At 50.4% G+C, this 70,854-nt stretch overlaps 4 protein-coding genes across 4 annotated transcripts; 2 read left to right on the forward strand and 2 right to left on the reverse strand.

The window, feature by feature from the left end:
• Positions 1-13,052: 13,052 nt before the first annotated feature.
• On the forward strand, positions 13,053-25,018 carry LOC135577745 (olfactory receptor 14J1-like). The gene is made up of 2 exons (XM_065047866.1): positions 13,053-13,550; positions 24,881-25,018. Exons 1-2 carry the CDS (start codon positions 13,053-13,055, stop codon positions 25,016-25,018), a joined length of 636 nt encoding a protein of 211 aa, XP_064903938.1.
• LOC135577721 (olfactory receptor 14J1-like) lies at positions 24,841-26,391 on the reverse strand (the record flags this gene model as incomplete). Its single annotated transcript, XM_065047840.1, has 1 exon — positions 24,841-26,391. A coding segment is annotated over one exon (567 nt), but the record flags the coding sequence as incomplete, so codon positions are not given.
• Positions 26,392-38,973: 12,582 nt separating this feature from the next.
• LOC135577746 (olfactory receptor 14A16-like) lies at positions 38,974-39,915 on the forward strand. Its single transcript, XM_065047867.1, has one exon. The coding sequence runs from the start codon at positions 38,983-38,985 to the stop codon at positions 39,913-39,915; it is 933 nt and encodes a 310-aa protein (XP_064903939.1). The 5' UTR covers positions 38,974-38,982.
• Positions 39,916-63,022: 23,107 nt separating this feature from the next.
• Positions 63,023-63,574, reverse strand: LOC135577747 (olfactory receptor 14J1-like; the record flags this gene model as incomplete). Its single annotated transcript, XM_065047868.1, has 1 exon — positions 63,023-63,574. A coding segment is annotated over one exon (552 nt), but the record flags the coding sequence as incomplete, so codon positions are not given.
• Positions 63,575-70,854: the final 7,280 nt, after the last annotated feature.

The following is a 70,854-nucleotide window of genomic DNA, read 5'->3' on the forward strand; positions in this document are numbered from 1 at the left end:
TGGATGTCCCTGAAAGAGCCAAGGTCTTTGTCCCCTTGGCTATGGCTGATGTCCCTGCCAGTGAGGTCTTAGAGGAGACACATGGTTGTCATGGCCATGGCACCCCATTGCCTCCTTGCATCCCCAGGGAGTGTCACACCATTGTCCTGCACTGGGCATCGCACTCCCCACAGCCCCAGGAAGAACCTGAGCCACACGTGAGGGACAGGATCTCCCTTCCCAGGGGCAGGGGCTCAAGGCTTGGCCATTGTCCTTCATCAGACAAACCAAGGGCTTTCTCAGCATCAGAGCTGCTGCACTTTGCCTTTGCCTGATGCAATCACTGCCTCCAATTATCTGCTCTAACAAGTCCCTGGGGAGGCTTTGTCAGTAACAGCCCTCAGTGGGGCCATTAATGCTTCAAGGTACTTTGGAGTTTGTTCTGACTTGGACTTCTTGAGCAGATTCTTCAGTCTGTGCTTGGTATCTGAGGTTCATGGACTCAGCACCAAATACGCCACGGGGCTCATTAAAACACTGAGAGCCATAATGAGCGATGTTTCTTTCCCTAATTTCCTTCCAATCTTCAAGACTTGTAGAACTATCTGGAGAGGTTTCAATGGGACACTTGCTGATGAAGGTTTCAAAGAAGATTTCATAAAGGAGGGTTTTTTCTTTCCAGGGTGTTTTCTGTCATTTTTCAGTGTATAGAAGAAGTGACAGCAGCATTCTACACTGGACATTGATCCAGAGGGTCTACTGAAGACATCTGGACAGGCAGGAGAACAGTCCTTGAGGCTGGACACTGTATGGACAACCTGGCTCCTCACCCCCACCCCCAGTCTGCTGGTTCCCTCATTGGCCACCACAGATTGCATCACTTTTCCTCCATCAGTTTAATAAACAGCAAAACACTTTCCTCAGCTGTGTGTGTAAGCTGGATCTGGTGAGGTCCAGCATCCACAAGGGACACCCACACAAGAACTGGTTTAGACAGAGAGATAGGAGAGGATAGAAATAAACACAATGAATGTGTTGACTGCCATGTTAATTAGAGCTCTGAAGAATGGGGCAAGTTTGTAACTCCCTGAAGCTCAAAGCAGAAACCAGACAGCTGAGAGGCCACTGAATGACCAATGAGCAAGTGGAGGAGAAACCTGAGAGCACTGGGAAGGGCAAACGTCCAGACAGTGCTGGAAAGTTGTCCTTGGACAGGGACATTTAATCAGGAGAGGTGGGAACTCCTGAATGACGAGGGAGATGAAGTACTAGAGTGTTGGTAATAGAAGTACAGGGGAAGACCAGTGTTTCTTCACCAATACTTAGTACACTTCCAGACAGACATCAGTCATCAGCTGTCTCACCATAAACAGCCAGGGCCATTTTAGGGGCCCAGTGTACCTGAGGTGCTGGCCTGGGATTGGCATCTCTCACACAGGACCTGGGGAGACCAGAGCACCTTGCAGTGCAGGTGGAGCCTGGGCAGGGGTTCCCGGGGCATCTACACTGGCACCAGGTGTTTGTGTCCCTGGAGCTGAAGACATTTGTGTCCTAAACCCATGCCCAGTTCTGGAGAACTCTTTCCTTTCCAAAGAAAAGAAACTCCCTTACAAAGACTTTTAAATAAATAAGTAAGTAAGAAAGTAAGTAAGTAAGTAAGTAAGTAAGTAAGTAAATAAATAAATAAAAAGTAAGTAAATACATACATACATACATAAATACATACATACATACATACATAAATACATACATAAATAGAAAGAAAGAAAGAAGAAAGAAGAAAGAAAGAAAGAAAGAAAGAAAGAAAGAAAGAAAGAAAGAAAGAAAGAAAGAAAGAAAGAAAGAAAGAAAGAAAGAAAGAAAGAAAGAAAGAAAGAAAGAAAGAAAGAGAAGAAAGAAAGGAAGGAAGGAAGGAAGTTGACACCTTCCTTTGCTTTGGATCTTTGTCTTCAGTTCCTCTTATTTTAATATCCATTGACATCAACTGACATCTGATGGGTCTGCAGGCATGAAGCCAAGATCATGTTGTGTCTTGCACAGCGCCCCATGCCCTCTGAACCTTCCCTGCCCAGGACTCCTCACACGTTGCCCAGAGCGAGTCACACTGAGGGGTTGGCTGGTTCACGGGCTGAGATGTTGGTTTAGATGGTCACCTACAGCACAGGTGGATCCTGCCCCATCATCGCCTGCTCTGCTCCAGTCTGAAACAGAGCCCAACATCACAATGGGATCATGAGAGAACTGAGGTTGAAGGGACCTCAGGAGTCTGCAGTCCAACCTGTCACCAACTGGTCACACCAAGGTGTTCAAGCCTTGATTCAATCAGAGCTTTAGCAGGACTAGAGAAGTGATCATCCCTTTGTACTGGGCACTGGTGAGGCTGCACCTTGAATCCTGGGATCAGTTTTAGGCCCCTCATGGCAAGGAAGACGTTGAGGTGCTGGAGAGAGTTCAGAGGAGGGTGACAAGGCTGGTGAAGGGTCTGGAGCACCAGTCTGACGAGGAGCGGTTGAGGGAGCTGGGGCTGTTCAGCCTTGAGAACAGGAGGCTGAGGAGAGACCTTATTACTCTCTACAGCTGCCTGAAAGGAGGTTTTATCATGGAGGGTGTTGGTCTCTTGTCCCAAGTAACAAGTGATAGGACAAGAGGAAATGGCCTCAAGTTGCACACGGGGAGGTTTAGATTGGATATGAGGAATAAATTCTTCAGGGAAGCCACCAGTGATGTTCCTTTGGACTCAGTCCTGGGGCCAGGTCTGTCCAATATTTTTATCAATAATCTGGATGCAGGAATTTAATGCACCATTAGCAAATTTTCTGATAATACCATCCTCGGAGGTGCTGATGACTATCCCGAGGGACAAGGAGCCTTGCAGAGCGATCTAGATAGATTGGAGCATTAGGCAATGATCAACGGCATAAAATCTAACAAGTCCACATGCCGGATTCTGCACCTGGGATAAAGTAATGCCAAGCACAAGTCTAAATGGGGAGAGGATTGGCTGGAGAGCAGCCCTGCAGAAAGGAGCCTTGGGGCGCTGGTTGACAGGAGGCTCAACAAGAGTCAGCAGTGTGTGCCCTGGCAGCCAAGAGTGCAAATCCCATCCTGGGGTACATCAGACAGAGCAGAACCAACCGCTCAAAGGAGGTGATTATCCTGCTGTATTCAGAGTTGCTGTGGCCTCACCTTGAGTGCTGTGTGCAGTTCTGGGCCCCACGATTTGACGAGGATGTTGAAGTATTCCAATGTGTCCAGAGAGCAACAAAGCTGGTGACCGACCGGAAGGCATGTCCTCTGAGGAGTGGCTGAGCAATCTGGATTTCTCTAGTTTGGAGAGAAGGAAGCTGATGAGCAAGCTCATTGCCCTCTAAAAGTTCCTGAGGAGGGAAGTGTATAGGGAAGTGCTGGTCTCTTGTCCCTGGTATCCAGTGACAGGACATGTGTGAATGGTGCAAACCTGGGTCAGAGGATGTTCAGACTTGACCCTCTACTGAGAGTGGGGTCAAATACTGGAACAGACTTCTGAACGATAGGATGAGGGGCAACGGGCACAGCATAGGAGGTCCCATCTGAATATTAGGAAACACTTCTTTACTGTGAGGGTGCCCGATCACTGGAACAGGCTGTCCAGAGAGGTTGTGGAGTGTCCTCCTCTGGAGACAGTCAAAACCCGCCTGGACACCTTCCTGTGCCATCTGCTCTGGGCGAACCTGCTTTAGCAGGTGGGTTGGGCTAGATGATCTCCAGAGGTCCCTTTCAAGCCCAACCATTCTGTGATTCTGTGACAGCTGGTTGATGCCCCAAGCCTCAGCATTCAAGAGGCATTTGGCCAATGCACTTACTACCCTGTTTTAACTTTAGATCAGCCTTGAATTGGTCATGCAGTGGGACTAGATGGTCATTCTAGGTCCCTTACAGCTGAACTATACCTCACTTCCCTTCTTCCCTTTCTCCTCCTTTCCCTAGCAGGGGGAAGCTGCAAAGCCCCCCCACCACAGCCCCACCCGGCACCCTTTGCAGGAAGCCTTTGAGGTGCTGGCCCCAAGGCAGTCCCGGTGCCCAGGAGTTCCAGGGGGCTGTCCCTGCCCTTGGTGGCCATGTGCTGGGCACAGCTGCTGGCTGTCCCTGATGCCTTCTCTGCCCTTTGGCTCTCCAGGACAAAGCTCCTGCTCTTCTCTCCAGTCATGGCAGAAACCAGCCCTGCAACCAAGAGAAGAGCCCTGGTAGCTGTCCCCTCTCTGCACCAGAGCTGATGTCCATGAGGCACCACAGCGGGGAGGACCAGGCTCACAAAGCCTTTTCTGAGGGGATAACAGGATGGTTTCAACCACTGCAGCGTGGAGAAAATCCCCAGTGTGACCAGAGCCATAGGCTGGGCTGGACAGTGCCAACAGACCGCCATGGAAATAAGACTCGCTTTGAATCCATTCCCAAAGCACAGCCAGGCAAATGATGACTCTTCCCAAATGAGCAAAAAGAGTCCATTGCTGCTACTGCAGTCATGTTTCCTTTTCTACCCAAACCAAGATCCACAGTTGGCCATCTGTACAGGGGATGCAAAATGCACTTCAGCCGCAGGGTAAACCTTCCACACCTCCTGTGTGACTTGCACCTTTCTCGGAGTTATTTGCCTACCTTGATTGGTGGGAAGAGGTTCAGAACTTCTGGAAAGCCTTTAAGAGATACTCTTTTGAGTACTCAAAGAGTAAGGAAGCTGCTGCCATTTTGGACATTTGCGTCAAAACTCATACACACATGGGATAGTGTGTGGTGTGTGACATGGATTTCTTTTTCTCCTTGTTCTCCTTTTTAGTAATGCCTGAGATCTTTGCTTTGGAAAAAACATGCCTAAAGAAAAGAATCTGAGAACAAAAGTCCTGATCAGAGAGAAGGTCCATCTGGGCCAAGACTCAGTCTCCAAAGCTGCCAGCCATCCGTGTCTACAGGGTCTTGGGGTGCTCAAAGGCCTCAGTGGCTGGGACCGGCCTCCCTGGGGACCATCTCCTGCAGGGGCCCAGGGGCCGTGTCTCAGCTCAGCCTGGGACCTCTGGTGCCTGCCTGAGCCATGTTGTAGGTGTGTGTGCCTGTCTCTGCCCCATCTCCTGGACGGGCCTGGGCCCTGCCCTGCAGAGAGCGGCTCTCCTGGATGGAGTCCTCAGGCCTGGCTCAGAGCTCATCGTGCTCCAGGCACAGCTACTGAGCACAACCATGCTGTGCTGTGCTGTGCTGTGCTGCTCTATTCTGTACGCTCACAAGGAGTCCAATAAGGATGGGACTGTTCGACTGAAATGCCAGACAGGTTTTAGATCCAAAAACAGTTTCAGGGACACATACACAAAGGATACAACGGGAAACAGAATTTTTAAATTATTTTTTAATATTTATATTTATTTTATTAAAATTACAAATTTTAATAGAAGAAGGAGAAGGAGGAGAGCTGGCTCCTGCTGCAAACTTGCCCTGGGAGAAAGAACCCGAGAAAGCCAGGGCACGAGTGGTGCCTTGGAGGGCAGGAGCAGTGGGCATGAACCGAGCCAAAAGGGCCCAGAGGAGCTCTGACAGGTGGTCATGCTCAATGCTGCAGAGGAAGGCAAAAAAACCCCGGGGACCAGGGCCAGTCTGCCCCGGGGGAAAATTCCTTCCTGACCCCAACACTGGCGATCGGCTGTTCCCTGAGCATTTGAGCGAGACCTGGCTCCTCGGCCCACAGGCTGGTCATGCCTCCCAGAAGACCACAGAATAATAGAAGGATAGAATGACAGGATGATGATGTCTTCTCCTCTTCTCTTCTCTTCTCTTCTCTTCTCTTCTCTTCTCTTCTCTTCTCTTCTCTTCTCTTCTCTTCTCTTCTCTTCTCTTCTCTTCTCTTCTCTCCTCTTCTCCTCTTCTCCTCTTCTCCTCTTCTCCTCTTCTCCTCTTCTCCTCTTCTCCTCTTCTCCTCTTCTCCTCTTCTCCTCTTCTCCTCTTCAACTCTTCTCCTCTTCTCCTCTTCTCCTCTTCTCCTCTTCTCCTCTTCTCCTCTTCTCCTCTTCTCCTCTTCTCCTCTTCTCCTCTTCTCCTCTTCTCCTCTTCTCCTCTTCTCCTCTTCTCCTCTTCTCCTCTTCTCCTCTCCTCTCCTCTCCTCTCCTCTCCTCTCCTCTCCTCTCCTCTCCTCTCCTCTCCTCTCCTCTCCTCTCCTCTCCTCTCCTCTCCTCTCCTCCTTTCTTCACCTCTTCCCTCTCCCTCTTCTCTCTCCTTCTTCTCCTTCTCCCTCCTTTCACTAGCAGTACATGCTGAGGAAATTGCTGACAAACACTTGTAACCTTGCCCAGATTACCCATTCGCTCCATCACCTTGTGCAAAGGACGCATGTACCTTCTGGTGGCCGGGAGAGCACCGGGCCCCCTTAAACCACTCTGCATTCCACTTCCTACAGCTGCTGACCCTAGCTCCCCACTCCATCAGGATGGTGAGCTCTGCAGTGCTCCTCAAGAAGTTATTCCCTTCATTTTGCTGCTGCTATTCAGCTGAAAAGGATGTTCCTCTTCCTCTTCCTCCTCCTCCTCCTCCTCTTCCTCCTCCTCTTCCTCCTCCTCTTCATCTTCCTCCTCTTCCTCTCTTCTCTCTTCTCTCTTCTCTCTTCTCTCTTCTCTCTCTTCTCCTCTTGCTTCACCTCTTCCCTCTCTCTCTCCCTCTCCCTCTTCTTCTCTCTCCCTCTTTTCCTTCCCCCTCCTTTCACTACCAGTGCATGCTGGGGAAATCCCTGACAAACACTTGGAACCTTGCCCAGCTTACCCATTCGCTCCATCACCTTATGCCAACCACGCATCTACCTTCTGGTGGCCGGGAGAGCACCGGGCCCCCTTCAAACCACTCTGCATTCCACTTCCTACAGCTGCTGACCCTAGCTCCCCACTCCATCAGGACGGTGAGCTCTGCAGTGCTCCTCAAGAAGGCATTCCCTTCATTTGGCTACTGCTATCCAGCTGAAAAGGATGTTCATCCATCAGATGAACCTGGAAGGTTGCCCTGCTGGGAGATGGCCTTGCAGCGGAGAAACTCCAGCTGCCTCGTGCAGCTCTTCCTCCTTCAGCCCCTGTCAAGGGATTCCACCGGCTCCTCAAGGACTTCCTCTCCGATGTCTTCAGGCTGCCTCCAGGCCAGCTCTGGCAGCAGACACGGGACGCTGCTCCCTTTTATACTGCCCCGGGGCATTGTGACATCAGCATTGCCCCGTGGTCGCATTGTGACATGGAGGTGACATGGGCCCCCAGTGTCCCACCCCACCCACTGCCCATGTACCCAGAACTCCTTGGAGGAAGGACTTCGGGGTGCTGCTGGCCCCGAGGCTGTCCTTGTGCCCAGGAGGCCCAGGGCACTGTCCCTGCTCTTGGTGGTGAGATGAAGGGTGGTCTGGCAAACATCACCCTTTGTGTCCCCAGGTGATGGACACTGCTCATGTGCCTCTGCAGAGAGTGGCAGGAGCTGGATCCCCTTCTCGGGACAGACTCCTTCCAGGAGAGACACAGACACAGGGGGAACTCATCAGGGCTTTACGGCATTTCACTCGACATCAGTTTTGACATATTGGGTGCTGTCCTGTGACTGCCCTTTCTGCACAAATGATCATACAAACACAACCATTTAGTAAGACATGGTCATAAGGGGGCTGTTATGGACAAGAAAGATCACCATGAACTCTGGAGAGAGTGAGGAAGTTTACAATAAGCACCAGGAAGAACCAAGAAGCTCAAGGCATCTTCTGGTGATGAACAAGCATCAAGGGCTGACATGGCATCAGAGCCACCTCCACATGGCCCTCACCACCTGGAACCAGTGTCTCCAAGTCTTTCCTTCAGCAGCCTCCAGGGACAGGGACCTGCACTGGTTGTTTCCTTCACAGCTGTGTCAGTGATGGCCCTTCATGGGGTCCAAACACCCTCAGAAACTTGGGGTTCGCTTCTGCCTTTCACTTCATTAGACGTTTGTTCATTCTCTCAGTAGCTGCAGTTCAGGATCACGGCAGCAGAGGGCTCACTAACATCCAAAATGCTCTTACAAGCCAAGGCTCTGTGCATCATTTTCCTAAAGGCTTCAAGTCTGGTGTGGATGATTAGAGAGATTTCAGGAATAGCCAAACAGAGAGCATTTCCATAATAAATAGCAATAAAGCCCAATTTCTTCTGTTTCATTCCCTGCTCTCTCTTACGTCCCTTTTCAGAACAGGCGGCATCAGCAGCCTCCAGTTCATATTAATGTTTTGCATCTCCTGATAAAGACTGAATATGTCAGAAAAGTGGGTCCCTAAATCCCCATGTGAGTGAGGAGACAGGCCAGGACACCTCAAGAGGAGTCACACTCCTCTGGACCAAGAGGTGGGTGTTCCTGGCAATCTCAGGTGCCACAGCACAGCGATACTTGTGTTCAGGGAGCTGGTCAAGTGACCCATCTCCTGTTCTGTAATGGTGTCTGAGTTTGCTCAGGTCACCCCTGACTTGAGCCCCATCCACTGCTGGGTGTTCTCCAGACTCCTGCCTTCAGGAACAAAGTCCCAGGAGATCCTGCTGGTGAAGATGGAGGCAAAGAAGCCATGAAGAACCTCAGTCCCGTCTGATTCTACTCTTATGAAGTTCATCAGCAGGCCCATGTTCACCCTGTCTATTCTCTTACTGCAAGTGAAGCTCTGTCAGCTCATCTTGCTGCCATTCCCGTACAGGTATCAAGTCCAGGGCAGCTTTGTCATCATCCCCACATCCATGGACAAGGTTTCTAAATTCCTCCTTTGCAGCTTCCCCTGCTCCCACCTCCTGTGTGCTGCCTTTTTGCCCTGGAGCTCCATCAGTTCAGAGAAGCAGCCTCATGAGATAAATGCTTCTGTTCATGGGTACTTGGAGAGATCATTCTAGTTCTTAGAGCAGGATGTCCTGTAAGGATTATCAGATTTCCTGAGCTCCTTCACCCTGCAGATCTACTTCCATGGCACCATTTTGCCCACCATCCCCCATTATGTCCAAGTCTTCTCCTCTGGAGCCCACCAGCCTGTGCTCTGCTGCTGGCCTTCCTTCCTCCCCTCTGGTGCCTGGGACCCCACTGTGTCCTGGTCACAACAGCCAAGGTGGACACTGGTGTTCACATCCCTCACCAGCCCTTCCTTGTTTCCCAGTTCCAGATCCAGTTGAGCATCACTCTCATTGGCCCACAATGCAGACACGTTAAGCAGTTGGCCCAAGATCCTTTGGACTGTTGGCACTTGCCACTTTGCCAGGCCACTTAATGTCAGAGCAATTACAGTTCCCCATAGGAACCTGCTCATTGACTGGTGACTTCCTCCTTGAGTTGCTGACAGAAGATCTTGTCCATTTCTTCTACATGATCATGTAGTTTGCAACACCCAACACATTGTCACTCTCTATTGGGTTTACATGACAAACTCTTGGAACTGGGGGTAGGTGTGGGTGTGCTACAGTTGTCACCTCTCTGGGAAGACAACAGGAGTTTGACCAATGTCAGACAGAGCTGATTTCAGCTGCTCCAAGATGGACCCACTCCTTGCCAAATCTGAGACACTCAGTGATGTTGGCAGCACCTCTGGGATATTGTATTTGAGAAAGGGTAAAAAACGCTGCACAACAGCAGGTGGGAGAGAGGAGGGAGGAGATGAGAGAGAAAAGCAGTGCAGACATCAAGGTCATATCCCATAGGACCCAAGCAGGTCCCTCAGCAGGCCAAAGCTTGCTCTCCTGAAATCCTGCTCTTGGCCTTGTTCTCATCTCCCAGGAGCCTCAGCTCCACTTTCCATCCCTGACTGTTCCATCCTGACCAACTCTTTCTGGTTTGTAAGTGTGAAGTCCCACAGGGCACCTCACCCCACTGACTCCTCAGTCACCCGTGTCAGGAAATGTTGTCAATGAGCTCCAAACCCTCCTTGTCCCCAGCCAGGAACCTGGGAGGTGTGGGACCATAGTCCTGCCCTTGGCCTTGCACAGCCCCACATCACACTGTCCCAGGAAGGGCCCTGGGCAACGTGGGAGGGACAGGATCTGACTCCCCAGGGTTGGGGGTCAGGGCTTAGTCCTTTGGTTAATGAAACACATCCAGGGTTACGCAGCATCAGAGAGACCTTTACTTTGCTTTTCTGACCTGTCATCTCTACCTCCAGTTTTCTGCTCTAACCAAACTGTGGGGTCAGTTCTTCAGTTGTGTCCCTCAGTGGGGCCCATTAATATTACAGGAAACTTTGGAGTTTGCATCTGACTTGGACTTCCTGAGAAGTTTCTTCAGCTTCCCCTCAGGGTCTGAGGTCCATGGACTCAGCACCAAACCCACCAGAGGGGTCATTAAAGCGCCTGGGGCTGCTCCTGTGCTGCTGAGCTGGGCTGGGCTCCTGGGACACAGGGAGCTTATGGCAGCGGCAGCGCTGCAGAGAGACAGCTCTGCCCAGGAGCAGCTCCTCTGCACACGCAGCAGGGCTGAGGGCTCTGCCTGCAGCACCGAGGGCACAGGAGCCAGGCAGAGAGAAGGAAACACAGTCTGGGGTGGGAGGATGCTGAGATGTCACTTGGAGAGAAATCTTCGGAGATATGAAGCCCGTGGCTACAGGGCATTGCATCTGCAAATCTTGGTAGGATCTCAGAAAGCTGTCACATTGCAGAGCTGCGAGAGATGTAAGTACAGCTCTCAGGGATTCTCTGATCAGAGGGGAGGATGTGCTGCAGAGCAGGGGTTGCCTTCTGCACTGTCAGAGTGACAAGACGTGAATGCTGCGTTCTCCACAGTGTGGCTGTGGGGTGTAAATGTAAATGTGCAGGCAGGGGTGCCCACGGCTGTCCTGCAGAGCAGGGTCCCTGCACCCCAGGGCTGTGCCGGGCAGGGACTCTGCCGCCTGCCAGGGTCAGCGCTCAACCTGCCCGGGAGATCCCAGCAACACTGAGGGGAGAAGATGTGGTGGAGGAGCAAACCCTATTGGGCAGGAAAGGTGCCTCTGCTGTGGAGAGGGTGCTGTGTGGGTCAGGGTTGCTCACACATCCAGATCAGCCTCAGCATTTTTCCAAGGGGATGCCTCAAGAAGAAGATAAATGCAAGGATTGCCAGACAGATAAGGAGCTTTCCTGAGCCTGTCTTTTCAGTTTCCTCTCCCAAGGGCTGGGGGGTGCAGGAAAGGATAAAATGAAAATGAGCTCTAATGTTTAAACACGTCACTGATACTCCTGAACTGCAGCTCTGAGTGATCAGTCCATCTGCCAGAAGGCTCATGACATCCCTTCCCCACCCCTCTGCCTGTGCACAGCACCTGCATCACCTTGGCTGGACCCGTCAGCCTTAGTCTGACCTGTCCTGTTTTCCAGCCTGCAAACAGGAAGATGCCCCCAGGCAGTGCCCTGTGAACAGGCAGGATCTGTAGGGCCAGGGGGAGGGCACAGAGGGTGGGATGGTCTGTGAGCACTGACAGGGAAGAGACATGGACAGGGAAACACCTCCCAGGGGAGAATCTCCAGGCAGCAGGGAAATGATCAGAAATGAGAGGAAACCAAACCCGCAATGGTTATGGGAGGGAGAAGAGAGAAAAGTCCCTGTGACCCCCTGCAGTGCAGATCCCTCCTGTGAGCAGCCCCCTGGCCTCCTGTCCCACCCAGCAAAGCCTCTGCCCTCAGGGCCGGGGGCTCCAAGGCATGAAGCAGCTCCTGTGCAGCCAGAGCTCCAGTTCCTCTGCAGAGCACAGGGGCTGAGAGCAGCTGCCCGGCAGTGTTGGTGTCTGGGAGGTGCTGCACAGCTGGGGAAGGGTGACGCTGTCTGAGTGCCCGGCTGCCTCTGCCCTGGCCTCTCTCACACCCACCCTCACCGCATTTTCCTTCTTGCTGCCCTGCTCTGGGTCACTGCTGTTGGGATCTTGTTCTTGCTGTCAGGCTCTCTGGGGATGGCAGTTTCAGCTGCAGAGTCACAGCCTGATCTTGTGGGTCCTTTCCTGCAGGTGTGTCCATGGGCACACGTGTCCCAGCTTTGCTCTGACCTGTGGGCTGTGGGCAATGCAGTCTGTGGGGCTGGGGAATGAGCTGTGTGTGTCCTGGACTAAACGTTGGGTGCTGAGACCCTAGGAAAGGGTGAGACCTGTCATGGTCTGAGGTGGATCCCTCTGCTCTCAGCAGCACCTGGTGGCTTTTCAGGCTAACATGGGAGTGTGATCAGTCTCCATCTCAGAAAGGTGCCAGCCCAGGGCAGCTGGAGCAAGACAGAGGGACAGAGCAGCTGCCCTCACTCTGCACTGACCCACAGGCATCCTCTGGTCTCACAGGACTCGCTCTGTTCTCCCTGAGTGCAGCAGAAATGCTGAGGGTTTCTGACACCCAACAACACTCTGCAGGGTGGGAGGGCAGAAGGAGCTGTAGAAACACCAAACCTCTCAAACTCAGTTTCTCAGGCCTGGGGGTACAGATGCTGACAGTCCCTTCTGCACCAGGAGCGGTTCCAGCTGACAAAGCTGAACCCCAGGACTGGCCCCTGCCCACCCGATCACACAGGGTCAGGCTGACTCCTCAGGAGCCCCTGGGCAGAGACCCTGCTCTTCATTGCACACTCATCAAGCACCGACGAGGGCTCAGCCAGGACGTTCTCCTGGAAAAAGAAAAGTGTCTCTTTGTGTGACAGCGTGGGAGGGTCTGTGGGAAATGGTTTTGATTATTCCCAGAGAAGTCTCATCTAAACCTTCAGTATCTTCTCCTACTATGACAGGTACTCATGCCCACAGGCAGCCAATGTCCAACAGCAGCTCCATCACCCAGTTCCTCCTCCTGCCATTCACAGACACACGGGAGCTGCAGCTCTTGCACTTCTGGCTCTTCCTGGGCATCTACCTGGCTGCCCTCCTGGGCAACGGCCTCATCATCACCACCATAGCCTGGGACCAGCACCTCCACACCCCCATGTACTTCTTCCTGCTCAACCTCGCCCTCCTCGACCTGGGCTCCATCTCCACCATTGTCCCCAAGTCCATGGCCAATTCCCTCTGGGATTCCAGGGTCATTTCCTCTGCAGGATGTGCTGCCCAGGTCTTCTTTGTATTTTTCTTGCTTAGTGCAGAGTGTTCCCTTCTCACAGTCATGTCGTACGACCGCTACATTGCCATCTGCAAACCCCTGCACTACGGGACCCTCCTGGGCAGCAGAGCTTGTGTCCACATGGCAGCAGCTGCCTGGGCCACTGGGTTTCTCAGTGCTCTGCTGCACACGGCCAATACATTTTCACTGCCCCTGTGCAAGGGCAATGCCCTGGGCCAGTTCTTCTGTGAAATCCCCCAGATCCTCAAGCTCTCCTGCTCACACTCCTACCTCAGAGAACTTGGGCTTCTTGTGGTCAGTGCCTGTTTAGGTTTTATTTGTTTTGTGTTCATTGTGGTGTCCTATGTGCAGATCTTGAGGGCCGTGCTGAGGATCCCCTCTGAGCAGGGACGGCACAAAGCCTTTTCCACCTGCCTCCCTCACCTGGCTGTGGTCTCCCTGTTCCTCAGCACTGTCATGTTTGCCTACCTGAAGCCCCCCTCCATCTCCTCCCCATCCCTGGACCTGCTGGTGTCTGTTCTGTACTCGGTGGTGCCTCCAGCAGTGAACCCCCTCATCTACAGCATGAGGAACCAGGAGCTCAAGGATGCCCTCTGGAAACTCATATCTTAGTTTTTTCTGAAGCAATAAATTGCCCATCTGCTTCTACTTAGCAGGTTTAATGTAACTAGTTACACGTCCAGCCTCTCATCTCTATTTTCTGTTGTTATTGACATTGGTTTTTATGTGATAATGTTGTCATCCCCTTTCTAAATCACTGTCTGCTTTTATTTTATAACCACTGGTTGTGTAAATGAGGAGCCTTGATCTGTGTGTATTTAAACAAAATAAAGGGTTCTGTAGGACACTGTATCACTATGTCCGTCACTATATCCTTCCTGCAAGGCCTTTTGGAGCTGCAGGGACAGTTTCTGTGATGGAAGGAGAAGAAAAGAGTCCATCCTGGCAGCCCTGCCAGGGAGCAGCAGCGCTTGTTCTTCCAGAGCTGTTCTGGTTCCACTCCCACACTCTCCTTCTCATCCCTGGTGTTGGTGCAAGGCCTGAGTGCTCTGGCAGCTTGGTCACCGTCCTGCTGTGTGTCAGTGCTGTGAGCGCAGGCAGGGACAGGCAATGGGCACTGCTGTGACAGAGCTGGCCCCAGAACAGCCTTTCCAGATAGAAAGGTGATCTCCTACGGGCAGGGACTGAAGGTTTAATTCTTCTTACAGAGATTCTCTCAAGAATATGCACAAGAAAGTGACCCACAGATGAAATATCAGGGTACATCTGAACAGTGTGTGTGTGCAGGGCTGGCACCCAGCAGTGTCCTCTCACAGCCAGGCTCCTGCCAGAGACCTGCAGGACCAGCAGAGCAGGGGCTGGGCTGTGCCCCTGTGCACTGGACACCCCATAGAAGGAGCCTCAGGTCAGTCATCATGGAGCTGCCCCCTCACAACCACCATTTTCAGTACTGGCCTCTCACCCACAGAGGTTGTTCTTCCCTCCACAGAGGGACCCTGAATGAGTCCATGTTTACTTTGTACAGATGAGATGTGAGCATGCACATCATGTATGTCAGGTGACATGAACGCGACTGAGCACAAACACCATCAGCTATTCCTTGGTGTTCCATCAAGACCTGTGGCACAGACAAGGTCTTGTGGTCAGTTCATGTTGGGAGAATCACCCCATGGGAAATCACCTGAATGCAGGACTGGGTTGTGCTTCCTTGAACTGAGGTCCCTGTGCCCATTCCTCGTGATGTGGGACATCTCAGATGGGTGCAGAACTGGTGACACACCACAGTGCTGAGGTGCCTCCCATCCTTTGGGAGTGGCAACAGGAGGCCAGAAGGACACTGTGACTCCTGCCTCTGTGTGTAAAAAGGACAGACTCTGTCTCTCATCATCCCTGGATGCATGAGGAGTCCATGAGGCCAGCTCAGGTGTGGACACCTGACAGAACCTTGTCACTTCTGTGTGTCACTCCATTAACAAACCCCACTGGATAAGTAAGATTCATCTCAGCTGCCCTGGACAGGCTCTTTGCAAGTGCTCCTGTCTGCTGCGTCACCCTTGCCCGTGATTCAAGATTATGCTCTCAAAAGTGCCATAGAAACCTGAATGTTTCTTGGGTCTTTAGAAAACGCAGACCTCAAACTCATCTTCAGGAAGAGCAGGAATAGGAACTAGGAGAATAACAGGCTGGCCACCCTACCTCCCTCCCTGGGAAGGGGATGGGACAAGCCTCCTGCAGCCATTTCCAGGAATGTGAAGGACAAGGAAGGGATTGCTGAACCCAAATGGACAGGGGAAGGAAAGGCATGTTGTGTACAGGGTGTTTGCAAGGCTCAGCCATGGTCTCCTTCTGGCCAGAGTGGTGCTGATGGGGCTCAAGAAGCGGGTGCTGGGTGGGAAGTTGGCTGAACCATCAAGCCCAAATATCATCAGTGGTACAAAGTCCTCTGTGCAGCCAGATACTGGTGTCATCTCTCAGTGACCAACACTTTGGGCCAACACTGTTGAACATCTTTATTCTCCCCTTCTATGATGTAACCGAGTGTGCTTTCAGTGCCTTTGAGGATGATGCAAACCTGGGTGGAGGCCTTGAGCAACCTCACCTGGTTCACCCTGCCCTGAGCAGGAGAGTGAGACAAGATGAGTGAGACAAGGGCTCTCTGCAAACCTGAGTTATTCTGTGATTTGGAATAATTTTTGCCTTGGAGAGGTTTCTGGAGAGAGAATAGGTAGAAAAATAGTAAAAAGACAATGCAAAAGAGGAGATATATAAGGTGTTAACATAAATACAGCATTTCCAGTGAGGAGTGCTTTTCACCCACATTGCTAGTAGAAAATATATTTGACAAATTTGAACAAGGTGAGGAAGCAAGATGGGTGTCTGCAGCCTGCAGGGAAAGAGGGGCAGGGGTAGCACCGTGTAGAACAGCCTGTGGTGGAGATGGCAAAGGGCGCTGTAAGGCTGGAAGGGACCCACAGAACCCAGGTCTCTGTCCCCTTGGCCAGGGCAGTTGTCTCTGCCACTGAGGCCCAGGACAAGACATGTTGTCCTCATGGCACTGGGGCCTCGGTGCCTCCTTGCAGCCCCATGGGGAAGCTGGAAGTTGTTGTCCCAGTGTTGTCCTTCCCTGGGCCTTGCACACCCACATCCCACGGTACCAGGAAGAGCCCTGAGCCGTGTGTGAGGGACAGGATCCCCCTTCCCATTGCCTGGAGCTCATGGCTCCTCCTTTCTGCTTCAAAAGCAAACCAAGGGGTTTCTGAGCATCAGAGCTGAAGAGAAGACTCAAAGGAGACCTCATGGTGGCTACAGCTTCCTCACAAGGGGAGAAGGAGGGGAAGGTACTGATCTCTTCTCTGTGGTGACCAATGAGAATACCCAAGGGAATGGCAGGAAGATGTGCCAGGAGAGGTTTAGTTTGGACATGAGGAAAAGGTTCTTCACCCAGAGGTGCTGGACACTGAACAGGCTCCCCAGGGAGGTGTCACGGCCCCAACCTGACAGTGTTCAAGAAGAGATTGGACAACGTCCTCAGAAACACAGGGTGACCTGTGGGGTGTCCTGTGCAGGGACAGGAGTTGGACTCCATGATCCTTGTGGGTCCCTTCCAACTCAGGACATTCTATGATTGTATGAAATACTAGGTCAAAAGTCCATGTTTTCATTGTACAGATGAGATGTAAACACACACATCATGTGCATGTCCAGTGTGTGCATGTGGTGAGATGAACCCAAGGGAGCACAAATGCCATCAACTGTTCCTTGGGCTGCCATAAAGGTCAGTGGGACAGAGATGGTGTTCAGGGGCCTCTTCCAACCTGCGTTATTGTAGGATTCCATGAATCTTTTCCTTGGAGAGCTCTTTCACGTCAGAATAGACAGAAGAAGAAGAACAAAAAATCACAGGCAGAAGCAGAGGTATAAAATGAGTAAATACAGAGTAAATCCAGCAGCTCCTCTGAGGAACGTTTCTCCACTCAAACCCTTGACAGGAAATCTATTGGATAAATTTGATGAAAGCAGCTCAGTTTGATCTGCTCACACACTGGACCACAAGGAGGGTGATGGTGGGTACGATGTCGTGTGGTCACTTGTGTCTCAGGAACTCATAGTCCAGCAGGAACCAATGGCTGTGGAGGGCACTGTGAGGTCACTTGTGCCTCTGCAGGGGATTGGCCAACAGCAGGAACAGGGCTGGGAAAGGACTGTGAGGTCACACAGACGAGACGAGCAATCGCGCCCAATCAGCATGGCTTGATGAAAGGCAGGTCCTGCTTGACCACCCTGATCTCTTCTGTGACAAGGTGACCGGCTGAGCAGATGAGGGAAAGTCTGTCGTGGGCAGTGAATCCGCCACACGGGCTGTGGGTGTTGTGTCCTTAGACTGCAGTAAAGCCTGTGACACCGTGTCCCACAGCATCTCCTGGAGAAGCTGCAGCTCATGGCCTGGATGGTGTATCTGTGATGGGTAAAGAACTGTCTGGAAGGCATTTTGTGCCCTGGAGCCATTTGTCCCCTTCCTGTTCACATGGGCATCGCATGATTGCATCACTGCTCTCTGTCCCACTGTAGACAGGCACAAGGCCTTCTCCTCCTGGACCTCTCACCAATGCCACTGTTTTCTCCAGCACCCTCATCCTTGACTGTGGGATGCCCAGAACAGCCCTCCTAAGACAGTTTGGCAAAGCCTTTTTTCTACACCTTCCCCACATCCCTGCTCAATCCCCTCATCCACAGCCTAAGGACCAGAAAGGTTGGGTACAAGTGGGACATTGAGAAAAAAAGGTCAGAAAAGCTTTGAGGTGCAGAGAGAGCCCATCAACATGTTGGCCTGCTGTTCCCTTCTGAACAGGCCCAGAGGACCTGGACAGCATTTGCTGTGTCCCAGAAACTCGCCTGGAAGGTTGGGATACGGAGAAAAGGTTTGGTCTGGGAAGGGACAGACAGGGGCTGGTGGAACTGGCTGGTGTGGCCGTGAGACGTCTCTCCAACACCTCAGAAAAGTCCTGGCTCTCAGGGAGGCTGCATGGTCCTCTGAGAAAGAAAATAGCAAAAATGACTTATCATGGAATCATAGAATAATTGTGGCTGGAAGAGACCCTTAAGATCATCGAGTCCAACCATAACCTAAATCTGGCACTAAACCATGTCCTTAAGAACCTCTTCTGTATGTCTTTTAAACACCTTCAGTAATGGTGACTCCACAACCTCACTGGGCAGTCTGCTCCATTGCTTCTAAACCCTTTCCCTGAAGAATTTTTTCCTCATATCCAATCTATACCTCCCCGTGTGCAACTTGAGGCCATTTCTTCTCATCCTATCACTCTACTTGGGAGAAGAGACCAACACCCTCCATGATAAAACCTCCTTTCAGGCAGCTGTAGAGAGTAATAAGGTCTCTCCTCAGCCTCCTGTTCTCAAGGCTGAACAGCCCCAGCTCCCTCAACCGCTCCTCGTCAGACTGGTGCTCCAGACCCTTCACCAGCCTTGTCACCCTCCTCTGAACTCTCTCCAGCACCTCAAAGTCTTCCTTGCCATGAGGGGCCTAAAACTGACCCCAGGATTCAAGGTGCAGCCTCACCAGTGCCCAGTACAAAGGGATGATCACTTCTCTAGTCCTGCTAAAGCTCTGATTGAATCAAGGCTTGAACACCTTGGTGTGACCAGTTGGTGACAGGCTGGACTGCAGACTCCTGAGGTCCCTTCAACCTCAGTTCTCTCATGATCCCATTGTGATGTTGGGCTCTGTTTCAGACTGAAACAGAGCAGGCGATGATGGGGCAGGATCCACCTGTGCTGTAGGTGACCATCTGAACCAACATCTCAGCCAGTGAACCAGCCAACCCCTCAGTGTGACTCGCTCTGGGCAACGTGTGAGGAGTCCTGGGCAGGGAAGGTTCAGAGGGCATGGGGCGCTGTGCAAGACACAACATGATCTTGGCTTCATGTTTGTAGGGCCATCAGAAGTCAGTTAATGAAAGAGTATTCCAGAACTGGGGCTGGCTTTAGGACACAAATGTCTTCAGCTCCAGGGTCACAAACACCTGGTGCCAGTGTAGATGCCCCGGGAACCCCTGCCCAGGCTCCGCCTGCACTGCAAGGTGCTCTGGTCTCCCCAGGTCCAGTGTGAGAGATGCCAATCCCAGGACAGCACCTCAGGTACACTGGGCCCCTAAAATGGCCCTGGCTGTTTATGGTGAGACAGCTGATGAAAGATGTACTAAGGGAAGGAGAAGAAATATTGGTCTTCCCCTGTACTTCTATTACCAACACTCTATTATTTCATCTCCCTCGTCATTCAGGATTTCCCACCTCTCCTGATTAAATGTCCCTGGACAACTTTCCAGCACTTTCTGGACTTCTGCCCTTCCCAGTGCTCTCAGGTTTCGCCTCCACTTGCTCTTTGGTCATTCAGTGGCCTCTCAACTGTCTGGTTTCTGTTTTGAGCTTCAGGGAGTTACAAACTTGCCCCATTCTTCAGAGCTCTAATTAACATGGCAGTCAACACGTTCATTGTGTTTATTTCTATCCTCTCCTATCTCTCTGTCTAAACCAGTTCTTGTGTGGGTGTCCCTTGTGGATGCTGGACCTCATCAGATCCAGCTTACACACACAGCTGAGGAAAGTGTTTTGCTGTTTATTAAACTGATGTAGGAAAAGTGATGCAATCTGTGGTGGCCAATGAGGGAACCGGCAGACTGGGGGTGGGGGTGAGGAGCCAGGTTGTCCATACAGTGTCCAGCCTCAAGGACTGTTCTCCTGCCTGTCCAGATGTCTTCAGGAGACGCTCAGGATCAATGTCCAGTGTAGAATGCTGCTGTCGCTTCTTCTATACACTGGAAAATGATAGAAAACACCCTGGAAAGAAAAAACCCTCCTTTATGAAATCTTCTTTGAAACATTCATCAGCAAGTGTCCCATTGAAACCTCACCAGTTAGTTCTACATGTCTGGAAGATGTGAAGGAAATTACAGAAAGAAACATCGCTCATTAGGGCTTTCTGTGTTTTAATGAGCCCCGTGGCGTATTTGGTGCTGAGTCCATGAACCTCAGATACCAAGGACAGGCTGAAGAATCTGCTCAAGAAGTCCAAGTCAGAACAAACTCCAAAGTACCTTGAAGCATTAATGGGCCCCACTGAGGGCTGTTACTGACAAAGCCTCCCCAGGGACTCGTTAGAGCAGATAATTGGAGGCTGTGATTGCATCAGGCAAAGGCAAAGTGCAGCAGCTCTGATGCTGAGAAAGCCCTTGGTTTGTCTGATGAAGGACAATGGCCAAGCCTTGAGCCCCTGCCCCTGGGAAGGGAGATCCTGTCCCTCACAGGTGGCTCAGGTTCTTCCTGGGGCTGTGGGGAGTGCGATGCCCAGTGCAGGGCAATGGTGTAACACTCCCTAGGGGGTGCAAGGAGGCAATGGGGTGCCATGGCCATGACAGCTATGTGTCTCCTCTTTGGCCTTGCTGGCAGGGACATCAGCCATAGCCAAGGGGACAAAGACCTTGGCTCTTTCAGGGACATCCAGCCTTGCCAGTGCCCTTGGCCATCTCCACCACAGTCCATCCTGCACTGTCCCAGGCCTGTGGCTGTTTCCCCACAGGCTGCAGACACCCCATGTGCTTCCCCACCTTGTTCTCAGCCCAGTGTGTCCCCACCTGTGCTGCTGTCTCTCCATCCTCACCAGCTGTTCCTGGAAACACAAAGTCATGGCTGATCCAGAGTCCTTCTGAATGACCACAGCACTGCGCTCAGAATGACGTTTCTTTATCCTGACTGCACTCTGGACCTCCAGAGCTGCAGTTTCTGATGGTTTTCCTTTCTCATGCTGTTCCCTCTACAAAAAATAGTAAAATAAAATAAAAGAAAAGGCGTCATCTTGGAAAGAGATTTTCAGGATTTCTGAAGCTAGTGCTGCCCTTTCTTGTCATGGTCACCATTTTGTCACCTTTCTTGTCACAGCCAACAACCAAGACCATGAGAGCTGCTCACATCCTGTTCCCAGTCCCCAAGTGAGATAAGGGAGAGAACTGAATGGGAAGGGAGAAACATGTGGATTTAGAAAAAAAAAATAATAAGACAATAAAAATAATAAAAGTAACACACTACTTATAATAATATACTTATATTATTTCTATTTACATAAAGTAAAATATATGATACTCAGTGTAATCCCCTACATAACTCCAGTTGTGCTGAACAGGCAGCCCAAAAGAAGAGAGCACCCTGGTCCTGAACAGCTGATCCCAGCAAGAGAAAGTACAAGTGCAAAAGGCAGAGAGGCCCAAGGGCCAACTGAAAATCAGCAAAACATCGTAAAACTGAACTAACACTGAACTCCCAATAGAATGGAACTTCCGAACAGAGCTAAGCAATGTAGCCAGAAAACCAAAACTAACGGGCTGGAAAAGGCAGCTCCAGCTTTATACTGAGCATGACACTAATGGCAGAGAATAGCTCATTGATTGACCTGGATGTCAATCATGTGCTGTCCTGTCTATGCCTCCTCTTACCAGTTTGCACCTGCAGCTGCACTCCAGAGAAGTCCTTGGTTTCACTGACAATAGTCCAGGTAAATTAAATAGAAATAGATAAATTAAATTAAGAAAATATACTCAGTGCAATGCCCCATGTAACTCCAGTCACACGGAGCAGCCAGTCCTGCAGAAGGGAGCACCTTGGTCCTGAACAGCCCATCCCAGCAAGAGAGAGCAAAAGGGCAACAGGCAGAAAGGCCCAAAGGCAAAATGGCAGAACGGCAAAAGGCGGAACTGACATCGAACTCCTGACAGAATTAAACTTCTGAATGGAACTGACCAAACCAGCTGGAAAACCCAAAGTAACGGATGTAACAAGCCCTAAAAGCCGGCTCCAGCTTTAGACAGAGCATGGCAGTATCATAGGGAATATTTCATTGATCAGCCTGCATGTCAATCCAGGTGCTGTCCTGTCTGTGTCCCCTCCTGCCAATCTGCATCCGCAGCTGGGTGGCCAAAGGAGTCCTTGGTTCCCCTGATAACAGTCAAGATATCAGTGAGTTCTGATATTCCTTTCATAGCAAATGGCAAACACTGTAAAGCTGCTAAAAGGAAAAATGAACTCTATCCCAGGGAAGAAACAGCATTATCTCATTATTCTCATAGTAAATCTAAACAAAAGACTGTACTAATTGTGAAGGAGACAGGTTCAAAATGCATGAGGAAAATTAACCCAGTTTCACTAAAACCAGCACGTTTCCTCAGGCTCCCCTTCACCAGGCTAAAGAAGTTTGGGTCTCTCAGCATCTCCACACATGACCCAGACTTTCTCTGGCCACACGACAGCTCCTCCTGTTCCTCCAGAATGGGGAACCTCTCACTGGGACACACGGCTCCAGATGTGACCACACCAGTGCTGAGTCACGATGGGCGATAACTGCCCTTGTCTGGGTGGCCACGCTCCTCCCAGTGCAGCCCAATGTGCTCATGGACGTGTTCCTGTTTAGCATCACTGAGAACTGGCTGAACATCCAGGCTCAGAGGGTTGTGACCAGTTGCACAAAGACCAGCAGGAGGTCCCATGAGGAGCAGTGAAGGACACCATATCCCCACCCAACATCTTCTCCTACAGGTGTCTCTTGGGTCCCTGGAACCACCTCAGTGCCAAGGGGGAGAGCACTGCCTGTATGGGGTGGAGGAGATGGGGTCTGGAATGAGGGTCCAGGTGCAGTTTCTCCTGGTTGTTCAGGCAGCAACAAGCTGGGCTGGATATTTGGAGAGAGGAACTCTTCCTAAGGGCCTCCAATGGGCTTGGGGATGATCTAGATGCATTCAGGGACCTTTACGTCCTTGTTGTAAAAACATGTGGGGCCCAGAACTGCACACAGAACTCAAGGTGAGGCTGCACCAATGCTGAATACAGCAGCATAGTCACCTCTTTTGACCACATGGCCGTGCTGTGTTTGATGCACCCAGGATGCCGTTTACCATCTTGACTGCTGGGGGACAGTGTTGGCTCCTGTTGACCCTGTGGCCAAGCATCATGCCAGATCCCTTTCTGCAGGGCTGCTCTCCAGCCGCTCTCTCCCAATCTACACTTGCACTCAGTGTTACTCCATCCCAGGTGAACAATCCAACACTTGGACTTGTTCAATTTCATGCCAAGTGCTGAGTCCTGCACTTGGGTCACAACAACTCCAGGCAGCACTACGGGCTCAGGGAAGAGCGGCTGGAAATCTGCCCAATGGAAAAGGCCCTGGCGGTGTTGATGGACAGTGACTGAACATGAGCCAGCGTGTGCCCAGGTGGCCAAGAAGGCCACCAGCATCCCAGCATGCATCAGGAATAGTGTGGCCGGCAGGACCAGGCAAGTGATCATCCCTCTGTTCTTGGCACTGGTGAGGATGCACCTCAAATCCTGTGTTCAGTTTTGGGCCCCTCACTACAAGAAAGACCTTGAGGTGCCGGAGTGAGTTCAGAGAAGGGCAACAAAGCTGCTGAGGGGTCTGGAGAACAAGTCCGATGGGGAGCAGTGGAGGTAACTGGCGCTGTTTTGCCTGGAGAAAAGAAGGCTGAGGGGAGATCTTATTGCTGTCTACAGCTACCTGAAAGGAGGTTGGAACATGGAGGGTGTTGGTCTGTTCTCCCATATGGCCATTGCAGAAGCAGAGGAAATGGCCTCAAGTTTCACCCAGGAAAATTCAGTTCATATATTAGGAAAAATTTCTTCACGGAAGAGTTTGTGAGGCATTGGAACAGGCTGCCCATGGAGAGGTTGAGTGAACATCCCTGAAGGTGTTTAAAAGACATATAGATGAGGTTCTTAGGGACATGGTTTAGTGCCAGAGTTAGGTTAATAATTGGAATCAATGGTCTTGAGAGTCTCTCCCAACTTAAATTATTACATTATCTCTTTGGGATGAGAAACGTGATGGGGCAGCTCACCCAGATGGAGTACTGATATGGATGGATGGACAGATGGGTGGATAGATAGATAGATGGATTGGGACAGAGAGGAGGATCAGCCTATCAGCCTAAGGCCTGGGGCCAGCCATGGCATGATGGAAGCAAGGCCAGCCCCCCTTTGTCCCCTGCTCTTGTTTCCAAGAGGTCCTTTACACCCGTTGGTGGCAGCCCTCCTGTGCCAGCCCCTCTCACCAGCACACGACTCCTGGCCAGGAGCTCTTCATGCTGCTCCTGCTACCGCAGTGACAGAGCAGCCTGCCCTGAGCTGGGGAATGCAGAAATAGGGTTCTGTGGGTCATTCATTCTCCTGTTGAAGCACAGAGCACAGGGAGCAGGCTGTGGTGCCTGGAAACCACAGCGAGACAGTCCAAGGCAGATCTCTGAAGGTCTTTCACCATCTCCAGGAACACTGGGCACCCACAGATGGACACTCAAACCAGCACCATGACGTAACATGGTGCCCCATGTCCTCCCCTGAGCCATGAAAAACACAAGTACGGCAGCATGGCCTTGTGGGGGAAATTTATTCAGGCTGACCACAGCTTTGGAAGAAGAGCCCAAGCTCCAAATACTGAGACTGAGGAAATCCCCTTTTGTGGGCTGTTTCAAAAAGATGGCCCCAATTTCAGAAATACAGTGATTTCAAAATGGGTCCACACCTGTATTACAGAGAAGTGACACAGGACATCAGCTGTACCAGGGTCCCAGAAACAGGTAGAGAGGCCTCTGAGTCACTGCTCTGGAGAAGTGCCGTGGGTGAAGAAATTCCGTGACAAACATGGTTATCACAGATAAAATGCGCAATGCACAGGAGGTTCCTGAGATGAACTGGAAATCACTTCTGAAGAGACACGGGTAACTTATTGTTGCCGACAGAAAAATGACTGAATCAGCTTCTTCAGGGCCACTTTCAGCTCCTGGTTCCTCATGCTGTAGATGAGGGGGTTCACTGCTGGAGGCACCACCGAGTACAGAACAGACACCACCAGATCCAGGGATGGGGAGGACATGGAGGGGGGCTTCAGGTTGGCAAACAAGGCAGTGCTGAGGAACAGGGAGACCACGGCCAGGTGAGGGAGGCAGGTGGAAAAGGCTTTGTGCCGTCCCTGCTCAGAGGGGATCCTCAGCACGGCCCTCAAGATCTGCACATAGGACACCACGATGAACACAAAACATCCCTCGGAAAAAAAAAAAAAACAAAAAACCACTAAACATGAGAAGCTGCTGCCACAGTGCCAGGGCCGCCTGCCCCAAGCTGCCACCTGCAGCAAAGGGTTTCTCGTTCCATGTCTTTCCTGCACACATACAGTGCCCCACTCTTCTCCTGGAACATCCCGTCTCCCCACAGAGCCCTTTCCCAAGAGAGCTGAGCTATGCTGACCTGGCCAGCTGTTCCTGCCCCTCTTCCCACGCTCCATACAGCTCCGATCTGGCGGTGCTGCTCTGCAGAGCAAGTGGGCTGTGGTGCCCAGGGCCATGGGGTGAGTCCGCAGATTCACGTTGGTCAGGATGGGAGGAAGACCCAGCTCAGGGTGGGTCCTGCTCACTCCCCCTCAGCACACAGACATGGCTCCTGCAGCCCCAGAGATGCCAGAGAGAGGATTCTGGGCAAACAAGTCAGTGCGGGGTCCTTTATTTCATTTATACACACAGAGAGTACAGCACCTTATTTACACAAAGACTATGGGACACACCAGACAGGTAGATATGGACACAGCCATAAGAAGACATAATTTTGCTTATGGATAGCATTAATACAACCAAGAAAAACAAACACCGAAGAGAAAAAAAGAACAAAAAAATAAAAACACACAAAAGCTACAGAACTCAGGTTGAACTAGTAATGCGTTATATTACAAGTGACATGCAGAAGCAGGAGGTCACTTCATTACTGCTTTTGAAAAGCAAACAGTCATCACTTTCCTTATAGACTCCTTGAGTTCCCTGTTCCTCATGCTGTAGATGAGGGGGTTCACTGCTGGAGGCACCACCGAGTACAGAACTGACACCACCAGGTCCAGGGATGGAGAGGAGATGGATGAGGGTTTCAGGTCAGCAAATATGGCAGTGCTGACAAACAGGGAGACCACGGCCAGGTGAGGGAGGCAGGTGGAAAAGGCTTTGTGCTGTCCCTGCTCAGAGGGGATCCTCAGCACGGCCCTCAAGATCTGCACATAGGACACCACGATGAACACAAAACAGCCAAATGCTAAACAGACGCTGACCACAAGAAGCCCAAGTTCCCTGAGGTAGGAGTGTGAGCAGGAGAGCTTGAGGATCTGGGGGATTTCACAGAAGAACTGGCCCAGGGCATTGCCCTTGCACAGGGGCAGTGAAAATGTATTGGCCGTGTGCAGCAGAGCATTGAGAAACCCAGTGGCCCAGGCAGCTGCTGCCATGTGGACACAAGCTCTGCTGCCCAGGAGGGTCCCGTAGTGCAGGGGTTTGCAGATGGCAACATAGCGGTCGTAGGACATGACGGTGAGGAGACAATACTCTGCTACTATCAAGAATGCAAATGAAAAGAGCTGTGTCGTACATCCTGAGTATGAGATGGCCCTAGTGTCCCAGAGGGAGTTCGTCATGGATTTGGGGACAATGGTGGAGATGGAGCCCAGGTCGAGGAGGGCGAGGTTGAGCAGGAAGAAGTACATGGGGGTGTGGAGGTGCTGGTCCCAGGCTATGGTGGTGATGATGAGGCCGTTGCCCAGGAGGGCAGCCAGGTAGATGCCCAGGAAGAGCCAGAAGTGCAAGAGCTGCAGCTCCCGTGTGTCTGTGAACGGCAGGAGGAGGAACTGGGTGATGGAGCTGCTGTTGGACATTTGCTTTTCCTGAGCATGGCATGCTGTCATGAGGAGAAAAAAGACAGTGAGAAGCCAGGGAAGAGTTCTGCGACAAAAATGATACCAAGTCCCATAGACCCTCCCCTGTCACACACAGACACCCTTTTCTTTTCCTAGGAGAACTTTCTCCAGCACTGTGGCTGGAGCCCTGTTCGGTGCTGGAAAATGTGCAACCAAGAGCAGGGCCTCTGCCCATGGGCTCACGTTGAGTCAGCCCAGCTCTGCAGAAGTGGGGCCACAGGAACGGTGGGGACTGTCCTGGTTCTGCTAACACAGAAGGGCTGTCAGCACTTGCTTTCCCAGTCATAAGGAACAGAGATGGTGAAGGTAGTTTGGGCTTTCCAGGATTTTTACATCTCTCTCCATATTCACTGCAGAGCACCCTCAGCATTTCTGCTGCACTCAGGGAGAACAGAGCGAGTCCTGCGAGACCAGAGGGTGCCTGTGGGTCAGTGCAGAGTGAGGGCAGCTGCCCTGTCCCTCTGTCTTGCTCCAGCTGCCCTGGGCTGGCACCTTTCTGAGATGGAGGCTGATCACACTCCCATGTTACCCTGAAAAGCCACCAGGCACTGCTGAGAGCAGAGGGATCCACCTCAGACCATGACAGGTCTTCCCCTTCCCTAAGGTCTCAGCACCCAACGTTTAGCCCAGGACACACACAGCTCATTCCCCAGCCCCACAGACTGCATTGCCCACAGCCCACAGGTCAGAGCAAAGCTGGGACACGTGTGCCCATGGACACACCTGCAGGAAAGGACCCACAAGCTCAGGCTGTGACTCTGCAGCTGAAACTGCCATCCCCAGAGAGCCTGGGAGGTGTTTCCCTGTCCATGTCTCTTCCCTGTCAGTGCTCACAGACCATCCCACCCTCTGTGCCCTCCCCCTGGCCCTACAGATCCTGCCTGTTCACAGGGCACTGCCTGGGGGCATCTTCCTGTTTGCAGGCTGGAAAACAGGACAGGTCAGACTAAGGCTGACGGGTCCAGCCAAGGTGATGCAGGTGCTGTGCACAGGCAGAGGGGTGGGGAAGGGATGTCATGAGCCTTCTGGCAGATGGACTGATCACTCACAGCTGCAGTTCAGGAGTCTCAGTGACGTGTTTAAGCATGAGAGCTCATTTTCATTTTATCCTTTCCTGCACCCCCCAGCCCTTGGGAGAGGAAACTGAAAAGTCAGGCTCAGGAAAGCTCCCTGTCTGGTAATCCTTGCATTGATCTTCTCCTTGAGGCATCCCCTTGAAAAAACCTGGGGCTGATCTGTATGTGTGAGCAGCACTGACCCACACAGCACCCTCTCCACAGCAGAGGCACCTTTCCTGCCCAATAGGGTTTGCTCCTTCCACCACATCTTCTCCCCTCAGTGTTCTTGGGATCTCCCGGGCAGGCTGAGCACTGACCCTGGCAGGCGGCAGAGTCCCTGCCCGGCACAGCCCTGGGGTGCAGGGACCCTGCTCTGCAGGACAGCCCTGGGCACCCCTGGGTGCTCCCCCTGCAATCACCCTCAGCAGAAGCTGCCATCATGCCCTGTTCCTGTGACAGTGCAGCAGAGAAGCCCTGCTCTGGAGTGTGTTCTTATCATCTACAACAGAGATACTGTGAGAGAGACCTGACAGATCCTGTAAATTGTGGAATGTACCAGCTTAGGGTCTCCCTCCAGGAAATGCATCTGCATTGTCCTACAGCCAGAGACTTACCGTTTTACAACTGTGATTTGTCTCATTGAATCCTCAGCAACCAACCACCCCACATTGCCTTTAATCTCTCTGTGCCTGGCTCCTGTGCCCTCGGTGCTGCAGGCAGAGCCCTCAGCCCTGCTGCGTGTGCAGAGGAGCTGCTCCTGGGCAGAGCTGTCTCTCTGCAGCGCTGCCGCTGCCATGAGCTCCCTGTGTCCCAGGAGCCCAGCCCAGCTCAGCAGCACAGGAGCAGCCCATGATGTCCCTTTCTCTGTCCCCTCTGGGCTCCCAACAGGTGTCTCTGGGGCTCCAATGGCACAGCTTCGAAGTTGAAGTAATCAGTGATGTTGATTCTCTCTCCTCTTCAGAGACACTTCTTTCCAGCATTGTATTTTTCATTTTAAAAAATAAATCGGTATGAGAATCATCTTTTCTTGTCCCATCATTAGACAGGACACCAGGAATGTTACAGCAAAGGATCTAATTTCTCCAGGCTAGGGGAGGAATATCTTCAGTTGAATGAAGGCATTTTGTTCTGGTTTTACACTCCTAGGTCTAGAGAGACATTCATCAATCTTTGGCCATGTCATGTCTGTGCTCTGATTCAAAGCCTTTGCACACATGGGCTCTTGGACACTTGGTACCAGGTTTCTTGTGCAGGTCGGAGCTGGGCTGGTGCCACAGCTGGGGTGGCTCAGCCCAGATGTGAGGCAATGTCCTCAGCCAGGGACCTGACTGGGGAGCTGGAGCTGTCAGTGCTGCAGACAGAGCTGTGACACGGATGGAATGAACTGCCAGGCAGGGTGGCAGGAGTGAGTTCATCTGGTCTCAAGGACAGCAGCCTCCAAGCACAGCAACAGTCCAGACCAAAGCTCAGTCCAGACCTGTAAGGCAATTCAGGGGCCCCATAATGAGCTGTTACTACTGCAGGAACAGTTAAAGGAGAAACAAAGACACTGTGTGGACACTAATGAATATAATAAGAGGTGAGAATCCCTATGTCCTCTTGTTCTCCCTCTTCACCAGCAAGGTCTCTGAGATCTCTGTGGCTGGAGGCAGAACAACCAGCAGTGGATGTGGATCAAGTCGGAGTCACCGGAACTATCACAATCCTCTCCAGTCTATGGGACAGCAGGGGCAGCATCCCAGGAGCTGGGACAGCAGGACGATGATACAGTGAGGCCACTCTCCCCCATCTGTGAAAGCTCATGGAGACTGGGGGGACTCCCTGACCACTGGCAGCTCTCACACAGTGTGTGCACTTTTCAAAATGGCCAGTGGGTGAGCAGGGGAACTAAGAGCTGTGCCCCAGAGCATGTCCACTGGAACCCCATTTCTGGGTGTCTGGAAGAGAAGGTGATGGGGTTTGCCCAGAGCAGGTTGTGCCTGTCCATCCTCTTTGCTTTCTGTGAGGAAAGGACAGGGTGGTGGATGTGGGCAGAGTAGTGGTGGTCTGTTACCTGGAAGTCAGCAAAGCATTCGGTGTCACGGTTCACAATATTCTTGTGTTCAAAGTAGGATATTCTGGTCTGTGTCAGTGTGCAAGTAGATGGGTAAAAAGCCATCTGGATGGTTGGGCTTGGAAAGGTGCTGTAGAAAGGGAGAAACATTCCATTCATGAGGACAGTCAAGCACTGGAAGCTGTTTCCCAGGAGTGCACACTCACTCAGAAAGTGACCAGGATTTGTTTGGATAAAGCCCTGAGCAATCTGGTCTGACCCTGCTGTGAGCAGGAGGTTGGTCAAGACACCTCCTGAGGTCCCTTGGAGCCTGAATGGCACTGTCCTTCCTTCTCCTTCATGTTTTCAATTTAGAGACAGCTCTCAGGTGCTCCCTGAGCACAGGAATAATTCACATGAGGTGCAGGTCTGCTTTACAAGTGCCCCCGAACAGTACTGACCACAACTTTTGCATCTCTTTTCATTTGCCCCAATCCAGGGTCTTTTTTGCTGTTCTAATACCCTTCCAGAAAGAACAGCCCATGTTGTTAACCCTTTCAGAGCAGGTTGTTCAAGAGGTGTCAGCATCCATGTACCTAGTCTGCACAGCAGCCAGGCAGCAAAGCCACCGGTACAGAAATGGAGATGAGACACTTGACCAGCTCCTTGCACCCAGATATCAGCGTGACATGTCTGCTGAGATTCCCGGGAACACCTGAACTGTAAGAGCAGAGCATGTGAGTTCTGGTTGGGTATCCTGGCTTGTCTCCTGACCCATGTGGTGCTTCAGGCTGTGAAGAGAATCAAAACCAGCCATTGGACTGGGGTAGTTCCATTTTACACGTGTCACACGGGGCAGATGAAGGGAGCTCAGAACTGCAGACTCTGCTGCACGGTTGGGACTGCAGAGACTGGAAATGCAGGTGACAGTGTGTGTCAGGGCACACACATAAAGGTTCTGGCTTCCTTTGTGCCTTTGCACTGACCTGGGATCTGTTCCTTGGCCTTCTTTGTCTCAAAAAGAAACTGTTCTCCTATGCAACCTCTATCACTCCACGTTAGAAATAATTAAAAGGTAGAAAAATAATGAAAGAAGCACAATTTGGGGGTAATTCTGTCCAAGAGGTGTACTCTTTAAATGACTATAACAAAAATTAAGTGAGAGAAAAAGCATTGTTCTAAGAAATTCTTTCAAGACACAACTGCTGAGGTGTAGGAGATGTTTTGAAAAGCAAGAATGACTGTTAGGAATGAAATTAAAGAGCTTTAGTTCATCATGATCATCATTGAGAATAAGGAGTTCCCTGTTACTGTTACTAGTGACAGCACCACTGTTCACAAACATCCTTCAGAGCATCTCCATTTTTCCTGGGCTCCAAAGCTCATCCTGCTCAGAGTTTGACAGGATTGCTGCAAACCCCTGCGACCCAAATCTCTACAACTGTCTCTGCTCAACAGCCTCTTACCCCAGGAAGGGGAAAACTGCTAATGCAGGCACCAAACCAGTGCCAAACCTGCCTGGAGAGCCAGGACGGTTGTGCCACACAACAGCAGCCTCTGAGGGAACCTGGAGGTGATGGAACTGAAATGGTTTCCACCCAAATCACAGAATCAGAGAATCATTTAGGCTGGAAAAGACCCTTAAGAACATGGGGTCCAACCGTAAATCAAACACTGCCATGTCCAACACTAAACCATATCCCAAAGCGCCACAACTCCACATGTTTTAAACACCTCCAGCAATGGAAGCTCCAATCCTGAGCTGGCAGGACACCACTGGCTGCAGTTGGACATAAGATACTGGTCATGGCAGTGAGTTCAGCCCTCGCTGGCAGAATGTCTCACACCCTCACTGAGGAGGGCAGGGGGCTGGGAGATGGGAGCACGTTTCAGTTTCCAGATCCCAGCACAGAGCCCAAACCATCCTGCCCTTGGACTCTGGATCCCATTTCCTGAGATGCAAAGCTGGTGGCCTTCTGAGGATAATCATGTTAAAGGCATGAATAATCCTTCAGGTGTTTGTGTAATTTGTCTAAGAATGTCAGTTAAAGAAAAAAGAAACTTATATATAATTATCTATAAAACAGTACTCTGCATCTGTTGTAGCCCCTCTGACTATGACAATTAAATAGGCATTTGCACTATAAGGTTTCATACCCCATCCACAAGCACACATCTAAGTGGTTCAGATGAAGGGTGGTCTGGCAAACGTCACCCTTTGTGTCCCCAGGCGATGGACACTGCTCATGTGCCTCTGCAGAGAGTGGCAGGAGCTGGATCCCCTTCTCGGGACAGACTCCTTCCAGGAGAGACACAGACACAGGGGGAACTCATCAGGGCTTTACGGCATTTCAGCATCAGTTTTGACATATTGGGTGCTGTCCTGTGACTGCCCTTTCTGCACAAATGATCATACAAACACAACCATTTAGTGAGACATGGCCATAAAGGGGCTGTTATGGACAAGAAAGCTCATCATGAACTCTGGAGAGAGCGAGGAAGTTCATAATAAGCACCAGGAAGAACCAAGAAGCTCGAGGCCTCTTCTGAAGAGCGGGAGGATTGAGCAGCCGTGATTGGCCATTGTAGGTGTGGGAGAAGGTCAGGGCATGTCAGGGAGAAGCAATGAGATGGCTGATGGCTTCAGTGAACCCTTCCAGCCATGTCTGAGCCCAGAAATGGAAAGCAGTTGATGTCTGCAGGTGGAGGAGGAACAGGAGGAAGATCTTCCTGGGAATATGGGAGGAAGAAAGGCCTCTCTTGGGCTAATCCTGTATGGCAGTGCCATTTGCATGCTGTGGGCATGGCTGTGCCTGGGAGATGGGGAACGGCTGCTGCTGGGGTGGCTGTGCTCAGCCATGGCCCATGAGCTGACCCTGCTCTGCTCCTCTCTTACACTGCCCACACTTGGATGGTCCTCAGGAATCATCCATGAACCTGGTGGATCCATGAACCTCCTGGAGTGATGGGGTGTGGATCCAAACAGAAGATTCAAGCAAGTGTGGGACTGGGACACTGAGGTGACTGGTGACCATTGCCAGGTGTATGAAAGAAGCTGGATGAGTTGTGATTTGCTCACAGGCATTTCCAGCTCCACAGAAATCCAGAGCCTTGCAGTTAGAGCAACAGCACTTGACATAAACACCACCCCCAAAACACAAAACACTCACACTGACCACAGGAAAAGCCTTGAAAAACATTGGAGAAAAAACCACCAGGTTCCAGGGGTCAGGGCTCAGCCATTCTGGTGATGAACAAGCATCAAGGGCTGACATGGCATCAGAGCCACATCCACATGGCCCTCACCACCTGGAACCAGTGTCTCCAAGTCTTTCCTTCAGCAGCCTCCAGGGACAGGGACCTGCACTGGTTGTTTCCTTCATAGCTGTGTCAGTGATGGCCCTTCATGGGGTCCAAACACCCTCAGAAACTTGGGGTTTGCTTCTGCCTTTCACTTCATCAGAGGTTTGTTCATTCTCTCAGTAGCTGCAGTTCAGAATTACGACACCAGAGAGCTCACTAACATCGAAAATGCTCTTACAAGCCAAGGCTTTGTGCATCATTTTCCTAAAGGCTTCGAATCTGGTGTTGATGATTAGGAGGATTTCAGGAATAGCAAAACAGAGAGCATTTCCATCATAAACAGCAATAAAGCCAAATTTCTTCTATTCCCTTCCTGCTCGCCCTTCCCTCCTTTCCAGAACAGGTGGTATCAGCAGACTACAGTTCATATTGATGTGGAATGTCTCCTAGGAAAGACTGAATATGTCAGAAAAGTGCATAACTATATCACCATATGAGCAAGGGGAAAGGCCAGGACAGCCCAAGAAGAGTCACACTCCTCTGGACCAAGAGGTGGGTGTTCCTGGCAATCTCAGGTGCCACAGCACAGCGATACTTGTGTTTGGGGAGCTGGTCAAGTGACCCATCTCCTGTTCTGTAACAGTGTATGAGTTTGCTCAGGTCACCCCTGACTTGAGCCCCATCCACTGCTGGGTGTTCTCCAGACTCCTGCCTTCAGGAACAAAATCTCTGGAGATGTTGCTGGTAAAGATGGAGGCAAAGAAGCCATGAAGAACCTCAGTCCAATCTGATTCTACTCTTATGAAGTTCAGTAGCAGGTCTATGTTATCCTGGCCTTTTTCTGTAAGGAAGCTGTGTCAGCTCATCTTGTTGCCCTCAGCCTCCCCTGCAGGTATCAATTCCAGGGTAGCTTTGGCATATTCTCTGCATCCATGGATAAGGTTTCTAAATTCCACCTTTGCAGCTTCCCCTGCTCCCACCTCCTGTGTGCTGCCTTTGTGCCCTGCAGCTCCAACAGTTCAGATCAGCAGCTTCATGAGATAAATTCTTCTTTCCACGGGGACTTGGAGAGATCATTCTTGTGCTTGGAGCAGCCTGTCCTGTAAGGCTGATCCTCAGCTCCTTCACCCTTCACACCTACTTCCATGTCACCACTTTGCCCACCATCCCCCATTATGTCAAAGCCTTCTCCTCTGGAGCCCACCAGCCTGTGCTCTGCTGCTGGCCTTCCTCCCTCCCCTCTGGTGCCTGGGACCCCACTGTGTCCTGGTCACAACAGCCAAGGTGGACACTGATGTTCACATCCCTCACCAGCTATTCCTTGTTTCCCAGTTACAGATTCAGGTGAGCATCACACTGGTTTGCCCACCAGACAGCCACATTAAGAAGTTGTCCCAAGATCTTCTAGAATGTTGGCACCTACAGCTTTGACTGGTCAATGAATGCCAGGGCAATTGCAGTTCCCCATAGGAACCTGCTCATTAACTGCACAATTCCTCAGGTTGCTGACAGAAGATCTTTTCCATTTGTTCTCCATGATCAATTATTTTGTAACACCAAACATGTTGTCACCCTGTACTTGGTTTACATGTCAAAGTCTTGGAACTGGGGGTGAGTGTGGCTGTGCTACAGTTCTCGCCTCTCTGAGAAGAGAACAGGAGTTTGACTGATGTCAGAAAGAGCCGATTTCAGCTGCTCCAAGATGGACCCAGTCCTTGCCAAATCTGAGCCACTCAGTGATGCTGGCAGCACCTCTGGGATATTGTATTTGAGAAAGGGTAAAAAACACTGCACAACAGCAGGTGGGAGAGAGGAGGGAGGAGATGGGAGAGAAAAGCTCTGCAGACACCAAGGTCATATCCCATAGGACCCAAGTAGGTCTTTCAGCAGGCCAAATTGCTCTCCTGAAATCCTGCTCTTGGCCTTGTGATCATCTCCCAGGAGCCTCAGCTCCACTTTCCCATCCCTGACTGTTCCATCCTGACCAACTCTTTCTGGTTTGTAAGCGTGAAGTCCCACAGGGCACCTCACCCCACTGACTCCTCAGTCACCCGTGTCAGGAAATGTTGTCAACGAGCTCCAAACCCTCCTAGATGGCTGGTACCTTGCATATCTTCGGTCTGCCACGAGGACATGGCCCTGGAAACATGAGGCTTCTTTCATTTGTCTGAAGGAGGCCTCATCTCATTCCTCTTCCTCATCAGTGAGTCTGTAGCTGATGTCCAGTCACCTCAACATTGCCCATGTTGTTCTGCCCTCTCATGCTGACTCCTCAACCTTCAGCTGACATTGTCTGTCCCCAGACAGAGCTCCACGTATTCCTGCTGCTCTATCACTTGAAGAAAACCTTCTACTCTTACTCCAGACCTCTGACATTATGAGTATCAGATGCACAAGACCCCACGGTTTCTCCAGGAGGTCGTATTTGCAGTGTCCTGTAACTCCTCATGCTGTTATCTTGGGAGAGACACCCTTATCAGGATAAGCTGACTGCATGCAAACATTAACAAGTGAGCAAATGGAGCTTCAGGCCAGGGAGAGTCCAGACCTTGAGAAAATCTGGCATTCACCCATCAGAAAGCTCTGAATTTTGACCAAATGAAGTGACCAGTTCTGTATTGGGGCAGGAGAATAACCCCATCCATCAGGACAGAGCAGGACCTGACATGCTGAGCAGTGGCCCTGAGGAGAAGGGCCTGGGCACTACAAGGGCTGCCACATGAGCCCCTGGAGAGGCAGATCCTCTGCCTCACTCATTGCTCGGGGCTCTTGCTGGTGCACGGTGATGTGGGGAGTGTGATGCTGAGTGAAGGACAATGGTGTGACAGTTCCCACCCTTACTGGGGGTGTGCAAGGAGGCCTTGAGCTGCCCCCGGTGTCTGAGGACAACATGTTTCTTCACAGGCCTTGTTGGCAGAGATGATCACCATAGCCAAGGATACAAAGACTTGGGTTCTCTTGGAAACATCAAGGACACCACACCAGCCTGTGGGTGCACACTCACCATGAACAAGGCAGCTGCACACGGGGCTGCATGAGGAGGAGCGTGGGGACCCAGACACCTGCAGTTCTCATCCCATTCGGTTCAGCACTGGTGTGACCCACACACACGGGTGTGTGCCGGTGTGCGGCTTCCCAGTTTGGAGAAGCAGGGAGGAACTGCAGAGTGCAGGGCTGTGCCAAGGCAGGTTCAGCACCTTGTGCACATGGTGTGGGGTGCTGAGGGACCTGGGCTGCTTTGGCCCAGTAGCGCTGGGGAGGCTGCAGCAGTGCAGGAGTAGCCTGAGAGTGCCTGAAGGGTGGTTTCAGAGGTGGTGGAGGTTTCTTCATAGTGGGAAAGAGCTTGAGAAAGAAATAATGGCCCAAAGTGCAGCTGGGGAGGTCCAGGCTGGACATGGGCAGAAAGGAATGTGATGGAAGGGCAGTGCTGTGGGCGAGCAGGTCAGCAGAGGGAGTCTGCATCAGCCCAAGGCTTTGTGCTTCAAGGACCAGCTGGGGAGGATGGAGAGATCTCAGCAAAGGAAGGAAGATGCTCAGACAAGAGCAAGGTGGGGCAGCAGGGGGGATGTCTCCAGCCTGCAGGGACAGAGGTGCAGGGGATGCCACAGCACAGGACAGGCTGTCGTGGAGATGATCATGGGATGTAAAGAGGCTGAAAGCCCCACCAGACATGAGCTCCTTCTCCCCTTGGCTATGGCTGTTGTCTGCACCTCTGATGCCTGTGAGGAGACACCTTGTCCTTCCAGCACAGGGGCCTCATGGCCTCTTGTTCCCAGCCAGGAACCTGGGAGGTGTGGGACCATAGTCCTGCCCTTGGCCTTGCACAGCCCCACATCACACTGTCCCAGGAAGGGCCCTGGGCAACGTGGGAGGAACAGGATCTGCCTTCCCATGGTACAAAGTCAGGGGTTGGCTTTTGTTAAAGAAACACATCCAGGTTTACGCAGCATCAGAGACATCTTTACTTTGCTTTGGCTGACCTCCAGTTTTCTTCTCTAACCAAGCCTGGATATTGTTTCTCAGTAGGTTCCCTCAGTGGGACCCATTAACAGTACAAGAAACTTTGGAGTTTGAATCTGAATCTGACTTCTTGAGAAGTTTCTTCAACTTCCTCCAGGGTCTGAGGTCGATGGACTCAGCACCAAACCCACCAGAGGGGTCATTAAAGCGCCTTGGGCTGCTCCTGTGCTGCTGAGCTGGGCTGGGCTCCTGGGACACAGGGAGCTCATGGCAGCGGCAGCGCTGCAGAGAGACAGCTCTGCCCAGGAGCAGCTCCTCTGCACACGCAGCAGGGCTGAGGGCTCTGCCTGGGGATCTCAGGAGACGAGCCAGGCACAGAGAGATTAAAGGTGGTCAGGACTGGGAGGATGACTGAGAGCTCACTGGAGGAGAAACCTTTGCAGCCCTTGCCATGGTAAGTCTCTGGGTGCAGGGCAGTGCAGCTGTAGCTCCTGGAGGCATCTCCTGAAACTGGCACAGGCACAGCTTGTGGGGTCTGTAAGGACGGGGCTCTTGTCAGGCCATGTTGAACAGCTGTGAAGCCGGGTGAGCACCCAGGGGTGCCCAGGGCTGTCCTGCAGAGCAGGGTCCCTGCACCCCAGGGCTGTGCCGGGCAGGGACTCTGCCGCCTGCCAGGGTCAGCGCTCAGCCTGCCCGGGAGATCCCATGGCAGCAGCTGTGGGTGGAAGGAGCGACCCCCGGCAGGGCAGGCAGGGAGCTTGTGGGGTTGAAGGGGGCTGTGTGGGTCAGGGCTGCTCAGAGCTCCAGATCCCCCCACAGACATGGCAGAGGGGCCTTCTGAACAACGACATTGATACAGCAACAGCTGCAAGGGAAGGAGTCTGTGCTTCCAGTTTTCCACTCTTGTTCGTCTGGGTTTGCAGTGGGAGATGGGGATTTATTTCTCTCTTTGGAGCAGACACTGAGACCCCAGTTCTCGTTAGGACTGGTCTGAGCTGCTCCTGAGCCCCTGCACACACAGAGCTGCCCCTGGGCAGTGCCAGGAGGTGTGAGCAGGACAGAGCTGAGCACACAGCGGGTGGGACGGGGTCTGTGACACTGACAGGGAGCAGACCAGGGACAGAGACACAGCTGCAGGGAGCACAGACATGGGCAGGGACAGTTAACTGCTACCAGAAATGCTGGGACAGGATTTAGGGACTTCTCTCACATGCTCTCAATTGCAGACACATTTCCCAGTGCAACCCCTGGTCTCCTCTCCTCCCCAGCAGACCCTCTGCCCCAAAGCCATGGGGTCCAGGTCACGAGTCTCCACCTCAGCAGCTGGACCTCCAGGTGAAGGGTTCCTGGAACGTGGTACTCAAAAAAGGTGCTAAAAGTACTTGCTCTCCAGTGTCATTATGTGAGTGGCAGCAGCACAGCCGGGTCAGGAGAAGGTTCCACAGCATGCCCATCTGCCTTTCTGTCCTTGCTTTATTTTCTGGTAGCACTGCAGTGTCCTTCCCTGTTTCTTCACCTGTCCCTGGTGCTCTTGCTCTCTGGGGTTGGGGTGGGAGTGTGGGTCAGTTTTTATTCTGACACCAACTCAGGGGGTTTTGCCCCAGAGCTGTGTTCATGGAAACCAGATGCCCAAGCTGCATTTTAAACTGTGATAAACTGTTTTTTCTCACTTGGTAGAAAGAGAGAATGAGCAGAAACATCCCTCCATCAGGGAGGGCGTTTTCCATCAGAAACAGCATGTTTATTTTCCTCAGAGAAGTCACCCCTAACCTGTCACTGCCTTTTCCTCCTTGCACAGGTCCTCATGCCCACAGGTAGCAAATGTCCAACAGCAGCTCCATCACCCAGTTCCTCCTCCTGCCGTTCACAGACACACGGGAGCTGCAGCTCTTGCACTTCTGGCTCTTCCTGGGCATCTACCTGGCTGCCCTCCTGGGCAACGGCCTCATCATCACCACCATAGCCTGGGACCAGCACCTCCACACCCCCATGTACTTCTTCCTGCTCAACCTCGCCCTCCTCGACCTGGGCTCCATCTCCACCACTGTCCCCAAGTCCATGGCCAATTCCCTCTGGGATTCCAGGGCCATCTCATACTTGGGATGTGCGACACAGCTCTTTTTGTTTCTCTTCTTGATCACAGCAGAATTTTATCTCCTCACAGTCATGTCGTACGACCGCTACGTTGCCATCTGCAAACCCCTGCACTACGGGACCCTCCTGGGCAGCAGAGCTTGTGTCCACATGGCAGCAGCTGCCTGGGCCACTGGGTTTCTCAATGCTCTGCTGCACACGGCCAATACATTTTCACTGCCCCTGTGCAAGGGCAATGTCCTGGGCCAGTTCTTCTGTGAAATCCCCCAGATCCTCAAGCTCTCCTGCTCACACTCCTTCCTCAGGGAACTTGGGCTTCTTGTGGTCAGTGCCTGTTTAGCTTTTATGTGTTTTGTGTTCATTGTGGTGTCCTATGTGCAGATCTTGAGGGCCGTGCTGAGGATCCCCTCTGAGCAGGGACGGCACAAAGCCTTTTCCACCTGCCTCCCTCACCTGGCCGTGGTCTCCCTGTTTGTCAGCACTGTCATGTTTGCCTGCCTGAAGCCCCCCTCTATATCCTCCCCATCATTGGATCTGGTGGTGTCTGTTCTGTACTCTGTGGTGCCTCCAACAGTGAACCCCCTCATCTACAGTATGAGGAACAAGGAGATCAAGGATTCAGTGTGGCAACTAATGAATGGCTGTTTTCTGAAGCAATAAACTTCCCGTAATCTTCTGCATAGCATATATAATGTAAATAATTTTCTCACTGAGTGGTTGTGCCCATGTCCACTGGACACCCTAGAGAACCTTCTGCAGGTCAATCATCATGGACTGGCCCCTCACAACCACCATTTCCAGCACTGGCTTCTCACTTCAGCTTGAAGAGGTTCTTTGTCCCTCCCTGGAAGCACAACTACTCGGTAGATCAGATATCTATGTTTGCATTGTACAGACGAGATGTAAACAAATCCATAAAGTGCTTCTGAGGTGATGAACCCAGGTGAGCAGAAACACCATCAGCTGTTCCTTGGGGTTCCGTGAAGGTCAGTGGGACAGACAGTGTCTTGATGTGACTTCATGTTGAGAGTAACATCCCTTGGGGAACCACCTGAATGGGATGTGCCACCACTGGGATGTGTTTCCTGGAACAGAAGATCCCGTGTCCATTCTTCATGTATCTCATGTAAGTGCAGAGTAGGGTGGCAAATGGCAGGGCTGAAGTGTCTCCCAGCCTCTCGGAGTCATAGCAGGAGGTCAGAGAGACACAGTGACTCCTGCACCTGTGTGCAAATGGGAAAGACTGCATTTGAACATCCATGGATGTGTAAGGAGTCCATGAGGCCAGCCCAAATGTGGATGCCTGACAGAACGCTGACATTTCTGTGTGTGACTCCAGGAACAAACCCCACTGGCCCAGTGAGATTCATCTCAGCTCCCATGGACAGGTTCATTGCAAGTGCCCCTGTCTGCTACATCACCCTTGCCTAAGATTCTGTATTGTTGTAATAAATTTAGACTCGAAATTAACTTGAATAACACAAATTTATTCCCGATGGATTTCAACGCAATAAGCAAAGACAGCGCTGGGCGGCCATGAGATTGGCTTCTCCAATGGCCGTTTTCTTCCAGCCTTTTTCTAGGGTCCCGGGTTCGTTGCTCAGAGCGCCACGCCACTCGTTCTTTCTGCGGATGTGTCCTCTGTTGTCAGGCAGTTAATCTCCTGTCTTCTCACCTACCCCTGCCCCCCTCCCACCTTTAGAGGATCGAACATTTAAGGCAATTGCATAACAAAGGGCAGGGGCTTCCCATGTTGCACAATAACCCCTGAGCGTTTCCTTTTAAGAAGTGTTAATGAACAAACATCTCTAACTCAATAACCCCTGAGCGTTTCCTTTTAAGAAGTGTTAATGAACAAACATCTCTAACTCAATAACCCCTGAGCGTTTCCTTTTAAGAAGTGTTAATGAACAAACATCTCTAACTCAATAACCCCTGAGCGTTTCTTTTAAGAAGCTTTAATGAACAAACATCTCTAACTCTTAGAATTGTTTATTACAATTCCCCCCTTTTCTTTTTCTACTTATTTTGTTCATTAAAGAGTTGTAATTCTTGACTACTTAATACAAATAACTCAGTATCATCTTGATTGGGTAACTGCTCATACTTTGCTTTAACTAATAATAAATGTGCTGATTCTAGCCTGCTTTTCACAATAGCTATTACTTTATTAAAAATACATGGTCCAAACATCAACACTAGCGTTAAGAGAATCAATGGCCCTGCTATAGTAGAGAGGAGGGTTGTAAGCCAAGGTGATTGTCTAAACCAGGTTTCGTACCAACTCTGCCGAGATTCATATTCCCTTTTTCGTTTTTCTATATTTTCTCGTAGCTTATTCATGGTATTTCTTACTAGACCTGTGTGGTCTGCATATACACAGCATTCCTCCTTTAAAGCTGCGCAAAGGCCTCCTTCTTTGAAGAACAATAGATCTAATCCTCGCCGGTTTTGCAAGACCACTTCTGACAAGGATCTGCCTGATTTTTCTAGCGCAGTAATAGATTGCTCTGTTCTTAGCAGATCCTCATCGACGGCTGCTCTCAATGCCGCCAATTCTTGTTTTGGTTGACTATTGAGGCAATTCCTGTTCCTGCACCTGCTACACTGAGGGCCATTATCATACCTAAGGTCAGAGCAGTGATCTGTTCCCTTTTCGTTAATCGGTGTGTAAAGACAGTTTCTAGCTGATATTCATATTCTTTCGGGTGATAAGTAATTTTAGGGATTACGACCACTTGTATACAAAGTTCTTTCATGGTTTTTTAGATAATTCATAGAAACACAAGGTGTAAGTCCGGTTTTTTAACATATCCACTTAGAATTATTGGCGGGTATTACCCAATCACCAGGCCTATTAGCTTTAAGGGTGCCATTTATACATAGATACCGTTTTCCAGGGGGTATTTGACCTATACATATTCCTTGCCCCTGGACTTGTTGCAATGATATTCCTTATTATTTTCCCACCTACAAGACCCAGGATTTGATCCATTAGCGAGCTTTGGCATATTTCCCAGTCCAATAGCTTCGAAATATGGTGGTTTGGTGTTGAAGCATAACCAGCATTCTGCTGTTAAATTTGGGTGTGTTTTGTTAATCACCTCATAGCTCACATTTATTAGAGTCCAAAGTGGGTTTACTTCTTCCGGTTGTGTAAATGCGTCTATATCAGAGCTATCTGTCATTGTTATACTAAGTATCTTAGAAGTTTTATTTATCTCTAATTTCCCCGTTATTATCACATTAGGGCCTGTTGATTGGGATTTCCCTTCTGGGGCAGGTTCTTTTTGTATCTTTATAAGTGTCCCTCCATCAGTCCTAGTCTCCCAGATCCTTACACCCCAAGTTTCACCAATTGACCACCCCCGGTCTTGCGGTTGCAAGACTGTAATTTCTAATGTTTTGCAATTCCCTGGGTCAGAACTACCATAAAGCGATGGGAGAGATTGTCTCACAACCCCAATAAGCACAATAATATTGATTAGGATAGTTGCAATATCCCATTCCTGGATTGGAGCTAGGGCACCAATAAGTTGATACTGCACTTCCCCTTTTATGTGGAGGTTTGCAGTGACCAAAATTCCAGTCTTCCCCAGAACCTAAATGTCCTAATAAATCACAAATGGTTACGTTAAATGAGGGTGCACCTACAGTTACATTTTCTTCAATCACACGGCTTTCCTCTGCTTGAATTAAAGTCCACTTATACGGTCTATGCGCTGTTTCTCCATAGCTCAGCAATAACAGCAACATCAACACAGTGTACCAGATTGGGCTGCATTGACTCTGGTTCATGCCTCCTTGCTTTTTAGCTAGTGCCTGGGTGTGCCGCTTAACATTGGGGTAGCTCGGCCAATATTTTGGCATAGTTCCACTCAGGCTCTTGTTTCCACCGTTTCTTATTCCTCTGCCTCGCCCGTCAACCCGGTTGCTTCGAGCCACGGGGTAAACCATCTTCTCGGCAGCAAGAATATTCTTCAGGAAACGCTGAATGCTTTTGCTCTCCATGCCTTTGCTTATACGCTTCCCAATTATAGTCTTTTACTATAGGAGAGTGGGACGGTATTTTCTTTATGGTAGTTCTACAGCACACCCAGGGGTGTTATTTGTATTTTAAAGGGGCTGGTTCATTAGGGTGAGAGCAAAACCGCCCAGGCTGTATTTCGTGGGTGTCTATACACCACCAGTCAGGACTGTCGGGTTGGATCTCTTTTTCGTGTGACTTTTGATTTCAATGCTAAATCTGTAATTTCTAATTCTGTATTATAACATTGATTGCGTATTCCTCTAGGGGAATACCGTCCATACAATGCAACCACCAATTGTTTTGGCACACTATGCAACTAAAGCATATAAAAACGACAACAATTACAACTTATATTAATACATCTAACTCTTTGATTTTTACAAATGGGATATTCATAAACAACTTTATCGTTTTTCTGTACTTGCACGATATGATTCAACAAGCCCAAGTCCATTTATTGTTTCCGTAGTTTAACTTTCAGAGGGTCGTCTGTGGGCTCTGCAGTCCAGGCGTTAGTCTTGACTGGACCTGTAACTCGGCTGGCGTGTGTCCACCCCTTTTCGGCAGTTCGGATGGCTGTTTCTGTAGTGAGTAAAACAACAACAGGTCCCTCCCATCGAGGGGTTAATGATGTTTCTTTCCATGTTTTTATGAGTACCTTATCTCCAGGTTCTAGGGTATGTATTTTTATGTCCAGAGGTGGACGCTGTACCACCAACCCTTTTTCCCAAAGGTATTTCCTTCACTTCAGCAACTGCACTAAGTAATTTTTCAACCGAAAATCACTCACTTTTGGGTGATCTTGTGGCGTTTCTAAATCGAATGGCATTCCATATGACATTTCAAAGGGTGATATTCCGAGGTCTGTTCTCGGCTGGGTCCTTATGTTTAACAGTGCTAGGGGCAAACATTTTACCCATGACATCTTAGTCTCTATCATTAATTTAGTAAGCTGCTTTTTTATCTCTCCATTCATTCGTTCGACCCTTCCCGAGCTCTGTGGATGCCATGGAGTATGATACTGCCAGTCAGTACCTAGTGCCTGAAAGATTTCTGTAATAATTCTTGATGTAAAATGTGGGCCCCGGTCGGAATCGATAGCTTCAGTTATTCCATATCGGGGAATTATTTCTTCTAACAATATTTTTGCTACCGTACGAGCAGTGGCCCTAGTTGTTGGAAATGCCTCCACAAAGTGCGGGAGATGGTCCACAAGCACCAATAAATAGAGGTATCGCCCGACCTTTGGTAACTCTGTAAAATCAATCTGTATTCTTGAGAATGGCCGGTATACGAGTTTCCTTCCGCCGGGAACTTGTTTCCTTATTTGTTGTTTATTTACTTTCTGGCATGTAAGGTACCCTTCAACAATACGTTTTGCTATGTTATATGCTCCTGTGCAAGCATATTTTGTGGCAAATTGATCTACTAATGCTTGCGTTCCCCAATGCGTAATATCATGTAACCCGTTCATTATACCGACTGCAGTTACTTTTGGAACTACTTCTCTCCCATCTACTAATCTCCATTGTTCACCTTGCTGCTTTGCCCCTAATTTGGTTAGCTTTTCTTTTTCTACAGTACTAAAGACACATATATTTGAGCGTGGACGGCTAGGACACTGTCTATCTTTTAGCCCAAGACAAGTACAGGGAATAGCGTCTACATTAAACTCTTTCCAGCACTCATAGCAAGGGAAATCGTTTTCCCGTTCTGTTCCTTGTCCGCAATTAGGGCAATTTTCTCTTAATCTCTTTGGATCTGGCAGCTCACAAGTCAATCCTTTAAGATTTAATAAGGCCGCCCTTTTTGCTTCTTCGTCTGCAAGGTTATTTCCCCTAATAATGGGATTCAGGCCTTTCTGGTGTCCCTTTAAATGAACCACTGCTATTGCTCGAGGTTTTCTTATTTCTTGCAAGATTTGTGTGATAATTCCTGATGGATTAAGTTTTTCCCTTGGGAATTTATCAACCCTCGTTCCTCCCAAATTTTACCAAATGTATGTACTACTCCAAATGCATACTTCGAATCCGTATATATGGTTCCACTACCCGTGCCGGTCCATTGTAAGGCTCTTAAAACGGCATACAACTCACAGGCTTGTGCTGACCACCCAGGATTTAATGGCCCTGATTCTAAGACCGTATTCATTTTTCCGTTTATTATCGCATATCCTGATTTACGTTTCCCTTCAATGACTCGAGAGGAGCCATCTACGAACAATTTTTCTCCTTCTGACAATTCCTCTTCTAAGTCAGGTCTTATTTTTGTTTGGTCTTCAATTGTTTGCAAACCATCATGTGTTAATTGTTTGCTAGATTCCCCATATAAGAACTGTGCAGGGTTCTGCAAGGAAGTAATTTCTAGGGTGAATTTAGGGGATTCAATTAAAATACTTTCGTATTTTAACAACCTAGAATCTGTTATCCATTTATCAGATTTTTGTTGCAAAACCCCTCGTATATTATGTGGTGTCAAAACATGCAATTCTCCTCCAAATGTTATTTTCTGTGCTTATTCTACTAGTAATGCAGCTGATACTATTGCTTTTAGGCATGTTGGCCAACCCCTGCTAACGGGGTGTAGCAATTTAGATAAATAAGCTACTGGTTTTTTATGTCCAGCCCATTCTTGTGCCAAGACCCTGTATGCAGTCCCTGCATCTATATTAGTGAACAAATAAAATGGTTTCCATATATCTGGCAAGCTCAACACAGGGGCACTTATCAGCTCTTTCCTTATGCAATCAAATTGTTCCTCATCTTGTTCTGTCCATTGTACCAGTTTTTCCTGTGTTAATTTTTCATACAAAAATTTTACCTTCTTTGTATAATTTTCGATCCATTGTCTACAGTATCCAGTTAGTCCTAACATTTGTCTTATCTGTCGTTTAGACTTTGGGGCTGGCAATGACAAGATCCCATTTACTCTTTCTGGGTCCAAATGTTTGGTCCCCCTGCTTAAATAGTGTCCTAGATATTTCACTTCTTGCTCAACAAACTGGAGTTTGGTCTTTGACACTTTGAGCCCCTGTAGACTAAGGAAATTTAATAATTTAATACTTTCTTGTCTAACCACTTCTTCGTCTTGCCCTGCTAACAAGAGATCATCTACATATTGCACTAGTACCACTTCTGGACTGCGCTCATATCCCTGCAGAATTTGTTCTAAAGCTTGCCCGAACAAGTTAGGTGGCTCCGTAAACCCCTGGGGAAGCACAGTCCATCGCAAAGGCAAAATAGTCTCGGCTCTCTTCATCAAGCGGGCAAGCCCAAAAGGCATCCTTTAAATCTATAACACTATACCATTGATCATTCGGACCTAATTGACTCAGGAGGGTATACGGGTTGGCCACTACAGGGAATCGACTCACGGTTCTTTTATTCACCTCCCCCAGGTCATGTACTAGTTTTCATTTTCCATATTTCTTTCTTACGGGTAAAATGGGGGTATTGAAGGGAGACATGCAGGGCTCGAGTAGGCCTTTTTCTAGTAATCTTTCTATTTCTGGTTTTAATCCCCTTTGGCCCTCTTTGGATACTGGATATTGTTTTACACGAAGGGGTATTTCTGGACTAGAAATTTTAACTTTAAAGGGCGTTATGTCCAGCTTCCCTACTGAGTCTTCTGTATACCATACTTCAGGATTAATTTTATTTTCGTCTTCCACCCTGAGAGGGTGGAATCTTATCCGAATTTCTTTCCCTGTTACTTCTAAATTAACACCCAATTCAATTATTAAATCCCGTCCCAAGAGATTATATTCAGCTTCGGGAACTAAAAGTAAATTTCCCACTCCTATTTTGGAATCGGTTTCAATAACTACTCCTTTTATAACAGGGACCCGAAATGGCTCTCCCTTTGCCCCAATTACTTGCATAGTGTCGGAAGATATCTCGCATCCCTTGGGTAAAGTTTGTATGGTAGATCGTTCTGCTCCAGAATCTACAAGAAATTCAATTTCTTGCTGCTGAGGACCCACTTTTAGTTTTATCAAGGGCTCTGTTCCTTTTTTGAGTCCCCAGCAAAAAGAGCCCCTGACACCCCTATTCCGCTTTAAACATTTTCTCATCCGCCACTTTCTTCCTACAGTTCCGCTTAATGTGCCCTTTCTTTCCACAGTAAAAGCATTCTACCGGCTCACCCCGTTCCACTGCAGTCTCGTCATTAAGAGGTCTTGCCTTAGGACTAGGCCCCTTATACCGTGCCCTTCGGTCTCTGGATTTCCATTGCTGCTGGGCTGTACCTTCTCTGACTGCTGCAACAACCGTTCGTACAGTCCTCCGCTCTTTCTCATCCTCTCTCCTAACATGCACTTTCTGAGCTTCCCTCAATAGTTCATCTAACCCCACGGTTTTGACAATCTCCTAATTTTTCTAGCTTTTTCCTAATATCTATCCAAGATCTAGCTACAAATTGTGTTTTTAACAGCGCCTCTCCCACAGGGGTACTAGGGTCTAACCCCGAATACAATTGTAAGTTTTTGCTGAGCCGTTCCAACCACTCTGTAGGTGTTTCACCTTTCTTTTGGTGTTCACTAAATACCTTGCCAATGTTCTGACCCCTTGGAACAGACCCTCTAATGCCTTGGACTAATATAGTCCGTAGGTCTTGCATATGACCCCTATGTAATGGATCCTGTTTGTTCCAGTCAGGTCTTTGCAGCGGCCATTTAGTGTCGGCTGCAGGACCTTGCTGATGCTGTTCATCCCAAATCCGCATACCGGCCCTACGGATCATTCCCCTCTCTTCTGCAGTTAACAATATTCCTATTATCGATTGCAACTCGTCCCACGTGTATACGTTGGGCCCTAAAAATCAGTCAGTCAACCCGCTCCGCTACCCCCAACGGGTCTTCTACCAAACTCCCCATTTCCTTTTTAAAATCTCTAACATCCCCGGAATTAAGAGGTACCGCCACATATCCCATTCCCGCCCGAGGCCCTCCCATGGCGATCTCTCGCAGCGGATATAGTTGCCCTGGTGTTTGCTGTTGCTGTTGTCTACGCGTGACAGGCCCCGTGGACTGGTTATCATCCGAACCCTCTGGGTTCGGTGCCGAAGGGGGTGGACTAGGGACTGGGCTAGGAACTGGTACCGGGGGTGGCCGTGGTGGTACATAAGGTGGGGGTGTCATCGGGATCTCTTCCTCATGCCGCTTATTTCTCTGGCGGCCATGTGTATCACCCCCCTTTTCTTTTAACGGGTATAGATTAACCCTAGTCTCTGATCTTATCCATAATAATGCATATTCGCTTTCTTCTGAACTGAAAGGCTCCTTTGAATTAACATAAATGTTTAAAGCCTGACAGATCCAGTCCTCAAATGATCCGAAAACTGGCCAATATAGGTGGTCTCTACGGATCTCTTTACCACCCCAAACTTTCATTCAATAATGTATCATTTTCGTTTTGCTTTTACCCCGCCTAGAGGGCTAATCATCCCAATACCTAATCATTAATCCTAACAGACTATCTGGAGGAATTGGGGAAGCCTTTCCTGCGGTTGCCCTCCCATGGGAACAGAATGCCTACTTTTCTTCTGTCCCATCTTCTGAGATACCCTCCGCTGTATCTCAGGAATCCCAGCCCCAACACAGCGGATAACCGGCCTGTACTCACGCGTCCTGCGTCTTCACTCGGGTCTTCGTGCACAAAGTTTAAGGGGCTGCCGGCATTTACTTTGCTTATTGCAATTTAGAATGTTCGTCGGTGAAGGATCCGGTGACAAGAGTCCCACAAGGGCCTCTTAAAAAAAGAAGCGGGGCGCCTCCCTTAGAGGGGTTGCCACCGAATATGCTTCATCCGAGTCACGGCACCAAATTGTAATAAATTTAGACTCGAAATTAACTTGAATAACACAAATTTATTCCCGATGGATTTCAACGCAATAAGCAAAGACAGCGCTGGGCGGCCATGAGATTGCCTTCTCCAATGGCCGTTTTCTTCCAGCCTTTTTCTAGGGTCCCGGGTTCGTTGCTCGGAGCGCCACGTCACTCGTTCTTTCTGCGGATGTGTCCTCTGTTGTCAGGCAGTTAATCTCCTGTCTTCTCACCTACCCCTGCCTCCCTCCCACCTTTAGAGGATCGAACATTTAAGGCAATTGCATAACAAAGGGCAGGGGCTTCCCATGTTGCACAATAACCCCTGAGCGTTTCCTTTTAAGAAGTGTTAATGAACAAACATCTCTAACTCAATAACCCCTGAGCGTTTCCTTTTAAGAAGTGTTAATGAACAAACATCTCTAACTCAATAACCCCTGAGCGTTTCCTTTTAAGAAGTGTTAATGAACAAACATCTCTAACTCAATAACCCCTGAGCGTTTCCTTTTAAGAAGTGTTAATGAACAAACATCTCTAACTCAATAACCCCTGAGCGTTTCTTTTTAAGAAGCTTTAATGAACAAACATCTCTAACTCTTGGAATTGTTTATTACAGTCCAGAGAAGGGCAGAAGGACGGACGGGATGCTGACAGACGTGAGGTGTTGTATGGCGCTTTCTTCAGGGACTCCAAGAAGATCTTCTCCTTTTCTAAGTAATCATCCCCCCGAGAAGAGGGGAAGGATGTGTGGGAATGATCCCAGAAAGTGCCGCAGAAACAGGGTCACAGTCCAGGGTGTTGCTCACCAACGAGAGAAGCATCCCAAAGCCTCCCTCGTGCCCTGTCCCCCATGAAGGGGTATTAGGGAGTGGCTTAAAGATAAAGGACATGAATCTATGGAGCAGTTGCACGATCAGAGTTTGTTCTAATAAGAGTTGTGTTCTAATGTTTGTTCTAATAAGAGTTGTGTTAATGGTTTGACATGTTTCAGGAGCTTAGCATAGCCAGGCCTCAGTGTCTCAATAGGCCTCAGCAGAGACTGCTGATCGTGAGGGAACAGCAAGGACACTGTGACCTTGACAAGTCCTGTAAACAACTCCAGGGAGGGGGGAGTTGAAAAGGCGCAAAACTCAGGCGGCCAGCGGGCCGCAGGTAGGAGGGTCAAGGCAAATGTAACCTTTGGATCTAAGCCAATCAGCAGGTGACAAGTATGCATAATAACTGTAACCTGGATAAATATGTGTCGTTAACGGCAATAAAGTTGAACAATGCGTTATCACTCACATTGAGTTGGCCTAGCTTGTTCCTCCACCGCTCGCAAAGGGGACCCCTCCCCGTGCTCCTCCAGAGCCCAGAACCTCGCAGGTCTCTGTTAACACACTGCAAGGTAGAGTTTACTGATGCTGGTTCGAGGAGGCAGCCATCCAGGCTCAGAGACATCACTCTCATTTCTCTGTCTTTTCAGCAGCTCGTCTTGCAGTATCAGCTGCCAATTTATTTCCAGTTTCCTGATCAGTGTCTCCTTTTTGATGCTCCTTGAAATGCATGATGGCAACTTTTCTAGTAACAGCACAGCTTCTGACAATTGGAGTATCACATTTAATCTGTTCTCCTTGTGCTGTTAATAAACGTGGCCCTTTTCAAATGCTCCATGGCATGCACCACTCCCAAAGCATATTTGGAAACTGTCCAAACATTAATCTTATTCTCTTTGGAAAATTCTACAGCTCGTGTGTGTGCAGGTGTCCGGGCAGAAGTCCCAGAAGACAAAGGTTTAGCTTCAATTACCTCGTGTCACCAGACGCACTCAGCTGAGCTCAACACCAGCGCAGATGCTCATGTGCAACAAAATCAACACACACGCTTGTGGAGGGAAAGACATGTACTCACAGGTGTGTGGAGCGACAGATAGATACCACAGTCGCTAACGAACACAGACTTTCAGGCACAGTGTCGGACACCAACAGGGTCCAGTCTGCAGGTATCCTAGACGTGGATAGTCGACCCCACCACATGTAACTGTGCCAAACTATCAGGCACTTACAGGAAAGACACTTGCTCTCACACAAGCACACAAGCGTTTGTCCTCAGCTTCTATATCAGGGACAAGCTTGTGAAGAGATTCCCTGCTGTTCTTTCGTGTTATGTCATGGTCTGATTCCTTTCTCTTGCAGATCAATTGCTAAGCCTCTTTCCTCGGGCCACTGTGAAGCATTTGCCACGGCAGACAAGTACCGTGGAGCAGCATTCGGTAGTGCCTACGACTGTCTTTGTTCCTTTACAGAATCACAGAATCGACTGGGTTGGAAAAGACCTCAGAGATCATCGAGTCCAACCCTTGGTCCAACTCCAGTCCATGGACTAGATCATGGCACTAAGTGCCATGTCCAATCTCAGTTTAAAAACCTCCAGGGCCGGTGAGTCCAACACCTCCCTGGGCAGCCATTCCAATGCCTGATCACTCTCTCTGTAAAGAATTTCTTTCTAATATCCAGCCTAAATTTCCCCTGGCAGAGTTTAAGCCCATGCCCCCTTGTCCTATTGCTAACTGCCTGGGAGAAGAGACCAATCCCCACCTGGCTAGAACTGCCCTTCAGGTAGTTCTAGAGAGTGCTGAGCTCAGCTCTAAGCCTCCTCTTCTCCAGACTAAACAAGCCCAGCTCCCTCAGCCTCTCCCCATAGGGCTTGTGTTCCAGTCCCTTCCCCAGTCTTGTTGCTCTTCTCTGGACCTGCTCCAGCACTTCAATCTCTTTCCTGAGCTGAGGGGCCCAGAACTGAACACAACACTCCAGGTGTGGCCTCCCCAATGCAGAGTACAGGGGAAGGATCACTGCCCTTGTCCTGCTGACCACGCTGTTTTTGATACAGGACAGGATACCGTTGGCCTTCTTGGCCACCTGGGCACACTGTTGGCTCATGTTGAGCTTCCTGTCCATTAGTACCCCCAGGTCCCTTTCTGTCTGACTGCTCTCCAGCCACTCTGCGCCCAGCCTGTAGCGCTGCAGGGGGTTGTTGTGACCAAAGTGCAGCACCCGGCATTTGGCCTTGTTGAACTTCATCCCACTGGAATCAGCCCATTTTTCCAGTCTATCCAGATCCCTCTGCAGAGCCCTCCTGCCTTCCAGCAGGTCGACACTCCCTCCCAGCTTGGTGTCATCAGCAAATTTGCTGATGATGGTCTCAATCCCCTCATCTAAATCATCAATAAAGATGTTAAACAGGACGGGACCCAACACTGACCCCTGGGGACACCACTAGTGACTGGCCGCCAGCTGGATGCAGCCCCATTCACCAGCACTCTCTGGGCCCGGCCCTCCAGCCAGTTCTTAACCCAGCGTAGAGTACACTTGTCCAAGCCATGGGCTACCAGCTTTTGCTGGAGTATATTATGGGAGACAGTGTCAAAGGCCTTGCTGAAGTCCAGATAGACCACATCCACGGCTTTCCCCTCATCCACCAGGTGAGTCACCTGATTATAAAAGGAGATCAGGTTGGTCAGACAGGACCTGCCCCTCCTAACCCCATGCTGGCTGGGTCTGATCGCTTGTCCATCCTGAAGGTGCTGTGTGATTCCATTCAGGATGATCTGCTCCACAACCCTGCCAGGCACCGAGGTCAGGCTGACAGGCCTGTAGTTGCCAGGGTCAGCTCTGCAGCCCTTTTTGTGGACTGGGGTAACATTGGCCAATTTCCAATCATATGGGACCTCCCCAGTGAGCCAGGACTGTTGGAAGATGATGGAGAGCGGCTTGGCAAGTTCTTCTGCTAGCTCCCTCATCACCCCAGGATGGATCCCATCTGGTCCCATAGACTTGTGAGGATCCAGATGGCTCAGTAAATCACCAACTATTTCCTCCTGGAATACAAGGGGCCTATTTGGCTTCCTATCTCTGCCAACCATCTCCAGAGATGAGTTGTCCTGAGGGCCACCTGTCTTACTGGTAAAAACTGAGGCAAAGTAGGTATTAAGTACCTCAGCTTTCTCCTCATCTTTGTTAACTATATTTCCTTCAGAGTCCAACAGAGAATGGAGGTTTTCCTTGCCCCTCCTTTTGTTATTAACATATTTGAAGAAGGACTTTTTATTATCCCTGACAGAATTGGCCAAGTTAACTTCAAATTGCACTTTTGTTTCCCTGATCTTTTTTCTGCATGATCTAGCTATTTCCATAAATTCTTCATAAGTAGCCAGCCCTTTTTTCCACTGTCGGTAAAGTCTCTTTTTATTTCTGATTTCATTCAGAATCTCCCTGTTTAGCCAAGCCGGTTGTCTTCCCCGCCGGCGAGCCTTTTGGCACACTGGTATAGCCTGTTCCTGTGCACTCAAAACCACCTGCTTGAAGAATGTCCAACCCTCCTGGGCCCCCTTGTTTTTAAGCATTGTTTCCCAGGGTATGCTCTGAACTAGACTTCTGAATAGGCAAAAATCTGCCCTGCGGAAGTCCAGCGTAGAGGTTTTGTTAATGGTTCTCCCTGCATCTCTGAGTATTGAAAATTCTATTATTTCATGGTCGCTATGCCCCAGGCGGCCTCCAACCACTACATCTCCCACCAGCCCTTCTCTGTTTGTGAACAGTAGGTCCAGCGGGGTCTTGCCCCTGGTGGGCTCATTTACCAGCTGATGAAGGAAATTGTCCTCTATACACTCTAGGAACTTCCTAGACTGCCTCTTCTGTGCAGTATTGAGCTCCCAGCAGATATCCGGCAGGTTAAAGTCACCCACAAGAACAAGGGCCGTCGATTTGGAGACATCTGCCAGCTGCTTGTAGAACAATTCATCTCCTTCATCGTCCTGGTTGGGTGGTCTGTAACAGACACCCACGAGTGTGTCAGCCTTGTTGAACTTCCCCCTGATTCTGGTCCACAGGCACTCAACCTTGTCACTGCTGACCTCAAGTTTAACAGAGTCGAGTGACTCTCTAACATATAAAGCCACCCCTCCACCTCTCCTACCCTGCCTATCTTTTCTGAAGAGCTTGTAGCCACACATAGCAGCACTCCAGTCATATGAGTCATCCCACCATGTTTCTGTGATGGCAACTATGTCATAGCTTTCCTGCTGCACGATGGCTTCCAGCTCCTCTTGTTTGTTGCCCATACTGCGTGCATTAGTGTACATGCACTTCAAGTGGGCTGCTGATTTCCCTCTTAATTCGGGCTTTCCATCCGTAGGCTGATTTTTGGAGAGCCCAGTTTCAATCCCTTCCCCCTTCAAACCTAGTTTAAAGCCCTCCTGATCAGCCCTGCCAACTTATGGGCTATAGTCCTCTTGCTCTCCCTAGAAGGATGAAGCCCATCTGATTTGAGGAGACTGGGTACCACGGAGCTTGGCCCATGGTCAAAAAACCCAAAATTTTGACGGTGACACCAATCCTTAAGCCACCTGTTGATGAGATGGGCTTTTCTGCTCCTCTCTTTATTTAGTTCCTCATCCATCCCAGATAGCACAGGAACTGAGGCAAATATCACTTGTGCTCCCGTCCCATGAACTGACTGACCCAGTGCTTTAAAGTCTTTTTTAATTATCTTGATACTTCTTCTGTTGATGTCCTCGCTGCCAGCTTGGACTACTAACAGGGGATAGTAGTCTGAGGGCTGAATCAGCTCGGGAAGTCTTCTATTAATGTCCCTCACCCCGGCCCCAGGAAGGCAGCAGACCTCCCTGTGGGATGGGTCTGGGCGACATATAGGGCCCTCTGTTCCCCTCAGAAGAGAGTCACCAACTACTACCACTCTTCTTTTTTTTTTTTTTTTCTTCCTACAGCTGCAGTTGTGATTCTTTTTGTTGATGAGGTTCATCCAGAGGGCTCTCCAGGTGGATCTTCTTGGCTGTCCTCTGCCTCATTTTTTCTAAACCCACAAGTTTCTCTCTTCCATTTCAGTTCTCTCCCTTATCCCGCCTCGGGACTGGGAGCAGGATGTGAGCAGCTCTCACGGTCTTGGTTGGTGGCTGTAGTAAAACCATGTCAAGAAAGGGCAGTAGTAGCTTCAGAAATCTCGAAAATCACTTTCCAAGATGGTGTCAATTTTTAATTTTTTTTTTTTTTTTTTTGGTAGAGGGAACAGCATGAGAAAGGAAAACCATCAGAAACTGCAGCTCTGGAGGTCCAGAGTGGAGTCAGGATAAAGAAACGTCATTCTGAGCGCAGTGCTGTGGTCATTCAGAGCGACTCTGGATCAGGCATGACTTTGTGTTTCAAGAACAGCTGGTGAGGATGGAGAGACAGCAGCACAGGTGGGGACACACTGGGGTGAGAACAAGGTGGGGAAACAACGACAGGCCTGGGACAGCGTAGGATGGACTGTGGTGGACATGACCAAGGGTGAGGCTGGATGTCCCTGAAAGAGCCAAGGTCTTTGTCCCCTTGGTTACGGCTGATGCCTCTGCCAATGAGGCCTAAGAAAAGACACAGTCGTCATGGCCATGGGGCTTCTTTGCCTCCTTGCACCCCCCCAGGGAGACAGGGAGGTATGACACCATTGTCCTTCACTTGGCATCACACTCCCCACATCCCCAGGAAGAACCTGAGCCACACGTGAGGGACAGGATCTCCCTTCCCAGGGGCAGGGGCTCAAGGCTTGGCCATTGTCCTTCATCAGACAAACCAAGGGCTTTCTCAGCATCAGAGCTGCTGCACTTTGCCTTTGCCTGATGCAATCACTGCCTCCAATTCTCTGCTCTAACGAGTCCCTGGGGAGGCTTTGTCAGTAACAGCCCTCAGTGGGGCCATTAATGCTTCAAGGTACTTTGGAGTTTGTTCTGGCTTGGACTTCTTGAGCAGATTCTTCAGCCTGTCCTTGGTATCTGAGGTTCATGGACTCAACACCAAATACGCCATGGGGCTCATTAAAACACAGAAAGCCCTAACGAGTGATGTTTTTTCCTGTAATTTTCTTCAAATCTTCCAGACTTGTAGAACTAACTGGAGAGGTTTCAATGGGACACTTGCTGATGAAGATTTCAAAGAAGATTTCATAAAGGAGGGTTTTTTCTTTCCAGGGTGTTTTCTGTCATTTTCCAGTGTATAGAAGAAGTGACAGCAGCATTCTACACTGGACATTGATCCCGAGGGTCTCCTGAAGACATCTGGACAGGCAGGAGAACAGTCCTTGAGGCTGGACACTGTATGGACAACCTGGCTCCTCACCCCCACCCCCAGTCTGCCGGTTCCCTCATTGGCCACCACAGATTGCATCACTTTTCCTACATCAGTTCAATAAACAGCAAAACACTTTCCTCAGCTGTGTGTGTAAGCTGGATCTGATGAGGTCCAGCATCCACAAGGGACACCCACACAAGAACTGGTTTAGACAGAGAGATAGGAGAGGATCGAAATAAACACAATGAACGTGTTGACTGCCATGTTAATTAGAGCTCTGAAGAATGGGGCAAGTTTGTAACTCCCTGAAGCTCAAAGCAGAAACCAGACAGTTGAGAGGCCACTGAATGACCAAAGAGCAAGTGGAGGAGAAACCTGAGAGCACTGGGAAGGGCAAACGTCCAGACAGTGCTGGAAAGTTGTCCTTGGACAGGGACATTTAATCAGGAGAGGTGGGAACTCCTGAATGACGAGGGAGATGAAATACTAGAGTGTTGGTAATAGAAGTACAGGGGAAGACCAGTGTTTCTTCTCCAATCCTTACTACACTTCCAGACAGACATCTTACATCAGCTGTCTCACCATAAACAGCCAGGGCCATTTTAGGGGCCCAGTGTACCTGAGGTGCTGGCCTGGGATTGGCATCTCTCACACAGGACCTGGGGAGACCAGAGCACCTTGCAGTGCAGGTGGAGCCTGGGCAGGGGTTCCCGGGGCATCTACACTGGCACCAGGTGTTTGTGTCCCTGGAGCTGAAGACATTTGTGTCCTAAACCCATGCCCAGTTCTGGAATGCTCTTTCATTAACTGACTTCTGATGGCCCTACAAGCATTAAGCCAAGATCATGTTGTGTCTTGCACAGCGCCCCATGCCCTCTGAACCTTCCCTGCCCAGGACTCCTCACACGTTGCCCAGAGCGAGTCACACTGAGGGGTTGGCTGGTTCACGGGCTGAGATGTTGGTTTAGATGGTCACCTACAGCACAGGTGGATCCTGCCCCATCATCGCCTGCTCTGCTCCAGTCTGAAACAGAGCCCAGCATCACAATGGGATCATGAGAGAACTGAGGTTGAAGGGACCTCAGGAGTCTGCAGTCCAACCTGTCACCAACTGGTCACACCAAGGTGTTCAAGCCTTGATTCAATCAGAGCTTTAGCAGGTCTAGAGAAGTGATCATCCCTTTGTACTGGGCACTGGTGAGGCTACACCTTGAATCCTGGGGTCAGTTTTAGGTCCCTCATGGCAAGGAAGACATTGAGGTGCTGGAGAGAGTTCAGAGGAGGGTGACAAGGCTGGTGAAGGGTCTGGAGCACCAGTCTGACGAGGAGCGGTTGAGGGAGCTGGGGCTGTTCAGCCTTGAGAACAGGAGGCTGAGGAGAGACCTTATTACTCTCTACAGCTGCCTGAAAGGAGGTTTTATCATGGAGGTTGTTGGTCTCTTGTCGCAAGTAGCAAGTGATAGGACAAGAGGAAACGGCCTCAAGTTGCACACAAGAAGGTTTAGATTGGATATGAGGAAAAAATTCTTCAGGGAAAGGGTTTTGAAGCAATGAAACAGACTGCCCAGTGAGGTTGTGGAGTCACCATCAGTGAAGGTGTTTGAAACACAGATAGATGGGGCTCTTAGGGACATGGTTTAGTGCCAGATTTAGGTTATGGTTGGACTTGATGATCCTAAGGGTCTCTTCCAACCACAATTATTCTATGATTCCATGATAAGTCATTTTTGCTATTTTCTTTCTCAGAGGACCATGCAGCCTCCCTGAGAGCCAGGACTTTTCTGAGGTGTTGGAGACGTCTCATGGTCACACCAGCCAGTTCCACCAGCCCCTGTCTGTCCCTTCCCAGACCAAACCTTTTCTCCGTATCCCAACCTTCCAGGCGAGTTTCTGGGACACAACAAATGCTGTGCTGGTCTTCTGGGCCTGTTCAGAAGAGAGCAGCTTGCCAACATGTTGATGGGCTCTCTGTGCACCTCAAAGCTTTCCTGACCATTTTTCTCAATGCCCCACTTGCACCCAACCTTTCTGTTCCTTGAGCTGTACATGAGGGGATTGAGCAGGGATGTGGGGATGGTGGAGAAAAAAGGCTTTGTCAAACTGTCTTGCGAGGGCTGTTCTGGGCATCCCACAGTCCAGGATGAGGGTGCTGTAGAAACCAGTGGCACAGGTGAGGTGAGAGGTCCAGGAGGAGAAGGCCTTGTGCCTGTCTACACTGGCGTAGAGCCACTGCTCATTCATGGGATGCCCATGTGAACAGGAAGGGGACAAATGGCTCTAAAATGCCTCCCAGCCAGTTCTTTACCCATCGCGCATACACCATCCAGGCCACGAGCTGCAGCTTCTCCAGGAGATGCTGTGGGACACGGTGTCAAAGGCTTTACTGCAGTCTAAGGACACAACACCCACAGCCCGTGTGGCGGATTCACTCCCCACGACAGACTTTCCCTCATCTGCTCAGCCGGTCACCTTGTCACAGAAGAGATCAGGGTGGTCAAGCAGGACCTGCCTTTCATCCAGCCATGCTGATTGGGCCCGATTGCTCGTCTCGTGTATGTGACCTCACAGTCCTTTCCCAGCCGTGTTCCTGCTGTTGGCCAATCCCCTGCAGAGGCAGAAGTGACCTCACAGTGCCCTCCACACCCATTGGTTCCTACTGGACTATGAGTTCCTGAGACACAAGTGACCACATGGCATCGTACCCACCATCACCCTCCTTGTGGTCCAGTGTGTGAGCAGATCAAACTGAGCTGCTTTCATCAAATGTATCCAATAGATTTCCTATCAAGGGTTTGAGTGGAGAAACGTTCCTCAGAGGAGCTGCTGTATTTACTCTGGGACATTTTATATCTCTGCTCCTGCCTGTGATTTTTTGTTCTCCTTCCTCTGTCTATTCTGACGTGAAAGAGCTCTCCAAGGCAAAGATTCATGGAATCCTACAATAACACAGGTTGGAAGAGGCCCCTGAACACCATCTCTGTCCCACTGACCTTTATGGCACCCCAAGGAACAGCTGATGGCATTTGTGCTCACTTGGGTTCATCTCACCACATGCACACACTGGACATGCACATGATGTGTGTGTTTACATCTCATCTGTACAATGAAAACATGGACTTTTGACCTAGTATTTCATACAATCATAGAATGTCCTGAGTTGGAAGGGACCCACAAGGATCATGGAGTCCAACTCCTGTCCCTGCACAGGACACCCCACAGGTCACCCCGTGTGTCTGAGGACGTTGTGCAGTCTCTTCTAGAACACTGTCAGGTTGGGGCTGTGACACCTCCCTGGGGAGCCTGTTCAGTGTCCAGCACCTCTGGGTGAAGAACCTCTCCATCATGTCCAACCTGACCCTCCACTGGCACATGCTTCTTCCATTCCCTCGGGTTCTACCATTGGTCACCACAGAGAAGAGATCAGTACCTTCCCCTCCTTCTCCCCTTGTGAGGAAGCTGTAGCCACCATGAGGTTTCCTTTGAGTCTTTTCTTCAGCTCTGATGCTCAGAAACTCCTTGGTTTGCTTTTGAAGCAGAAAGGAGGAGCCATGAGCTCCAGGCAATGGGAAGGGGGATCCTGTCCCTCACACACGGCTCAGGGCTCTTCCTGGGACCGTGGGATGTGGGTGTGCAAGGCCCAGGGAAGGACAACACTGGGACAACAACTTCCAGCTTCCCCATGGGGCTGCAAGGAGGCACCGAGGCCCCAGTGCCATGAGGACAACATGTCTTGTCCTGGGCCTCAGTGGCAGAGACAACTGCCCTGACCAAGGGGACAGAGACCTGGGTTCTGTGGGTCCCTTCCAGCCTTACAGCGCCCTTTGCCATCTCCACCACAGGCTGTTCTACACGGTGCTACCCCTGCCCCTCTTTCCCTGCAGGCTGCAGACACCCATCTCGCTTCCCCACCTGCTCTCACCCCAGCATTTCTGCACCTTCACTGCTGTGTCTGCACCCCCACTGGCTGCTCTTTGGCACACAAACCATGGGCTGATCCAGCTCCCTCTGGGTCACCTCTTGCCCCACAGCACTGCTCTTACAGTGACATTTTTTCCTCCTGATAACCAGTCTCCACTTCCCCATCTGCACTTGGTGGCTTTGGTTTTTTTTCTCTGCTGCTTTTTCCCACTACTTGAGAAAGCTTCACCACCTCAGAAACTGCCCATCAAGCAGAGATCCCAACCTGTTATTCTTCATGTGGTCTTGCACTTGACCAGAGAGAAGTAACCTCACCATGATCTCCTAAATCCCATGAGTGCTGCTGGCCTTTCAGCTTCTCTGATACACACAACCATGTCCCTGCTGCTGTCCCATCATGTTCTCAGGTGGGATGGATGTGACAACCCGTCTCCAAGATCTCTTCCTGGGTAGGATCTGTCATACTTAGGCTGAGGTTCTTTCCCAGCATGTCCCTGCTGCTGGGCTGTCACCTCCAGAGACAGAACTGACCTCACTGTCCCCTTCACAGCCACAGGATTCTGACTGGATTATGAGTGTCTGAGACACATGTTTACCTCATAATACCACAACCATCCATTCCCCCTCCTTAGCACCCAGGACCTGACAAAGGCAGAAGCACATTCCTATACCTGCCCCTCTTTCCCACAGGCTGTAGACACCCATCTCACTTCCTCACCTTGTTCAAATTTGTCAAATATATTTCCTACTCACAATGTAAGTGAAAAGCACTCCTCACTGGAACTGCTTTTTTTTATGTTAACACCTTCTATATCTCTATACCTATTCTCTCTCCTGAAACCTCTCCAAGGCAAAAATTCTGTCAAACCACAGAATAACTCAGGTTTGCAGAGAGCCCTTGTCTCACTCTTCTTGTCTCACTCTCCTGCTCAGGGTGAACCAGGTGAGGTTGCTCAAGGCCTCCACCCAGGTTTGCATCATCCTCAAAGGCACTGAAAGTGCTCTCTGATACATCATAGAAGGGGAGAATAAAGATGTTCAACAGTGTTGGTCCAAGTGCTGGTCACGGGGAGATGACACCAGTAACTGGCTGCACACAGGACTTTGTACCACTGGTGATATTTGGGCTTGATGGTTCAGCCAATTTCCCACCCAGCATCCACTTCTTGAGCCCCATCAGCACCACTCTGGCCAGAAGGAGACCATGGCTGAGCCTTGCAAACACCCTGTACACAACATGCCTTTCCTTCCCCTGTCCATTTGGGCTCAGCAATCCCCTCCTTGTCCTTCACATTCCTGGAAATGGCTGCAGGAGGCTTGTCCCATCCCCTTCCCAAGGAGGGAGGTAAGGTGGCCAGACTATTATTCTCCCCATTCCTGTTTGTGCTCTTCTTGAAGATGGGACTGAGTTCTGCATTTTTTAAGGACCCCAGAACCTCTCTGGTTTCTAGGGCACTTTTGAGAGCACAATGTGGAATCAAGGGCAAGGGTGATGTAGCAGACAAGAGCACTTGCAGTGATCCTGTCCAAAGCAGCTGAGATGAATCTCACTGATCCAGGGGGGTTTGTTCCTGGAGTCACACACAGAAATGTCAGGGTTCTGTGAGGTGTCCACATCAGAGCTGGTCTCAGGACTCCTTATGCACCCAGGTATGCTCAGAGACAGAGTCTGTCCCTTTTACACACAGAGGCAGGAGTCACAGTGTCCCTCTGGCCTCCTGTTGCCACTCCAAAGAGACAGGAGACACCTCAGCCCTGTGGTGTGTCACCTGCTCTGCACTCATCTGAGATGTCCCATGCCATGAGGAATGGACACGGAGACCTCAGATCAAGGTTGCATATCCCAGTGCTGCATTCAGGTCACATCCCAATGTGATGTGACCTCAAGCCACTCTCTGTGCCACGGACCTTCATAGAGCCCCAAGGAATAGTTGATGGTGTTTATGCTCGCTCACGTTCATGTCACCTCAGGTACATGATGTGCGTGCTCCCATCTCATCTGTACAAAGCAAACAGGGACTGCTGAACTATTCATTGAGTGTCCATCCATGGAGGGAAGAACAACCCCTGTGGGTGAGAGGCCAGTGCTGTGAATGGTAGTTGTGAAGGGCCAGTCGATGATGACTGACCTGAGGCTCCTTCCATGGGGTGTCCGGTGCACAGGGGCACAGCCCAGCCCCTGCTCTGCTGGTCCTGCAGGTCTCTGGCAGGAGCCTGGCTGTGAGAGGACACTGCTGTGTGCCAGCCCTGCACACACACAATATTCAACTGTAAACTGTTGGTTGCATCTGCGGCCACTTTTGTGGGAATGTTCTTGAGATAAACTTTGTAAGAAGACATAAACCTCTGGACCTGCCCTGAGGAGATCACCTTTCTATCTGGAAAGGCTGTTGTGAGGCCAGCTCTGTCACAGCAGTGCCCATTGCCTGTCCCTGCCTGCGCCCACAGCACTGACACACAGCAGGACGGTGACCAAGCTGCCAGAGCACTCAGGCCTTGCACCAACACCAGGGATGAGAAGGAGAGTGTGGGAGTGGAACCAGAACAGCTCTGGAAGAACAAGCGCTGCTGCTCCCTGGCAGGGCTGCCAGGATGGACTCTTTTCCCCTCCTCTCATGAACACAGGAACCATCCCTGGAGCTCTAAAAATGGGCTTGCAGGAAGAATATAGTGATAAACAAGTCACTAAAGAGCCTTTTATTTTGTTTAAAGACAAGGAGAGCACGGCTTCTCATTTACACAGCCAACAGTTATAAAAGAAAATCCAACAGTGAATTAGAAAGGGGATGACAACATTATCACAATAAGAAAACAACTAATAAAATCAAAAAATCCAGATGACAGACTGGACCTGTAATTAGCTACATTAAAACGCCTATGTAGAACCAGATGGGCACTTTATTGCTTTACAAAACAATAAGATATGAGTTTCCACAGGGCATCCTTGAGCTCCTGGTTCCTCATGCTGTAGATGAGGGGGTTCACTGCTGGAGGCACCACCGAGTACAGAACAGACACCACCATGTCCAGGGATGGGGAAGAAATGGAGGGGGGCTTCAGGTGGGCAAACACGCCAGTGCTGATGAACAGGGAGACCACGGCCAGGTGAGGGAGGCAGGTGGAAAAGGCTTTGTGCCGTCCCTGCTCAGAGGGGATCCTCAGCACGGCCCTCAAGATCTGCACATAGGACACCACTATGAAAACAAAACACGTAAAACCTAAACAGGCACTGACCACAAGAAGCCCAAGTTCCCTGAGGTAGGAGTGTGAGCAGGAGAGCTTGAGGATGTGGGGGATTTCACAGAAGAACTGGCCCAGGGCATTGCCCTTGCACAGGGGCAGTGAAAATGTATTGGCCGTGTGCAGCAGAGCATTGAGAAACCCAGTGGCCCAGGCAGCTGCTGCCATGTGGACACAAGCTCTGCTGCCCAGGAGGGTCCCGTAGTGCAGGGGTTTGCAGATGGCAACGTAGCGGTCGTACGACATGACTGTGAGGAGACAATACTCTGCTGTGATCAAGAAGAGAAACAAAAAGAGCTGTGTCGCACATCCCAAGTATGAGATGGCCCTGGAATCCCAGAGGGAATTGGCCATGGACTTGGGGACAATGGTGGAGATGGAGCCCAGGTCAATGAGGGCGAGGTTGAGCAGGAAGAAGTACATGGGGGTGTGGAGGTGCTGGTCCCAGGCTATGGTGGTGATGATGAGGCCGTTGCCCAGGAGGGCAGCCAGGTAGATGCCCAGGAAGAGCCAGAAGTGCAAGAGCTGCAGCTCCCGTGTGTCTGTGAACGGCAGGAGGAGGAACTGGGTGATGGAGCTGCTGTTGGACATTTGCTTTTCCTGATCACAGGGCGCTGTCATGAGAAAAAAAAAAAAAAGACAGTGAGAATCCAGGGCAGAGTTCTCTGACAAAATCAAACCCACTCCCATAGACTCTCCCCTGTTACACACAGACAGTCTTTTTCAGCACTGTGGCTGCAGCCCTGCTTGGTGCTGGAAAATGTGCAACCAAGAGCAGGGCCTCTGCCCATGGGCCGTCGATAAGTCAGCCCAGCTCTGCAGAAGTGGGGCCACAGGAACGGTGGGGACTGTCCTGGTTCTGCTAACACAGAAGGGCTGTCAGCACTTGCTTTCCCAGTGATAGGGAACAGAGATGGTGAAGGTAGTTTGGGAGTTCCACGTTTTTTTACATATCCCCCCATATTCACTGCAGAGTGTTGTTGGGTGTCAGAAACCCTCAGCATTTCTGCTGCACTCAGGGAGAACAGAGCGAGTCCTGCGAGACCAGAGGGTGCCTGTGGGTCAGTGCAGAGTGAGGGCAGCTGCTCTGTCCCTCTGTTTTGCTCCAGCTGCCCTGGGCTGGCACCTTTCTGAGATGGAGGCTGATCACACTCCCATGTTACCCTGAAAAGCCACCAGGCACTGCTGAGAGCAGAGGGATCCACCTCAGACCATGACAGGTCTCACCCTTTCCTAAGGTCTCAGCACCCCACGTTTAGCCCAGGACACACACGGCTCGTTTCACAAACCCAACAGCATTTCCTCCATCATAGCATCTCAGCACTTCTCCATGGGGAATTCAGATAATGCTAAAGTGCTATAGAATAGTTTTGCATCCTGGAGGGAAGCTCACAGCTTGGAAGGAAACCTCAAGGACATAGTGAAGTGTTCTAATGATGGCATTTGATTGAGGGAGACTCAGCTCAATCCCCAGCCCCACAGACTGCATTGCCCACAGCCCACAGGTCAGAGCAAAGCTGGGACACGTGTGCCCATGGACACACCTGCAGGAAAGGACCCACAAGCTCAGGCTGTGACTCTGCAGCTGAAACTGCCATCCCCAGAGAGCCTGACAGCAAGAACAAGATCCCAACAGCAGTGACCCAGAGCAGGGGAGCAAGAAGGACAATGCGGTGAGGGTGGGTGTGAGAGAGGCCAGGGCAGAGGCAGCCGGGCATGCAGACAGCGTCACCCTTCCCCAGCTGTGCAGCACCTCCCAGACACCAACACTGCCGGGCAGCTGCTCTCAGCCCCTGTGCTCTGCAGAGGAACTGGAGCTCTGGCTGCACAGGAGCTGCTTCACGCCTTGGAGCCCCCGGCCCTGAGGGCAGAGGCTTTGCTGGGAGGGACAGGAGGCCAGGGGGCTGCTCACAGGAGGATCTGCACTGCAGGGGATCACAGGCACTTTTCTCTGTTCTCCCTCCCATAACCATTCCGGGTTTGGTTTCCTCTCATTTCTGATCATTTCCCTGCTGCCTGGAGATTCTCCCCCTGGGAGGTGTTCCCCTGTCCATGTCTCTTCCCTGTCAGTGCTCACAGACCATCCCACCCTCTGTGCCCTCCCCCTGGCCCTACAGATCCTGCCTGTTCACAGGGCACTGCCTGGGGGCATCTTCCTGTTTGCAGGCTGGAAAACAGGACAGGTCAGACTAAGGCTGATGGGTCCAGCCAAGGCGATGCAGGTGCTGTGCACAGGCAGAGGGGTGGGGAAGGGATGTCATGAGCCTTCTGGCAGATGTACTGATCACTCAGAGTTGCAGTTCAGGAGTCTCAGTGACTTGTTTAAGCACCACATCTGCACATCTTTTAAACACGTCCAGCAATGGAAGCTCCAATCCTGAGCTGGCAGGACACCACTGGCTGCAGTTGGACATAAGATACTGGTCATGGCTGTGAGTTCAGCCCTCGCTGGCAGAATGTCTCACACCCTCACTGAGGAGGGCAGGGGGCTGGGAGATGGGAGCACGTTTCAGTTTCCAGATCCCAGCACAGAGCCCAAACCGTCCTGCCCTTGAGCTCTGGATCCCATTTCCTGAGATGCAAAGCTGGTGGGACTTCTGTGGATAATCATGTTAAAAGGCATGAATACTCCTTCAAGTGTTTGTGTAATTTGTCTAGGTATGTCAGGTTTTAAAGAAAAATCAAAGTTTAACATGCTTATATTTAAATATCTGTTAAATAGTATTCTGCATCTCTGGTAGCCCCTCTGGCAATGACAATTAAATAGGTATTTGCACTATAAGGCTCCATACCCCATCCACAAGCACACATCTAAGTGGTTCAGATGAAGGGTGTCTGGCAAACGTCACCCTTTGTGTCCCCAGGTGATGGACACTGCTCATGTGCCTCTGCAGAGAGTGGCAGGAGCTGGATCCCCTTCTCGGGACAGACTCCTTCCAGGAGAGACACAGACACAGGGGGAACTCACCAGGGCTTTACAGCATTTCACTGGGCATCAGTTTGACATATTGGGTGCTGTCCTGTGACTGCCCTTTCTGCACAAATGATCATACAAACACAACCATTTAGTAAGACATGGTCATAAGGGGGCTGTTATGGACAAGAAAGCTCACCGTGAACTCTGGAGAGAGCAAGGGAGTTCATAATAAGCACCAGGAAGAACCAAGAAGCTCGAGGCCTCTTCTGAAGAGCGGGAGGTCTTGAGCAGCCGTGATTGGCCATTGTAGGTGTGGGAGAGGGTCAGGGCATGTCAGGGAGAAGCAATGAGATGGCTGATGGCTTCAGTGAACCCTTCCAGCCATGTCTGAGCCCAGAAATGGAAAGCAGTTGATGTCTGCAGGTGGAGGAGGAACAGGAGGAAGATTTTCCTGGGAATATGGAAGGAAGAAAGGCCTCTCTTGGGCTAATCATGTATGGCAGTGCCATTTGCATGCTGTGGGCATGGCTGTGCCTGGGAGATGGGGAACGGCTGCTGCTGGGGTGGCTGTGCTCAGTCATGGCCCACGAGCTGACCCTGCTCTGCTCCTCTCTTACACTGCCCACACCTGGATGGTCCTCAGGAATCATCCATGAGCTGGTGGATCCATGAACCTCCTGCAGTGATGGGTATGGATCCAAACAGAGGATTCAAGCAAGTGTGGGATTGGGACATTGAGGTGATGGATGACCATTGCCAGGTGTATGAAAGAAGCTGGATGAGTTGTGAGTTGGGTTGCAAACTGGTTTAAGGAGAGAAGCTAGAGAGTGGTAGTCAATGGTGCGGAGTCTAGTTGGAGGCCTCAGGGGTCAGTACTGGGGCCAATATTATTCAATATATTCATTAACGATTTGGACGAGGGAATAGAGTGACTGTCAGCAAGTTTGCTGATGACACTAAGCTGGGAGGGGTGGCTGACACACCAGAAGGCTGTGCTGCCATCAGAGACCTGGACAGGCTGGAGAGTTGGGCGGGGAATAACCTGATGAAATTTAACAAGGGAAAGTGTAGAGTCCTGCATCTGGGCAGGAACAACCCCAGGTTCCAGTATAGGTTGGGAAATTACATATTAGAGAGCAGTGTAGGGGAAAGGGACCTGGGGGTCCTGGTGGACAACAGGATGACCATGAGCCAGCACTGTGCCCTTGTGGCCAGGAAGCCAATGGCATCCTGGGGTGTATTACAAGGGGGGTGGTTAGTAGATCGAGAGACGTCCTCCTTCCCCTCTACTCCACCCTGGTGAGACCACATCTGGAATATTGTGTCCAGTTGTGGGCCCTCAGTTCCAGAAGGACAGGGAACTGCTGGAGAGGGTCCAGCGTAGGGCAACCAAGATGATTAAGGGAGTGGAGCACCTCCCTTATGAAGAAAGGCTGAGGGAGCTGGGTCTCTTTAGTTTGGAGAAGAGGAGACTAAGGGGTGACCTCATTAATGTTTATAAATATATAAAGGGTGAGTGCCATGAGGATGGAGCCAGGCTCTTCTCGGTGGCAAACAATGATAGGACAAGGGGTAATGGGATCAAGTTGGAACACAAGAGGTTCCACTTAAGTTTGAGAAAAAACTTCTTCTCAGTGAGGGTGACAGAGCACTGAACAGGCTGCCCAGGGAGGTTGTGGAGTCTCCTTCTGTGCAGACATTCAAAACCCACCTGGACATGTTCCTGTGCGACCTCACCTGGGCGTTCCTGCTCCAGCAGGGGGACTGGACTGGATGATCTTTTGAGGTCCCTTCCAATCCCAAACATACTGTGATACTGTGTGATTTGCTCACAGGCATTTCCAACTCCACAGAACACCAGAGACTTGCAGTTAAAGCAACAGGACTTGACATAAATACCACCCCCAAAACACAAAACACTCACAATGACCACAGGAAAAGCCTTGAAAAACACTTGAGAAAAATCTACCAGGTCCCAGGGCTCAGCCATTCTGGTGATGAACAAGCATCAAGGGCTGACATGGCGTCAGAGCCGCCTCCACATGGCCCTCACCACCTGGAACCAGTGTCTCCAAGTCTTTCCTTCACCAGCCTCCAGGGACAGGGACCTGCACTGGTTGTTTCCTTCACAGCTGTGTCAGTGATGGCCCTTCATGGGGTCCAAACACCCTCAGAAACTTGGGGTTTGCTTCTGCCTTTCATTTCATTAGAGGTTTGTTCATTCTCTCAGTAGCTGCAGTTCAGGATCACGGCAGCAGAGAGCTCACTAACATCTAAGATGCTCTTAACACCCAAGGCTGTGTGCATCATTTTCCTAAAGCTTTTGAGTCCGGTGTGAATGATTAGGGAGATTTCAGAACTGTTGCCAAACAGAGAGCATTTCCATGATAAATAATAATAAAGCCAGATTTCTTATATTTCCGTCCCCCTCCCAATGCCCTCATTTTCAAAACAGCTGTTATCAACAATCTCCAGTATATACTGATCTAGAGAATCTCCTGATAAAGACTGAATGTGTCAGAGAAGTGGGTGCTAAAGCATCACTTGAGCAAGGAGACAGGCCAGGACACCTCAAGAGGAATCACACAACTCTGGACCAAGAGCTGGGTGTTCCTGGCAATCTCAGGTGCCACAGCACAGCGATACTTGTGTTCAGGGAGCTGGTCAAGTGACCCATCTCCTGTTCTGTAACGGTGTCTGAGTATGCTCAGGTCACCCCTGACTTGAGCCCCATCCACTGCTGGGTGTTCTCCAGACTCATGCCTTCAGGAACAAAGTTCCAGGAGACCTTGCTGGTGAAGGTGGAGGCAAAGAAGCCATGAAGAACCTCAGTCCTATCTGATTCTACTCTTATGAAGTTCAGCAGCAGGTCTGTGTTACCCTGGTCTTTTTCTGTAAGGAAGCTGTGTCAGCTCATCTTGCCACCCTCAGCCTCCCCTACAGGTATCAAGTCCAGGGCAGCTTTGGCATCATCCCCACATCCATGGACAAGGTTTCTAAATTCCTCCTTTGCAGCTTCCCCTGCTCCCACCTCTGTGTGCTGCCTTTGTGCCCTGCAGCTCCATCGGTTCAGACAAACACCCTCACGAGATAAATGCTTCATTTCGCTGGTTCTCAGATAGATCATTCTTGTGCTTGGAGCAGCCTGTCCTGAAAGGCTGATCAGATTTCCTGAGCTCCTTCACCCTTCTGAGCTGCTTCCCATGTCAACACCTGAATCAGTACCCCCAGTTTGACAAAGTCTTGTCCTCTGGAGCCCACCAGCCTGTGCTCTGCTGCTGGCCTTCCTCCCTCCCCTCTGGTGCCTGGGACCCCACTGAGTCCGGGTCACAACAGCCAAGGTGGACACTGATGTTCACATCCCTCACCAGCAATTCCTTGTTTCCCAGTTCCAGATCCAGGTGAGCATCACTCTCATTGGCCCACAATGCAGACATGTTAAGCAGTTGGCCCAAGATCCTTTGGACTGATGGCACTTGCCACTTTGCCAGGCCAGTTAATGTCAGAGCAATTACAGTTCCCCACAGGAACGTGCTCATTGACTGGTGAGTTGCTCGAGTTGCTGACAGAAGATCCATTTCTTATCCATGATCAAGTCATTTGTAGCACACAAATTGTTGCCACCCTGTACTGGGTTTACATGGCAAAGTCTTGGAACTGGGGGTGAGTGTGGGTGTGCTACAGTTGTCACCTCTCTGAGAAGACAACAGGAGTTTGACCAATGTCAGACAGAGCCGATTTCAGCTGCTCCAAGATGGACCCAGTCCTTGCCCAATCTGAGCCACTCGGTAATGCTGGCAGCACCTCTGGGATATTGTATTTGAGAAAGGGTAAAAAACGCTGCACAACAGCAGGTGGGAGAGAGGAGGGAGGAGATGTGAGAGAAAAGCAGTGCAGACACCAAGGTCATATCCCGCAGGACCCAAGCAGGTCCCTCAGCAGGCCAAAGCTTGCTCTCCTGAAATCCTGCTCTTGGCCTTGTTCTCATCTCCCAGGAGCCTCAGCTCCACTTTCCATCCCTGACTGTTCCATCCTGACCAACTCTGTCTGGTTTGTAAGTGTGAAGTCCCACAGGGCACCTCACCCCACTGACTCCTCAGTCACCCGTGTCAGGAAATGTTGTCAATGGGTTCCAAACCCTCCTGGATGGCCGGTACCTTGCCGATATTGGGATATCTCAGGTCTGCCATGAGGACACGGCCCTGGAAACATGAGGCTTCTGTCATTTGTCTGAAGGAGGCCTCATCTCATTCCTCTTCCTCATCAGTGAGTCTGTACCTGATGTCCAGTCACCTCAACATTGCCCATGTTGTTCTGCCCTCTCATGCTGACTCCTCATCCTTCAGCTGACATTGTCTGTCCCCAGGCAGAGCTCCACGCATTCCTGCTGGTCTCCCACATGAAAGGAATCAACCCCTGTGACTCCAGAGCTCTGACATTATGAGTATCAGACACCCAAGACCCCAAATTTCCTCCTGGAGGTGGTATTTGTAGTGTCCTGTAACTCCTCACGCTGTTCTCTTGGGAGACACACCCTCATCAGGATAAACCATCTGCATGCAAACATTAACAG

The sequence above is a fragment of the Columba livia genome, unplaced genomic scaffold (genome assembly GCF_036013475.1).
Source record: "Columba livia isolate bColLiv1 breed racing homer unplaced genomic scaffold, bColLiv1.pat.W.v2 Scaffold_135, whole genome shotgun sequence".
NCBI classification, from domain to species: domain Eukaryota; kingdom Metazoa; phylum Chordata; class Aves; order Columbiformes; family Columbidae; genus Columba; species Columba livia.

Coding starts and splice junctions, on each gene's coding strand:
- LOC135577745 (XM_065047866.1), top strand. CDS start 13,053: ATGTCGTACGACCGCTACATTGCCATCTGCAAACCCCTGCACTACGGG. Junction 13,551..24,880: donor TGTACTCGGTGGTGCCTCCA/GCAGTGAACCCC, acceptor CTCATGCTGTAG/ATGAGGGGGTTCACTGCTGG.
- LOC135577746 (XM_065047867.1), top strand. CDS start 38,983: ATGTCCAACAGCAGCTCCATCACCCAGTTCCTCCTCCTGCCGTTCACA.